At 40.2% G+C, this 71136-nt stretch overlaps 3 protein-coding genes and 1 long non-coding RNA gene across 5 annotated transcripts; 2 read left to right on the plus strand and 2 right to left on the minus strand.

The window, feature by feature from the left end:
- The first annotated feature begins 21070 nt into the window (after positions 1 to 21070).
- On the plus strand, positions 21071 to 21758 carry LOC126975284 (uncharacterized). Its single transcript, XR_007731675.1, has 2 exons — positions 21071 to 21220; positions 21500 to 21758. It is a non-coding gene; the product is annotated as an uncharacterized LOC126975284 (long non-coding RNA).
- A 2745-nt stretch (positions 21759 to 24503) lies between these two features.
- Positions 24504 to 28032, minus strand: LOC126975238 (dehydrodolichyl diphosphate synthase complex subunit DHDDS). Its single transcript, XM_050823040.1, has 5 exons — positions 27436 to 28032; positions 27220 to 27353; positions 26896 to 27044; positions 26285 to 26460; positions 24504 to 24895 (listed from the first exon to the last, which is right to left on the minus strand). Exons 1-5 carry the CDS (start codon positions 27625 to 27627, stop codon positions 24692 to 24694), a joined length of 855 nt encoding a protein of 284 aa, XP_050678997.1. The 5' UTR covers positions 27628 to 28032; the 3' UTR covers positions 24504 to 24691.
- Positions 28033 to 28126: 94 nt separating this feature from the next.
- On the plus strand, positions 28127 to 29509 carry LOC126975279 (mitochondrial import inner membrane translocase subunit Tim8). The gene is made up of 2 exons (XM_050823092.1): positions 28127 to 28387; positions 29172 to 29509. The coding sequence occupies exons 1-2, from the start codon at positions 28289 to 28291 to the stop codon at positions 29343 to 29345; spliced, it is 273 nt and encodes a 90-aa protein (XP_050679049.1). The 5' UTR covers positions 28127 to 28288; the 3' UTR covers positions 29346 to 29509.
- Positions 29499 to 33957, minus strand: LOC126975261 (RNA transcription, translation and transport factor protein). 2 transcript variants are annotated; one of them, XM_050823069.1, is made up of 4 exons: positions 33836 to 33957; positions 32733 to 32957; positions 30618 to 30704; positions 29499 to 29872 (listed from the first exon to the last, which is right to left on the minus strand). In XM_050823069.1, the coding sequence occupies exons 1-4, from the start codon at positions 33921 to 33923 to the stop codon at positions 29574 to 29576; spliced, it is 699 nt and encodes a 232-aa protein (XP_050679026.1). In that variant the 5' UTR covers positions 33924 to 33957; the 3' UTR covers positions 29499 to 29573. The 2 variants fall into 2 exon arrangements, with proteins under 2 accessions (XP_050679026.1, XP_050679027.1); XM_050823070.1 differs by lacking the exon at positions 33836 to 33957 and adding an exon at positions 33063 to 33330.
- Positions 33958 to 71136: the final 37179 nt, after the last annotated feature.

The raw sequence follows: 71136 nt of genomic DNA on the forward strand, positions 1-71136 counted from the left end.
AAAGAACGTCGACTGTGCTTCCGATGCCTACACTACAAAGGAAGAACTCACCACTGCCAGTCCAGAACATGTGGTATCGACGGCTGCAAATACAGGCATCACAAGATACTACACAGCGACCGAAGGAAGCCATCAGAGAAGCCAACGGAATCTATCAACTCAGCGTGGGCTACATCCAAGCAGTCATATTTGAAGATCATACCAGTACGTGCTTCGGGTCCAGCAGGTACCATAGATAGCTACGCACTATTGGATGATGGATCAACAGTCACACTCATCGATGACGACATAGCAACCACCATAGGAGCTGAGGGACCAATAGACCCCCTCAGGATAGAGTCAATCAATGCTTTGAAGACGTCAGAATTCAATTCAAGAAGAGTGAACTTTACAATACAGGGGCCAAACAATAGACAAGAAACGTTATGTGCAAGAACAGTTAAGAACCTGAGAGTTTCACTTCAGCGAGTATGAGTGGAACAGCTCCAAACCTGTAGTCACCTGCGAAATATAGGGAGACAGCTCACATACGCTAACGCGAAACCTCAAGTTCTGATTGGGCAGGAAAACTGGCATCTCCTACTGTCTTCAAAGGTACGAAGAGGAAACGCCGATCAACCAGTAGCATCTCTTACGCCCCTTGGATGGGTCCTACATGGGAATCAGACTCGCACATTAGGACAGAGCAACCACTTCATATCGCACATCACGGAATCATCAGATGACATAGAGAAGCTGATGAAGGAGTACTTCGCGATGGACGCTCTCTGTATCAACCCCAAGAAACCCAGAACGGACCCAGAAGAGCGAGCCTAGCGCATATTAGAAAAACATACAGTCCATAAAGAAGAACAGAAGCGATATGAGACGGCTCTTCTGTGGCGAAGAGAAGACATCACGCTGCCAGAAAACTATGATAATTCGCTTCGTCGGCTCCACAACATAGAGAAAAGGCTTGATCGTGATGAAGATTTGAAGACAAAATATAATGAGCAAATGGATGCACTGATAGAAAAGGGATACGCAGAGCCTGCAACTGTAGAGAAGACGCCGAATAGAACATGGTATCTGCCACATTTCGCCGTCATCAATGCGATGAAACCAGACAAACTGCGGGTGGTCCACGACGCGGCTGCGAAAACAAAAGGAGTGGCCCTCAACGACTTACTGCTCAAGGGCCCCGATCTGCTGCAATCATTACCCGGAGTTGTGATGCGATTTCGTCAACATCCAGTTGCCGTGACTGCCGACATAAAGGAAATGTTAATGCAGGTGAAGCTTAAACCTCAAGACAGAGACGCTCTCCGATATCTCTGGCGGAAGAACAGGAGGAATGACGAGCCACCGGAAGAATACCGCATGACTTCGTTAATATTTGGAGCTTCAAGTTCCCCTTCCACAGCAATTTATGTGAAGAATATCAACGCCAAGAGGTTCGAAAGCAGTCACCCAGAAGCAGTAGCAGCTATTATAGAGAAGCATTACGTCGACGACTATCTCGATAGCTTCAAAAGCATAGAAGACGCCATTCGCTGCACGAAAGATGTACGCCTCATACATAGTGAAGCTAGTTTCGAGCTCAAACAATGGAGATCCAACTCTTCAAGATTATTAGAAGCTCTTGGTAAAGAAGACTCCGGGCAGGAGTCAGAGCTGTGCAGTGAAGAGAAGTTAAAACAAGTCCTGGGACTTATATGGAAACCAAAGACTGATGAGCTCACATTTAACTTGAACTTCGCGAGAATTCCGTCATCACTCATCAAAGGAAAGACGCCGACTAAGAGGGAAGCCCTGAGGATAGTGATGTCCCTTTTTGATCCACTTGGTTTAGCATCCCCAGTAACAATCAAAGCGAAGCAAATCTTACAAGAAGTGTGGCGTCGAGGTACATCGTGGGATGAAAAACTTCCAGAAGACATCGCCGAACAATGGTTAGAATGGATGAACCATCTCAAGAATCTCAGCGAAGTAACCATACCTAGGTGTTACCTACAATATAGTGACACTACCAATCTTCAACTTCACATATTTACCGATGCAAGCGAGGCGGCATATGCCGCGATCCTTTTCTGGCGAGCGATAGCACCAGACGGCAGCGTGAGCATATCGTTTATAATGGCAAAGGCGAAAGTTGCTCCGCTAAAACTGACGTCAATCCCAAGATTAGAGCTCCAAGCAGCAGTGATGGGGACACGCCTAGCAGAAGCTGTAACAGAGGAACACCAAAGAAAACCAGCCTCAAGGACATTCTGGACCGACAGTAAGACAGTCTTAACCTGGATAAAGACCGGTTCACGCTCCTTCAACCTTACGTGGCTCACCGCTTGGCCGCAATAGAAGACAATTCATCGGTAAATGAATGGCGATGGGTACCAACCAAATTGAATGTAGCAGACGATGCCACCAGAGACGTCTCAACGAGTTTCGACAAAAACCAACGGTGGTATATAGGGCCAGAGTTCCTGTACGGAAACGAAGACACTTGGCCAATAGAAACAGCAGCATCAGTACAGAATTATGTTGAACCCACTGGTGAAGAAAAAATCCTTCATGTGACGATTCATAGTCAACAACGGCTCAGTGAAGGCTTACCGGACGTAACAATTTTCTCAAATTGAGTTAGGTCACGATATACAACAGCGAGAGTTCTACAATTCATCGAGTTGTGCAGAGCAAAATCCGAGAAGGTGAACTATAGACGTCAAAGGAGGAATAAATCTACCGATCCAGATTGGAGACAGACCAGAAACGATAGAAACGTACATCCTAAGACACCAGTCAAAGGCAAGAATTTTAAAAATCAATCACTGAAGGCTCTTCCTGTATCTGCAGAACTACTGAAAAGGGCGGAAACATTACTCATGAGGTCGACACAAGAAGATTGCTTCCATGAAGAAATAGAAAATTTAAAAGATGAAAAACCAGTCAAGAAAGCGAGTCGCCTTCATCAATTGAGTGTGGAATACACCGAAGGAATAACGATTTGGCGCTAGCGTCGTTACGTAAACAAGTGCTCCGCATATAAATAATAATAAAAATTGAAATCAGTGGTGTTTGAACAGTAAAATACTATAATTCGCTAGAGTATAGTGCTAATTCCTAATAATAGTGTTATCTAAACATAATATAGTGTATATAAAGTTTAAAATCAAATAATATTTCTACAAAGAAATCAATTTTTTAAAACTCAATATCAACATCGCCTGTGTGAAGTTAAAGTGTAAATATAGTTAAGGGGTTAAATTAGTATAAATAAAGTAGATTTAAAACGATCATACTTCATAACAATCAACTACAATTACTGTAATAACAATTGTAAAATTTAAATACACAACGTAAATATAGCAAAACTTTATTAGAAACATACTAACGTGGAGAAATATTGACGGTACTGTAAAATTTATTTCATTATTCTAATAGAAAAAAAGAACAACTTTTAATTTGTGCAGTTTACTTGCCACCGCCAGTTCAAAGTCAAATTCTGGACCATTTTATTACAAATGCGAATAAATCGCTTGATGATGCTAAGCATAAGTTAATATTAGGGGACTTTAACTTAAGTGGAATAAAATGGAATGACAATTTATCGACCCCTTTTTCAAGCTCAATTCTGTGCAATATGTTACTCGACTTTGCGCACTTGCATGACCTTAAGCAATGTAATAATATTGTCAACAGTAAGTCAAGAATCTTAGATCTCGTATTGAGCAACGTATCTACTAGCGACATGTCTGATAACCCCAATGTTTTAACCAATATTGATCCGTTCCATCCGCCATTAGAGTTTTCCATTAAAATTTCAAGAGAAAGAGTGTCAGCACCAGTACATACTAGACCGAATTTTTTTAAAGCAGATTATATAAGAATTATTAATGAACTTAATATGATAGATTGGAATAACAAATTTAGTGGTAATTTATCAGTGGATGAAATGCTAGATATTTTCTATGGTATAGTAGACAATCTGATACGTCAATATGTCCCAATGTCAAGATCATGTTATAAAAAGATTCCGCCTTGGTTTTCTAAAGACTTAATACGGCTATTAAAAGAGAAGTATACCTGGCATCTTAAATTTAAAAAATACAAAAATCCACTCGATAAAATCACATTTAATTTATTAAAAAATCGTTGCTCTAAGCTTCAGAATATCTGTTACAAATCATACATAGTAAGGCTTGAGGAATCTTTGAAGTACAATCCAAAAATCTTTTGGTCACACGTCAAAACTAGAAATAAAAATAAAAATGCGTATCCCAGCGATATGTTTTTGAATGATAAATCAGCTTGGTAATGGTAAAGCAATCTGTGATTTGTTTGCTTCCAACTTCTCCTCAATATATAAGCATGTTGCTACTCATAGTTATCCTAGGCGGGACAATGCAGTTAATTGTAATACTTTATTATCATGTGAAATTTCCCGTGAAGATATCACTAAACTTTTAAAGGGATTAAATATATACAAAGGAGCAGGCTGTGATAACATACCAGCATTATTCATTGTCAAGTGTGCAGAACCCTTATCATATCCACTGGAAAAGATCTATAATAAATCCTTAACTTGCGGTTACGATGGAAGCAAGCCCGCGTAGTACCAATCTACAAATCAGGTGGCAGGGAAATAGTAAGTAACTATAGGCCAATCTCAATATTACCGATATTAGGCAAGGTATTTGAAAAATTAGTTTGCAAAGTACTCACATGGCATTTAAGACATATTATAACTACTCATCAGCACGGTTTCTTAGCGAATAAGTCTACCGCTACTAATTTGGTATCTTTTGTTGAAAGCATTTCTAAAACCGTAGACTCTAGATCTTCTGTGGACGTCATATACACTGATTTCAGCAAGGCGTTCGATCGAGTTAACCATTCAATCTTAACCGAAAAACTTGCTGCGTCGAGAATCGGAAATAGCCCTCTTAGATGGTTCAGTTCATACCTTGCAAATAGATCTGGTATAGTGGCAGTAAATGGATTCAAATCATTCACATATTCAATGACAACTGGTGTACTACAAGGTACAACAATCTCGGTCCTATTTTATTTAATTTGTTTATTAATGACCTATGTACAAATATCCATTATTCAGAATGTTATTTATTTGCGGACGATTTAAAAATTGCCAGATGTGTGAATTCTATAAGCGACTCTGAAAAGCTTCAGGAGGATTTAAATAGATTAGCTTACTGGTGTAAATGCAACCTTATGGTATTAAATGCTGAGAAATGTTTTCATGTGAGATTTTCCAGAAAAAGGCTAAATAGCTGTAAAGATATAGTATACAAAATAAATGATACACCTCTTAAGCAAGTTGAGCAGATTCGGGATCTTGGAGTGATTTTGGATAGCAACCTAAGATTTGACCAACACATTAATAACATTACTTCCAAGGCTTTTAAAATGCTCGGGTTTGTTCTGCGGAATACCAAGGAATTTAAAAATTCTGAAACAATGATTGTACTATATAATGCGCTGGTGAGAAGTTGTCTTGAGTATTGTTCTGTTGTTTGGAACCCTTATTATAACAAATATATACAACGCGTTGAGAGTATCCAAAAAAAATTTCTAAAAATTATTAGCTTTCGCCTAAAAACGAGACATCTCGACAGCTATAGTAGCAGGCTAGCAAATTATAAAATGATATCCTTGGAGGATCGTAGGCAAATCCATGAACAGATATTTTTATATAAAATCATTAATGGGATGTTGGATTGCCCGCAGCTATTGAGCAAAATAAATATTCACATGCCAACTAGAGCACCTCAACTGGCAAAATATAAACCGTTTATACCTGATCGAGCAAACTCTAATCTCGGATTTAACTCCCCACTGAATAGGCTGCTGCGTCAATACAACACTATAATTTCAAACAAGCGATCTATAGATGTTTTTGGAGATACAGTAGCACAATTTAAGAGAAACCTGACACTCTGATTAGTAAAATGTAATGACCTAATTTATAATAAAAAATGCATAGACAAGATATATTGTACCTATACTATAGTATTTTAGTGATTATATTGAAGTGACTGTATTTTAGCTTGTAATGATTTGTAGAATTAATTTATCTTTTTATATGTTTTAACATGTTAGCGTTATAGGACTTCAATTTACTTTTTTTAATTAACAACTAAATTGTTTGTATGTTAATGTGCATGATGTGTTCACCTGTAATTGCAGGAACACGATTTTTGAAATTTATGTTACAATCTTATGAATTGTCTTGTGTATTCTGTGTTGGTGGACCTAGTTTAAATAAATAAATAAATCTTGAGACTCAGAAGTCGTATCTTAGCGATTGAGAACGTTCCAGACCAGCTGAAGCGTCCAATGGTTTTAGACGGCAGCCACTCAAGCGTCAATCTGTGGATCCAGTCTCAACGTCGACAGAGACATCACAGCGGAGTAGAAGCCACAGTGAACGAGTGCCGACAGCATTATTGGATTCTGCGTCTCCGTCCAGTAACACGCGCATTGTTACGACAATGTCTGTACTGCCGTATGAAGAATCAAGCGCCGCCACAGCCTAGAATAGGAGATTTGCCATCATGTCGTTTAGCTCACAACAAACGACCTTTTACGTTCACAGGAGTGGATTACTTCGGACCCTTGACAGTCAGAGTTGGACGAAGCCATCAAAAGCGATACGTTGCCATCTTCACATGCCTCACCACCAGGGCAATATGCGTGGAAATAGCAGCATCACTTAGCACAGACTCAGCAATAATGGCGCTTCGACGAATGATAGCACGTCGTGGGCGCTCTAGCGAGATCTGGTCTGATAATGGGACTAATATGAAAGGCGCCGACAGGGAACTGCGAAACGCCATCGACAAAGCAACAATAGAGGAAGCCGCCAAGAGAACAATCTCATGGAGATTCATTCCTCCGGGAGCGCCTTTTATGGGTGGCGACTGGGAACGGATGGTGCTCTCCGTGAAGACAGCGCTCCGGGCTACACTTCTCGAACGATATCCCACTGAAGAGGTTCTCTCGACACTACTGGCCGAAGTCGAGTATACAGTGAATAGCAGACCGCTGACTCACATCTCAGTCAGCGATGAAGATCCGGAACCCTTAACACCCAACCATTTTTGCTGGGTGGATCCGGGCAAGTACAGACACCAGGAACATTTCATGATAAGGATTTGTCATCAAAGACCCACTGGCGCGCAGCTCAGCGGTTGGCGAACATTTTCTGGTCGAGATGGGTTCGCGAGTACCTGCTGGAGCTACAACATCGTCGAGAGCCCCATGGGAAAGGAATCAGTGTCAAGATCGGCGACCTCGTGCATCTGATCGACTCCAACCATCCCCGAAATGTATGGATACGGGGAAGAATCATCTCGACGTATCCTGGTCCCGACGGCATCGTGCGCACGGTCGACGTGGCTACCAGAGGTGGCGTCCTGCGACGGCCGGTGAAGAAGATGGTGATCCAGCCAATCGAGACGTCCGCGTCGTCCCAGCACCCGGAGTGATGCAACGCGGTCGCACGGCGGGAGAAATGTGCAGAACAACGTCTCGTCAATATAATAATCATATTTACTTTCGAGCGCGTGAGTCAGCATCACATATCGTAATAGAAAAGTAAGCTCCGTATTGGCTGGATACTAACGATACCCACCCGTATTTGAGCCCAAGTAGTATGTCCGCTCACGTTTTCAGTATTGTAGCTATTATTATTATTATTAGTTGTTAATTTTAACATGATCTTATGATTTCAATTGTTTTACATAGATTCCTGTTTGTATTGTATAAATTACAGTTCTTACTTGTTGCTGCATAACAACCATTAGAATTATAATTGTTAAATTTACTTTATACAGCGATAGAAATTACTTTATCGTTCTCTAAAGGTTTTATAGTGTTTATATAGTAAATATAATTGTTAAATAAAGGTTCAAACCACTATTAGATAATAATACTAGGAATAGAATGATAGAATACTTGAAATAATAATAATACCCGTGTACGATAGAGTTACTAATTAGTATATACACCTAAAAATCATGTTATGACCATAAGTACTGTAAATAATGTTTAATTAGATAAATATTATAATTAAGTTTATAAATGTAAATAGATAAATAACGTAAACAATAAAACATTGTGAGGTATGCGGGGGATGACGCTTTCTCTGATTGGTTAATCGTTCGAAGCGCGGCGAGGCAGTCAATCAGAGCCGGACGCTCGGGCGAGATTGCTATAAAACGCCATAGAACCGAGAAAAGTCATCATTGGGTCCTATTCCCTCTCCCTCCTTCCCTTTCCCAAGATCCCCCCCCTCCCCCCCCCCCTCTTATATTTATGTTATATATGTATGTATACATATCTATGTATTTATTTACCTTAGTTTTTAAGTTAGTTTTAAGTTCTAGTCATTAGTCTTAAGTTAGGTTAAGTGATAGGTTACGATTAATATTACGTTATATCAATAGCAAATAGCCAGGTTTTCCCAGTTTCCTGGATTCCCCCCCCCACAAACCTCATGTATTAGTTTTTAAGCATAATAAAGTTTTATCCCTCAATACGTAGATAGGGTTGTAGAAATAAGTTTTCTGATACCTACATATATAAGGCTTAATTGTAAATTGCTTTAATAAGTAGATTTAAGTAATTTTGTAAAATGTATTTAATACCAAATATAGAAATCTTGAATTTGATTTTGATTTTTTTAAAAGTCATCATTCTTGTCTCGGCCCCCGCGCCGAGCAGACTACTACACGCGCCTGTGCTCAAGCCCCGCTACGCCGCCACGCTACGCCCAGTGCTACGCTACGCAGCTCCGCTACGTGTGGTACGAGGTATACTACGCCAAGTTCGACTGGTTACGTCGAATTCGTTCCGGCCCGCAGCTTGTTTACAGCAATTTTTATTGTAGTAAGTGAGTTGCGTGTCATCGCGGTTGAGCTGAAGGATACCTAACGGTGACAACTAACTCGGCTAACGTTGACCCGGTGCGTTTCTCAGGCCTCCTGACCTGAGAGAAACCGGACGACCCGATCCCATTGTACTTGGGCTTTCCCAAGGGTGACGGTTCGCGGCTATAACCATTAGGGATAGCCGCGCCTCTTCCAACCCCCGTTGCTCCCTGCCCTCGGCGGGGAGGCTTCATCAGTATGGCTCCATCAGCGGACCTTCGCAGCGCCCTCGCAGTCCAGATTGCGGCTTTGGTAAAAGCCGCAAATACCCAATTCAAACAGTCGCTAGTCGATACCGTCACCTTCGTGATCAACACTCCAAGTCAGCCCCTTGCTGACTCCCCCGCGTCCCCCGATGAGCCCTCCGCTCACAAATCTACTTCCGAGGACATGGAGTTCTCCGACTCCGCCTCCTGCGGCCGAAAGCGGCCAGTCCAGTCCTTCTCTGAGGACTCTGACAACGGAACCGTCACTGGCTCCGTTGTCAACACCTCCCGATGTCCCTCTGGTGAACCTTTCCAACTGGTTCAATCCAGAAAGAACCGCCAGTCCAAGCGCTTCAGCCACCACGTCGGATAACGTACTCTCCGCGGCAACCCCTGTCCCTCTAATGTCTCTCGACATTAGCTTGCCCGAGGTCTCTGTCACCTCATCTATGAAGCCAGCCACGCGCTGCACGCCTGTCCTCCCTGCAAATAAGCCCCCACCGCCTATCTTCATACGAGACAAGGCAAAGTGGACTTATGTTGCACAGCTCTGCGCCGACAAAAAGGTGCAATACACCCGAGCTACAAACACGGGTGAAGCCATCCGCGTAGTCGTCCCGACTACGGAGGACTTCCGAGTCCTCACTCGCCTCCTCACTCATAAGAGTGTTGCTTACCACACCTATGCGCTCCCGGAAGAGCGCAAAGTGAAAGCCATTCTACGTGGCGTCCCGTATGAGCTCCCCAGTGAGGTCATCCTAGAGGACCTGACCAAGCAAGGGTTCAAGGCCGAGGCTGTACACAAAATGTACAGCCGATCCGGCAGGAAATACCCACTGGCTCTGGTTATCCTCACCAATGTCCCCGAGTCGAGGGAAATCTTCAAGAGAGAGCTCATCGTATGTGGGCTCTCAAACATCCGTGTTGAAGCTCCACACAGACGGGGCTTCCCAGGGCAGTGCCATCGCTGCCAGCTTTATGGCCACGCAGCTGCAAACTGCTCAGCCCCGCCTAGGTGCGTCAAGTGCCTAGAGCCTCATACAACCAAGGAGTGCAAACGCACCCGCGATGCGGAGACTCCTCCCGCTTGCGTCCTTTGTGGGCAGGAAGGACATCCCGCGAACTACCGCGGATGTCCCCGCGCCCCTTGTCCCTCAACATCGAAGCCTGCTAAGAAGCAGTCTTCAAAACCAGGGTCACCTCCGGCCACTGGCACGAACTTCCCTCAACTGAGGAACAGGACAACCGGGCCTTTACTCTCCACTTCTTGGAGACAAACAGCCCCGGTCTCCCAGTCATCCAATGTCAATTCCCGCCCCGTGCAAGTCACCCCGAGTGGCCGCAGATGGGCAACACCTACTCAACCAGACTCAGGAGTGCAAAACCCCCTGAGTTTCTTGAAGAATGGAGAATTCGATATTAAAGAATTCAACATTCTCGCCAACAAATTCAAATCAGCTAGGTCTCCACATGAGCGCCTTATTGCGTTGAAAGAGCACCAAGACCTGGTGAATTCTATGTATTAATGTCCCAATCGCGTAACGCTTCATCACAAAACATGGGGCGAGTGAAGCCTCAGGGCTTATCACTTGTCTCATTCAATACGCGCGGCCTGCGCACCAACCTCCCAGAGATTAAGGAATTTGTTCGCAATAAGGACATCGACCTATTACTTATCCAAGAAACATTCCTTAAACCCGACGCTTCAAAGGGATTATCGATCCCTTCCTATTCTCTTGTACACAATGGCAGAGCCGACGACCGTCGTGGCGGAGGCACAGCCATTTACTACAAGAGATCCCTTCATTGCTCGCAAATCGCTACTCCAGTGCTTACCAACATGGAAGCGACCGTCTGTCAGTTGGGCATGTCAGGTCATCCGTCTCTGATCATAGCCTCAATCTACCTCCCTACTCTCAAGATCCCTCTCCAGAGCGACCTTGAGACTCTCCTCTCTCTAGGTGACCCAGTCATCTTGTTTGGGGATTTCAACTCCAAACACGCTGACTGGAAGTGCCTATCCACAAACGGGAATGGCATCAAGCTCCGCCGTCTAATTAGGTCTATGGACTACCTCTCCAACACACTACCCGGATAACGTAGCACACTCTCCCGATATTTTAGACATCGCCTTGGTCAAGGGTGTCGCTCTTAATTTAAGGGCGATTGAACCACTCGATGACCTGGGCTCCGACCATCGTCCAGTCTCCCTCAAGCTCGGGCCCCATGCCCCCACCCCTACCACCACACACCCTAAAACCCTCACCAACTGGGAGGGTTATAGGGAGTCTCTTGCATCAACTTTTGATGCCCACAATTCACCGTATGCAATCTCGTCCAACTATTTCGATAGTACGGATAAGATTGATATCACGGTAAAAGCACTTACTCAAACAGTGCAGTCCGCTCTCCATGACAACGAGCGGGTGGTTAAGGTTAACAGCCATAAGCTCCCGCTTGATGTCATGAACCTCATTAGAGCCAAGAATGCAGCTCTCAGAAGAGCCGCCAAGTACCCAACGCCCAACTATAGGTCACGCGCTAACTTCCTCCAGAGCCAAGTTAGGTTACGTCTCTCCGAATTAAAGAATTCCAATTGGGATTCACTCATGGAGAACATATCCCCTTCACACCAGGCGTATTACAAAGTGGCGAAAGCCCTTCGTACTGACGCAATATTCCACACTCCGCCTTTGATACGCCCCGACGGCAGTACAGCTTTCGAGGACAGGGATAAAGCGGAGTGTTTTGCTGAAAGCATTGCTTCACAATGCTCACCCAGCACTTCTTCTTTTGAACCCCTCCACGTAGCGTCGGTGGAGAATGAGGTCAGCCGTCTGAACTCAATGCCTCTCACCGACGATCCCATTTCAACTTCTGTAGAGGAGGTTAAATCCATCATCCGTGGATTAAAACCTTGCAAAGCTCCAGGAGCCGACGGTATTTCCAACCTGGCGCTCAAACACTTCCCCGAGCAGGTGATCTTCTTTCTTGTCCTCCTCTTCAACGCCTGCCTCGACCACTGCTTCTTTCCAACCGCTTGGAAAGAGGCCATAGTTATAGAGTTCCCTAAACCAGGAAAACCCCTCAATATCCCCTCCAACCATCGCCCCATCAGTCTCCTCAAGGCTATGGGGAAAGTCTTTGAACGGGTTATTCTGTTCCGTATGAGAAAACATCTCTTTCCAACGGACGGCCCTCCCTTAATAATAAATCAACAATTCGGCTTTCGTGCTAAACACTCTTGTCCTTAGCAAGTCCACCGCATTGTAGAGTACATCTACAGCGGGTTCTATCCCAAACGTAAGAAGACAATCGCTGTCTTCTTCGACGTCGCCAAGGCTTTTGACAAAGTCTGGCACGAAGGCCTAATATATAAACTCCACGCTCTAGGCCTCCCATCCCGATTAGTCCGCATAGTAGCTTCTTATCTTCACAAACGTACCTTTCGTTTCAGACACGAAGGTGTCCTCTCCTCCCCTCGCCTGCTCACGGCTGGGGTACCACAGGGCTCAGTGCTCTCACCACTTCTATACATATCGTATACCAACGATATTCCCATCCCTAGAAATGGAGTCCAACTCTCTCTTTTCGCTGACGATACCGCTCTCTACGTCCAGTCCCAACAGATATCTTCAGTCCTCTCCAGACTCCAACGCTCAGTTAATGAGCTAGGTGACTGGTTTAGGAAATGGCGTATTGAGGTCAACCCGGATAAAAGCTCCGCAGTCCGTTTTGATTTTAAGCGCAGACGCTTCTGCCGGGATCGACCCATTCATCTATTAGGCTCCCCTATCCCCTTCAGGTCCACAACCAAGTACTTGGATGTGACCCTCGACTCCCAACTCACCTTCAGGCCTCACGTCAAGAAGGTGACCGGAACCGCCCGCTTCTATCTGTACCGCCTAAACAGTATGTTAGGTAGGCACAGTAAAATGTCTTTTAGGAACAAGCGAACACTCTTCAAGGTTTGCATTCGACCGGTTATGACTTACGCCGCTCCAGTTTTCGCTCATGCGAAACCCAATATTATAGACAAACTACAAACAGTTCAATCCATTTTCTGCCGTAAGGCTGTCAATGCCCACTGGTGTGTTAGAAACGCAGACCTTCACCGGGACTTAGAGCTCCCCACCATCCAACAACACCTTAAATGCTTGTCTGAAACTTTCTTTAAGTCCTCAGACAATCACCCAAATCCCCTGATTAAGGAGGCAGCGGATTATACCGCCTCCCCTCCTTCACGTTATCAAGTCAGGAGGCCCAGACACGCCCTCTCCGATCCCCCTAACAAACTCTCGTCTGACCTGGAACGCCTCTTGGCATCCGGGGACAATCAGACGCATTTAGATTCACCTCTATTTTGTGATCATCCTTCTGATGTGACTAGTCCCAATTAGATAGCACCCTCTGTGCAATATCCCAGCGGAAACTCCATAGGGAGTGCCGCTTGCGCCTCTCTCTCCCCATGAGAAGGTCGCCTTCGATGTAGGCTTAGAGGGCACCTGCCCAAAGTCAACTGCAGGTGGTGTTTAGTGGGTAGGCACCTAGGTTTTCACGTGAGTCCCACATAACCAACGCAGACTTAGGCTGCGTTGGTATGCATGAGCATTCACCACCTCCCTCCCGTCGTTATCCCGGAGGGTAGCCCATTCCCTTAAAAAAAAAAAAAAAAAAGAAAAGTCATACAGGATTCCGCTACCTGCGCTTGAACGGACGAGACGTGTTTGCGCGCTGGTTTTTGTGGAACTTATTATCGCAATTCCGAGAATTATTAATTACACGCGCCTCTTTGGCGCGCTTTTTACGGTTTCGAAGCAGTTGATTAATTAGTGTGTTGTACTCTGTGTCGCAGGACATGAAGAGGGGCTGCCCTAGCCCCGGTTAGCAACCCGCGGCGAAGGTGATCGCCGAGATGGATATGGACAGCCCGGCCTCGCCGCCGGAGCAGGAGTCCGGCCAGCGGCTGCACGGCGGCCTGCCGGACTGGATCGCCGTGACGTGGCGGCGTGCGGCCAAGCCGCGCCCGGACAACGGACGCCCTAAGCCGTTGGTGACGGCCAACGTATTTAAGCCGCTCCCGGTACAGGAGACACCGGGAGCCAAGGTAACGGCCAAGCCCTCACAGGCGAGGCCGACTCCAATTATTATCTCCAAGGAGAACTTTGATTTTGAAAGGTGCCGAGGGGCGCTTCTCGCCGCGGGCATTAAAAATTTTAATTTTAATATCCAGCCACATATGGCACAGCTGTCCTGCAAGACTAAGGCCGATAAAGAATCGGCCCTTGCAGCGCTCAAAGGTGTGGAAGGTTTGCAGTTCCACACATACACTGACAAGGACGACAGAGCTCACATCTCTGTCGTCCAAGGTCTGTACTACAGCTCCGCAGAGGAGCTAGGTAGTGCACTCCTGGAACTGGGGTTCAAACCCACCAAAGTTGTCGCCTTCAAGGGCGATGCACTGGTACCAAGGTACCAAGTGACGCTCCCGAAGAGCACTGATATCGGTGCCTTCAGGAAAATTAAATATATTTGTCACCAATCGGTGCGAATCTATTAATATAAATCCAATAATAAATACGGCACCATGTGTTCCAGGTGCCAGACATTCGGACATGCAGAACGGAACTGCAACCGGGCCGCCCGCTGCGTCAAGTGCACGGGAGCCCACCTCACAGCGGAGTGCGACCGGAAGGAGGAGGCTCCAGTCCGGTGCTGCAACTGCGACAGAGAGCACGCGGCCTCGTACCGCCAGTGCCCCCAACGCCGCATCTACCTTGCGGCCGTCAAGGAGCGCCAGGAGCGTTTCCAGACCCGCCAAAGCGCACCACCCCAGCCCCGCCTGTTCAAATCGAACATGGCGAACGGCCGCGGGTGGAACTCAGTAATGACAGGGAACGCCCCATCACCGTCAGGCCTTCAGCCACCCACAACGCGGTCCACTGCCGGACCGCCGCCCCTCATGGGCACCCAGTCCGGAAGACAAATCTTCCCAGGCCTTAGGCGCACTGGCCCTATGCCAGGTGGCTTTAAAAGAGTCGAGACAGACTCAGCCCCCTTTAAAACAACCGAAGAGCCAGACTCTGAAGAAATGTCAACCCATGAAATTATAAAATTAATTAAAATCGCAGGTCAGCTGAAGCCTCTGCTCTGCCGCAGCATGAGTTACAAGGAGCAAATCATCACAGTATTTGAGTTCCTGAGCATTCATGGATGAAGAGACGGCGACCCCTCGCCCGACTGGCACTGCTCGTCCTCTACGAGTAGCGTCGCTTAACATAAACGGTATTGTGAGTAGGAAGAGAGAACTCATACATTTCCTAGGTACACACAACATCGACATTACACTCATACAAGAAACACACCTCGTTCCCGCACGACGTTTTTCAATTCCCGGTTACACCTGCTACAAACGTGACGGACAGACAGACAACCGCGCCCGAGGTGGCGTCGCAATTTTTGTCAAGTCAAATATATCGCATCATTCACTTTTACCGGTGGAGCATGATATATGCGATATAATTGCAATTAGATTAGAGTCTCACCGCGGACAGACACCCATCACAATAGTTAACTTTTATTGCCCTAACCAAGACAGTAGAATCACGACAGCCATCGCAAAAGCTCTCTCTCTCTCGGCAACACCGTCATCTGTTCCGGAGATTTTAACGCCCGCCATAGACACTGGGATTGCAATCGAGCAAATTCCAATGGATCGCGTCTTTTTAATCACTTTGCAGGTCACGAATATAATATTTTAATTCCGGACAAAGCGACCCACCTCCCCTCCAACCCTAGGCACTCTGCCGCTAAATTACAACTCACCCTTGCCAAAAATATCACAAACGTTACAGACCCACTGACTTATGACGTTATCTCGGACCATTGTCCCATTATTTTCGAAATTAATAGCCTCATCCCGCGCATCTCGCGACCTATCTTTAAATACGGTAATGCTAAATGGGACACTTATAAAAAAACATATTAACGAAGCCCTCCCCTCCCCCGGCTCCTTAAAATTACACCGACCCGAATTAGTGGACAACGCCATACAAACACTGACTGACGCTATAATCAAAGCCCGTAACGCGAACATCCCGACGTTCACACCGAAACAAACAAACTTCCACGCGACATAACAAGACTTATCAAACTAAAAAACCAATACCGACATCACGCACAGAGACTTCATACGCGTCGGTTTAACACGATTATTAATTCACTTCAAAACCTTTTTTTTTCTTTTAAAATAAAATCTCTCACTTCCAACGAATGGAACAAAAAGCTCGAATCGCTTGACACCCGCGACAATTCCCTCTGGCAGTTCGCGAGACGCCTTAAAAACGTACACACCCCTCTACCCTGCTTCAGCACCCTCTCGGGCCCCGCCCGGTCGGACGCTGAAAAGGCCGAGGCCCTAGGTACACACTTTGAGCGACAGCATAGACTCACCGTGGATCTGAGCGACCCCGACTCCAAACGCGAGGTGTCGCGGTCTCTAGACCACCTTTACAAAATAAACGGACCGACCGCACCTACGCCAGTTGTACCTCGCGAAGTCAAATTAATTTTAAAAACCTGTAAACCGCGAAAAGCCCCCGGGCACGACGACATACAGAACATACTTCTAAAACACCTCCCTTCAAAAGCAATAGACACCTTAGTTAATATATTTAATGCGTGCCTTCGTCTTACCTATTTTCCCTCGTCCTGGAAAATAGCAGTAATCACCGCGATACACAAACCGGGAAAAGACCCCACCTCCCCCGCGAACTACAGACCAATTAGTTTACTTTGCACACAAAGTAAAATATTAGAAATTTTAATTAATAATAGAATAAACTCACTTATAGAATCAAACCTTATTAAACCTTAAGCATTTATCACGGGGAGTGTTCCGAAGAGCTGTTCAACCTGATTCCTGCCGCCGAATTTCACCTTCGCACGACACGCCACAAGTTACGATATCATCCCCAACATCTGGATGTGTGGCGGTCCTCCACAGTGCGGTTTTCAAGGAGCTTTCTTCCTCGTACCACGAAGCTGTGGAATGAGCTTCCTTGTGCGGTGTTTCCGGGACGATACGACATGGGTACCTTCAAGAAAAGCGCGTACACCTTCCTTAAAGGCCGGCAACGCTCTTGTGATTCCTCTGGTGTTGCAGGAGAGTGTGGGCGGCGGTGATCACTTAACACCAGGTGACCCGTACGCTCGTTTGTCCTCCTATTCCATAAAAAAAAACCTACCTGAGGAACAATTCGGTTTCCGAAGGTCACACGCGACTACTCACCAACTGGCGCGCGTAGTCGAACATATAACACACCAATTTAACTTGAGACACCAGACTGGTATGGTTCTACTCGACCTTGAGAAAGCCTTCGATACCGTCTGGCATGATGCCTTAGTTCACAAATTATTCGAAGCACAAGTCCCCTTTGAATATTGTAGAATAATAAAATCATTCCTTACGAATAGATTTCTTAGAGTTAGAGTCAAAAATAGTTTATCCCCCCCACATCCAGTAGTAGCAGGTGTTCCACAGGGCTCCATCATCTCACCGAGGGCATTTTTACTCTATATGAGAGACATCCCAAAACCTCCGAACACGGTCCTCGCCCTGTACGCTGACGACACAGCTTATCTGTGCAGCAGTAAGAACATCAAATCTATAGTCTCCCACCTTAATACAGCCCTACATTGTGTAAGCAACTACTTCTCTAAGTGGAAGCTTAAAATCAATGACACAAAGACCGAGGCGGTTCTTTTCTCATACAAAACTTCCCGTAAACTCAATATCTCTTTAAAGCCACATATTAATAACCACCCGGTCGAATGGCAGTCACAGGCTAAATACCTAGGACTTATCCTCGACCGGAAACTTTCCTTCACGCCTCATATTAATTACGCCCGCTCTAAGGCACTTACTGCCTTGAGCCTGTTGAGACCCATTTTCTATAGGAATTCCACTCTCTCAACTAGTAACAAGCGTCTACTATACCAGTCCTACATACGCCCGGTCATGACATACGCAAGTCCGGTATGGATTAACACAAATCAAAACAATTATCGTAAACTACAAACTGTGCAAAATAGATCCCTTAAAACCATCTACCGGACCCACCCGCGTACAAATCTTAAACGACTTCATGTAAAGAAAAACATCCCAACACTAGAACAACACATACAAGAGATATCTCATAGCTTCTACAGAGGGCTACGCCGACTGAAGGACGGAATAAACCCCGCCCTCCGGTCGACTTGTAGTCGTAAGTCACTCACAGAGTACTGCCTCAGCATAAAACGTTATAAACATGCATTACCACATCACAACTGGTTAGAGCTCACAGAACACTAGCGTATACACAAACACACACTCACGCACACAGAGTTCTAGCTAGGTCTGAATAAATGTAAAACCAATATATTGTAAATTGGTTTAGTTATAAGAATTAAATAACGGCGAAAACTGGCCTCCTATTCCCTCTCCCTCCTTCCCTTTCCCAAGATCCCCCCCCCCCACCCCACACCCCTCTTATATTTATATATTATGTATGTATGTATACATATCTATGTATTTATTTACCTTAGTTTTTAAGTTAGTTTTAAGTTCTAGTCATTAGTCTTAAGTTAGGTTAAGTGATAGGTTACGATTAATATTACGTTATATCAATAGCAAATAGCCAGGTTTTCCCAGTTTCCTGGATTCCCCCCCCCAACAAACCTCAATACGTAGATAGGGCTGTAGAAATAAGTTTTCTGATACCTACATATATAAGGCTTAATTGTAAATTGCTTTAATAAGTAGATTTAAGTAATTTTGTATATATACTTTACGATCAAATATAGAAATTTGGAATTTGAATTTGAAAAAGTCATCCAGTACCGCAGTACCACTAGAACAAGAAACAACAAGGAACAAGGAATAAAGGAAACTCTCTAGAAGTACCCAGCAGTTTTATTACTACGAGGAACCCCTGCCCCTGCGGCGACCTACCTGTGCGGCAGCAAGAAAGCCTGCGATAACCTACTCCGGCGGGTGGGAACTACCTACCCTCTTCGTCTTCAACCCAGTGAGGTCAATTCCAGCAATAGTCAAGTGTGCATGCTGTACATATGGTGTGGGAGCTATGCTAACACAAACCATAGACGGTAAGGAGCACCCCATAGCTTATATGAGCAAGTCGTTGTCAGCGGCAGAGAAAAATTACAGCATTACAGAGCGTGAAACTTTAGCTGTATTAGTTGCTCTTGAACACTGGAGATGTTATTTAGAGAACGGTAGACCGTTCACTGTCTATACAGACCACAGCGCCTTAAAATGGTTCCTGTCTCTAAATAACCTAGGGTAGGCTAGCTCGCTGGGGTGTTCGACTGTCCGCTTTTAACTTTGAACTTAAGCATCGTCGCGGCGTCGACAATGTCATCCCAGATGCCCTTTCAAGAGCTGTTCCTGTCAATGCAATAAATACTTCAGGATCCTATTCACAACCACAGATTCTTGGTACAAAAACATTTATAATAATTGCATTAATAAACCTCGAAATTCACCTAATTTTTTCATTAAAAATAATAGTTTATTTCGGATTTCTAAAGATAAATATCATAATTTAACTTCAGAATTTTCATGGAAACAGGTAGTTCAGAGTGAGTTAAGAGAACAGGTAATCAACGAAAACCACTCTGACCCTAAAGCTGGACATCTTGGTGTCTTCAAAACGTACCGTCGACTTGCGTTACGCTATTTCTGGCCAGGCATGCATCAGGATGTAGTGAAATTCGTTGGTTCCTGTACTAAGTGCCTCTCGTACAAAGCTCAGAAACATTTAACATTAGGAGAAATGTGTCGCCCTAAGCAATGTAGCCAACCATTTCAAATGATTTCTATTGACCTAATGGGTCCTCTACCTGTCAGTAGAAAACAAGATAGTTATATTTTAGTAGTCACGTGTTGTTTTTCAAAATTTTGTTTAATCTTCCCTTTAAGGGCTGCAACATCTACTGCTGTCACTAAGATTTTAGAAGACTCAGTTATTTTAGTTCACGGAGTCCCTCAAACCATCTTCTTGGACAATGGCAGTCAGTTTATCAGTAAAATCACCGAATCCCTTTTTAAGCAATATAACATTCCCAATATATTTTATACCCCTAAATACACACCTCAAGTGAACAATGTCGAACGTTACAACCGGACAATTATAACTTGTATTTCTACATTTGTGGAGGATGACCATCGCACTTGGGACACTTTTATTCCCAAGGTACAGTTCGCTATTAACAATTAGGTGAATGAAGCAACTGGTTTTACCCCTTCATTTTTAGTATTCGGAAGAGAGTAAGTCACCTGTGGTACACACTACGTTGATAACGACCTGGGAGACGAAGTTTTATTTTTACCCAGAGATTTGTATGCTGACAATTTGACTTGCCTTTCCAACTTATTTGGAGTCGTTCAGGCAAAACTCTGGCATGCACACCTCAAAAACTCGTCACATTATAATCTTCGTAGGAAAGCCTCTGAATTTAACGTAGGGGATATAGTTATGAAACGAGCTTACGTTTTAAGTGACAAGGACAAATATTTTAGTAAAAAGTTAGCACCAAAATTTATTAAATGTCGTGTTTTAGAAAAAAAAATCTCCCTTAGTATATGTTTTAGCAGATATGTCAGGAAAGAATCTAGGTACCTGGCATATCAAAGATTTAAAATTAATAGGATTAAATAAATAATTTAGTACTTTTTACTCAAGAGGTTTTTTTTTTAATAATAAAATCCTTTCGTAGCGAGGGTGGTATTGTACATCTACACTACATACATTATTTTACATAAAATAATGAAATAAAAATAACCGTGTGCGCGAGCGTAGGCGAGTGTTTTGCTGTTCATAAAAAATGCATGGCTCGCTCGCGTCACCCGTCGCCCGGCTATCGCCATACCACGGCTGCGCTCGGTAATAGCAACACGTCATTATATGTGCAGTGACTTATCACATTTGCCGTAAAATACCTAAGTTATATTATTTTTTTGATCACCTGTAGTCTTAACATAATATAAAAATAAGTTTCAAGGATTATCGTCACCCCGATAGGGTAAGTGTTGGACACGTATTAATATTATTTGGGTAATTGTAAAACTTAGTAGTAGTTATTTTAAAATGTAGTATTTAAGCAAACATTTAATTTTCTTTTCAAAATTAATTATTCTTTCTTTGCTTTCGCTTTCTTTTTTTATTATTATAACTACGTTCTGATTGTGAACAACTACACCTCCTGCTTACGGCTTCACCCTTAATGATAGACACGGACGCACGTGGTTCACAATCAGCGGAGACATAAGAATGTGGTCTTAACTGTGGACATCATTCACAGGGTTCCAGGATAAGATTTTTGAACGTTAAAGGATATAATTCCACCAAGTTCCGGTGATTAGTTACCCGGACACCGAGAATCGGAAATCACCTGTGACACGTCGAGTCATAACATCCAGCTGAGGGGCTTGCACCGACGTCTTCAACGTCAGGGGAGTACCGAGCTACAAAGGGCAAACTAGATCAACCAACAATACACCCTACGACCCTTGCTCAAATTTTATTTTAATTATTGTTAATAAACATCATTTAAATGCCGGTACGGGTAGTTTCATTTAAACCCCCCGTAACCGTAGCAGTATAACAACCCTTCAATACTACGTTATTTGAGTCATATGCAATAGTATTGTGACGTTTAATAAATAAATAAAAGTCCCTACAAAATAAAAATATTATTTCTCAAATTCTTTTCCTAGACAACCATAACTTTTAAAGAGGCCGCCATTATTAGGCGGAGCCGTTGTTTGTAAACAAAATAAGTTAACCTACCTATACTACCTACGGTATAATTAATAGGAATTTCGGTCAACGGTGAAGAAACATTTCTTATTAGAATTGTAATAATAATAATCTTTATTGGGTACCTAATACATTTTTTATATTAAGAAGGGACGAGACGAGCTTTAAGTTCAGCGGGGTGTAATTGATTCGCCCTGCCCATTACAATGCAGTGCCGCGCAAGAGTTACAAAAACCCAAAAATGCTGAGCAGAACTACAATAATTGCGCTCGCCACCTTGAAACATAAGATGTTAAGTCTCAATTGCCCAGTAATAACACCAGCTACAGCGCCCTTCAGACCAAAAAACAATAATGCTTACACATTACTACAGAATAAGGTGCCGTTGCCCATAATCTAGCCGGCTTCCTATGCACGGGAGCGTCCCACTAAAATGAATTTGGAAAATAAATTTGGAATTATTTCATATTATATTATGTCAGCTGAAGAAAAGTTCAAATAATCCTAGATTGAAATGTATGTAATGTAGTATGCAATAACTTTTCAAAAATGTGAACTCATTTCATTTCCAACATACCTAACAAAAAAATCCTGAAATAAAAGTTTTTTTTATGACAGGAAGGGACGAGACGAGCAGGACGTTCAGCTGATTGTAATTGATAAGCCCAGCCCATAACATAAAACATAATATGCAGTGTGAATATGCCATTAGCAGCGGTTCCGTTTGTGACGGCTGTCGGCGTTTAATAAAGATGCTTGATTACCAATTATTTATACCATTAGGCCTAAGTGAAATGAACCAATTTCATTACGACTTTTTAAGGCCGAATTCATTTCGGCTAAATCGAATGATATACAACGCGCGAAATTTAATTGAAAAATGACTTACTGTGCAGTGAAAGGGTGTCAATACGCGGCTCATAATAAAAGAAAATTAACAAAAAAACAACCGCCTTCAAAAACACTATTCCAAAACAATAGATATAATGTATTTTATACAATCTAAATTATTAATGTTATTCTAGTTACGATTATTGTTATTTTTGGAATCGGTGTCCTTCGTCCGCAACCCGCTCTCGCCTCTCGCCACGTCACGACTCAAGCACATCTCATTTATAACTATGTATGTAGTAACAAACCTATCTTGTTTTGAGGTAACAACCATAAAAAAAAACGACGAATTGAGAATCTCCTCCTTTTTTGAAGTCGGTTAAAAATAAGGATAAGTAAATCACATTTCAAACGTAAGCTAATACATTCGTCAAAACAATAAAATATTTTATAAACAAATCAGACGCTATTACAAAAAATTTTTGCCATACTTTAAGTAGTTACTATACAATGAAAAACTATTTACCCCAACTTCCTCTGTTTATTTTTTGTGTTTAATGGTAGTATTGACTTGAATGGTAGGCTATAATGTACGACGCCACACGATGTTGTAAGTACTAAGTGTGATATTGCAACCTAGGTATATACATACTTTAACTATACAAGATATGTTCCGAGTAGGTATTTCGATGACAAAGAAAAGTATACTACTAAGGGTGGCTACTGTAAATTATATCTGAATGCTGTACAAACAAAAAGGTATAAATAAATATTTTTGCCACCATTACACTTTTTATTATCTATTATTTAATTCACAATTTTTTTTTTGAGTATTGTGTGACCTCACCAGTCACCACTAGGGCACTTACTTGATATGGCGGTGCTCAGCTCATAGTGCTCCAAATTGTTAGTCCAAATTGCTAGTTTACACAAAAAACCCCGGGGTATAGAGAGCTCGTAGCACAGCACTCAAATTATATTAATGGTATTGTGGCGGTTCTGCCAATGCCAATTTATTAGTGCGCGGCGGCAGAAGTTTCAAGCGATGACTGACAATGCTTTTTTAATATAGCTGACGCGAAGTGGTTCCCATTCTACACCCAGGGTAGAGCGAGGTTACGCATAAGATTAGTCATTAAAAGTAAATGGCGCGAAAAACAAGTGCGCTTTACTGATGCCAACACATTAGAACAACACTGCCAATTTACAAATGACGAGCTTGAAAGCTTTTGCACCATCTTTTAATTTTGTATGGGGAGTGCTCTCTGACTAAGCAATTGAAGAAGTAGGTAATGAAGAAGAAATATCTGATGATCTTTAAACGAGCCATTCTTGTAAATATAATATAATCTGAATCTCGGAAACAGCTCCAACGATTTTCACAAAATTTTGTACCTACAGGGGATTTCGCGGGCAATAAATCGAGCTAGATTTCAATTTTAAAAAATGTAGTTTTATCCATTTTTCAATGAGAAACAGATACAATAACATTAGAATACAAAGGTAAATTTCGCAACTATATACAAGACTATAAAGCTCAGATTGGATCATTGGATTGGGTCATCCAGAAAACAGAAGATGCCTGTTTGAATCCAGATGCCCATATTCTTAAAAATCTGAGCACGGCTCCGCCGTCCGGATATTTATTATATAAAATAAATTTAGTAAAAAGCCACTCTATTCCCAAGTGCAAAAATTATTAATAAAAAAAAACATTTTAACAGTAAATTATATTATCATCATAAATAAATTAACATGAAATATTTTAAAATAAAATTTCTCTTAAAACATGTTCACTTAATTCACAGTAGGTTTTGATTAGGGTCTTTGGTTATCCTGACTGCCTTAGGCTATACTTGGCTTGGTTATTGGTTTGATTCATAGGAAATAATATAATATTATACTAAGAACATTTAACGACTGTCTCTAAATCATGCCAATATTTATCCTCCAAACATTCCAGGAACTCAGTCTGTCTGTGATTACTTTCTTTTATTGGTAATTTTTCAGGTGCATGTCTCTGAAAATGTATTATAGCCGCTAATAAATTCCAAACTGTGAATTCAGGCCATAAGACTTCTGAGAAGTACAGCACTGTAGATGGAACCTGAAACAAATAATTGCAATAATATAACTGTATCTTGCATATCTGATTATTATTTTCACTTTTAAAAGTTCATCTGACCTCTAGATGATTTTTTTCAAATTCTTTACAAAACTCGAAAATTCTTTGAATTTGTATAAGTGCACAAAAATTTATCAAATTTCTTCAGGTTTAAACAGACATTTGTGTGTTTGTGTGTTTAGGTGTTGTACACCTACACAAATTTTTTTTTTAATGAAAATAAGGGATGAGACGAGAAGGGCATTGAGCTGGTGGTAATTGAAAAGCCCTACCCATTACAATGCAGTGCCTCTCAGGATTCTTGAAAAACCTAAAACTACCCACCCACTACGATTTCACTCGTCACCTTGAGACATAAGATTTTAAGTCTCATTTGCCCAGTAATTTCACTAGCTATGGCGCCCTTCATACCGAAATACAGTAATGTTTACACATTACTGTGTTTCAGCAGAAATAAGCTCCGTTGTGGTACCCATAATCTAGTGGGCTTCCTGTGCAAAGGAGCCTCCCACTGGTAAACTCGACCACTATTTTCCAGTTCAGTTTTTGCATTGTTATGAAGTGAGCCAGAGTTTATTAAAGGTTCTTAAAAAAACATCATAGTATGAGTGGTGTAATTTCAAAAACCTCTATAATGATTTTGAATACATTTTTACATTTGTGTAACAAAAAAAGTTTTACAAATTTACTTTACAGTTTATCAGAACATAACTTACATATCCCACTATAATACACAGTAAATTTATTTTATAACCAATGTTAGCCACAAAATCCGCTAACATATCTAGTGTCAATCCTCTAAAAACAATTCGACTCTTGATATGTTTTTTAATTATTCATTTTCGTACATAGTTTCATACGGTTTTGTAAGATTGGTCTCTTCAATTTTTAGCATAATACCATCCATAGACAAAAAAAAATTGCTTGCAAAAAAACCCCCTATAGAATGACAATAAACTTTCATAATCCACTAAAATGTCAGGTTGCCTGCAAATACCTTTATAATAGATTTTGATTTAAAATTTTCTTTAAAATGCCCACAAAACATTTAAAGTATAAAGAAAAGTGTTAAATATCAAGCTCCAGTTGTTACTTGTAGTGGTCTTGAATTATAACACCTTGTTTCTCAAAAGGACTACAGTCATAATACATTATGTAATATAACATGTAAGTACTTATAATGCTAGCGCTAAGGCATGTGCGGGAGAACCTTTATTGTGATTTGTAACATCTTATATATACCCATGACTACAAATAAATGATGAAATGAAATGTCTTCATACCAAAGTAAATTTATGTAAATATGAGATGCTCATTGAAAGTTGATTAATTGTTAAGGTACAAAATTATTATGTAATTGTTGAGACCTACCTGCCATAGCATAAAATCTGAAAGTCTCACTTCACCCGAAGTTCTTATTAGGAGTTCAGCTGAACCTAAATCAAGTGTTTCAGAAATTAGATCTTCATCAATGTCCTCAGCAAATAGTTTGTTTCTTTTTACACCATCCACTAAATGTGATGCAGCTCTACTTATTTCATCCCTGCCTGTAAAATGATATCAAGCTTTTAAGACCAACAGAAAGGAGTTCATTTAAATACATACATGTGGGTTTCATTTGAAAATCACTAAAACAAAATGTATGTGAATTATATGAAAAGTGTGTGAAGTGAAGAGTGAAATGAAAGCGAAAGCAGTAGAACAAGGATATCAATAATTGAATCTAATGGGCAAATGTCAAGGCCTCTTTATTTTCAAAAGTATCACAAAGTCTTAATGTCTAAACAATACTGTGTGCACAGTAATAGTATTATAAAATATGAGAATTGTTTAACAATAAGAAAGTTGTATTCTTCAACACCGGTAGTAGTTCTATTGTTGAAAGGTAGTTTTAATGACGGCATTCCTATTTAATCAAAATAAAGCAAGTTACTATTAGATGTAGGTACATATTTATCTCATATCAAAGAATTATATTATACCTGTATAGGCATATGCAATGTTAAGTCTCAATTTGTCATTGTGCCTTGTAGCTAGCATAGCCTTTGATACTAGATTATGTAAATCCTCAGGTAACAATGATAATCTTCCTGCAACATGCACTCTTACACCCCAGGCATTTATTTGATCACTAAAACATAGTAAGAACAAAATTTTATGCTAGCATTAAAATTTTTATATTTATTTAGGTCTGAATTTTAAAAGCATACAATAAAAGAGCTATGTATTATTAAAAGATACTAGTCTAAAGAATAAAGATACTAATCTCATAATACTATGTACTTTAGCAACATGTTTTAACTTACATTCCATCTAGAAGTCTTGTAAACTTATCCCTTGCCAAATCCATTAAAGAGTTTACTTCTTCTTCTGTTCTTTTGAAATTCTCAATACTAAATGCATAGACAGTGACTTCAGGAATTCCTAGATCAATACACCACTGGAAATAGGATTAAATTGTTTATACTTTGAGAAGCAATTCTTAGTAATTACTAAGTACATTAATATTAAATTATTATAACCTTAAGAGCTTCCGATAGTTTATCAAATCCTTTTGTATGGCCGTCGGTGGTATTAACACTCAATTTCTTAGCATACCGACGATTTCCATCCATAATAAATGCCAAATGTTGAGGTACACGTCCCGTTTTTACAATTTTAATACATAAAAGTTGAAAAAAGGACACACATTGTTCATTTACCCAAGTAGACATGACAGCGAAGTTAATAAATAAATTTCACAGGTGTATACAATCTTATGAAAAAAAATGTAGTTTACTATGTTCCTAACTATAATTTATATTAAACAGTTTTAATTATTTTGTTTTCTTTTAAATTGTAGGAAGTATAAATGTCCGTCAACTTAACTCGGCACCTGGATGATCACCACCACACCACATCACTAATCTGTCTCTCTCTAGTATAAATTTTTATTTAATAATTACTACTTCACTGCTAGAGTAAAAGTGTACTGTTTACTTAACTCTCCTCTCGGAGCAATTACATGAACGTAGTGGTTTAATTCTATTTGCAATTACATATTATATCAACAATCAAGGCTTGATTGCTGCGACTTCCGAGTCCGAGACTTTACCAATCACCACGAGTCACGACCAGTCTACAAGACACAACTTCACCAGTCTGTCAACGTCAAGTGTCACCTGCACCCCTAACTATAATATATATATATATAATTTCTAACTTTCAATCTTTTTATCTCTACTCTATAGTCTGTACGGTAGATTCATGAAGTTAAACTAACCTACAAAATAAATACAAGTTAGAACTGGTGGATTGTAGAAATTATTTAATTGATATTCAATAAAATTGTATAATCATACTTGTTTTAACAAGTTTTTAGGACATCGATTAAATATGAGTGACTTATCTGATTTTTCGAGCAATAAACCTGCCGATTCTGAATTACAGGACTTCCTTTTGGCTGAAAAACAGAAAGCACAATTCCAAGCTCAGGTAAATTGGCTATTAGTTTATAGTTATATTAGAGTCTATAGATATAGACTATTATAATTTAATATTACAAATGATGTTTTTTATTATTCCAAATTTAATAAGTGACTACGTAATAAAAATGCTACAGTTCTTTATTTTCTATACCTAGTCTGGCCATAGTTCTGTTACTAATCCAAAATATGCTTACCTTTTTATGACGTATTGTAATCTTGTTATAAGTTATATTAAACTTATTTATTTATTCAAGTTTCACCTTGGCATATTCATTGTATTATTTATCTTTGTTTTTAATATATTATTGTCTGTCAGGACACGAATCTATCGATTTTCCACAATCTTTCTATGGAAAATGTAGTCATTGCGTGTTCTAGATATTTTTTTAGCAACTAGATATCAGTGTATTATTTAGAGCAGGCCATGTCATCTAAAAATGACTAATCTGTACAAGGAGTTTCAGTTCTGGACTATACAAGGGTCAGCCTTCAGCTCTTATTGAGTATGGATCATTGATTTAAATGATCTTTTATTGTATTTCAATTTTAGTTGTTAATATCATACATATGCTTTAAATAAAATAGACAAATCAGGTCAACTTATCAATACTCAAAAATACTATTTGCAAACTGACATCACCAGATTAAAGATTTAAGAACTAGTGTCATTGACAAATAGTAGACATCAACTGCTTTATGACCCTTTTTTAATTTGCCTGAATTTATTTAGTGTACATACCTAACATCTAGAAGATATACATGATCTAATAATGTGTTCTGATAATTTACAGATACATGAGTTCAATGATTTCTGCTGGGACAAATGTGTGGATAAACCCGGAGCAAAATTAGATTCCAGAACAGAGACATGCATTTCTAATTGTGTGGAGAGATTTATTGATGTTTCTCTACTCATTACAAACAGATTTGCCCAGATGTTGGAAAAAGGTGGAGGCATGCATTAATTTTGGAAACTTGTTTTGATTATTAACAGAATAATTTTAGTTTTAGTTGTAAATAAGTTCTTAAGAGTATACCAGCATTTGTTGTAGTTATCATTGTTTATATTAAGAGTCGGAAATGTAATTGTATTTTTCAAAAAATAATAAACTCATCAATATTTATAAAACAGTATTTTATTCCACAATATATTGTGTTACACTATCAAAGTCAACGAAATAAGTGTAAATAAATTATCTTCCAACTTTACCGAGCTTTGTATCAGTGCGAGGGTCAGCTGTTACAGTTTGAACAGAAACAAGAGCTTCATTAATCTTTGTTTGCAATTCTCTTAGATCTTGGATAAATAATAGTTTCAGCACATCTACAGGTTGCTGGACATTTATACCATCAGACTTTGGCTGGTCAGGGTGTGGTGCAGTCTTCAGAATTTTATTGACAGCTGCTAAACGGAATTTAGGATCAGCATGAGGCCCAACTCCAACTAAAGTGCAAATTCGGTCAACTCCAGTTTTAAACCCAGGACTATCAACTGAAATTTGATAAGTAATTAATAAGGGGTATAATATAGTAATCTTTTGATTCACCACATAATTTTTTTATTTTTGGGCTTAAGTGTAAAAACAAATGGTAAGTGGGAGTTATAAATTCCTATTATGTGGTCAAATTCCAAGTTTGATTATCCATTATGCAGGTAGTTTAATAAATCTTTATTAAACAATCTGCAAGCGAGTATATGGGTCACCTAATTAATGTTAAGTGATCGACGCCACCCACATTTTCCTGCAATACCAGACGACTCACAGGGGCATTACAAATGAGTTCAGTTATATTTGCTAATAGAAACAGGTCATCTCACTTTTTTTTGGAAGTTAACAATACATCTTTTTACTAGCTGACCTAACACTTAAATAAAATATGCTAGCCACTGTAAGTCAAGGAGTGAGTAACACACATATGAAGTAACTAGTAATGGACTTACTATTACATAATTACATTTTATGGTACTTGGGAATGTTGGTTTACAATATGCACTGTTTGTGTTAAATACATTAATGTAAGAATGGTTTCCTACTCATTTAAATATATTATTATATATTATTTAAAGATGTGGTTGTTTAATCATAAAAATTTATTGAAATAAGTCTTCAATAAACAGGTTATTATTACTTTTATAGTTTTAGAACTAGGTGTTTAGACACCCACAGACAGAAAGATTTATTCTTCAATAGTATTTATAAATTAACAATAATTCATTATACTAAAATAATACTCACAATTTAAGTTGTCCAAGGGATTGGACGACACAACATTGGGGACCACTTGCTTTGGCTGATCAACTTTAACATCTTTATATTTGGTTACTAAAAATTATAAGATATAATTATAGCTCTACTAAACACAAATAATTTATATAAAATATGTTATTCCTTCATACCACATAAAGCCAAAGATACCTTAACAAATCAATAATTTAATAAATTTAATAATAATAAATTTCATTTATTTCAAAGATTACATATACATTTTTTAGTGGTTGAGACTTCCCCGTAAGTTGTCTTAGGACACTTTTATTGGGAATATCTCGCGACTTCTATAGCAGATACATTTTATTTAGTAAACAATATAGAAATAAACAGAAATGATTAAAAACCAAATTTTACAATTTATAATTAATTTTGTGTGTGTGTGTGTGAGTGAGTGTGTGGATGTGGGTTTGAGTTTGACCTTTGATTGGGTCCATCTATACAATGCGTGTGTTTATCATGTCAGTCTGATCAGAAGATTTTCCACTTCATCATAAGCAAGACAAGTTAGCCAATTATTGATGATGAATTTTAGCCGAAAAGTTTTTGGCTAAAAACAAAAAGGTCTATTGCGCGTTCGTGGATCTAGAAAAGGCCTATGATAGAGTTGCGAGGAATGAATTGTGGTCAGCATTGTCCACGAGCGGTGTGAGCAGTGTCCTCATACGAGCATTGCAATCTCTTTATAGAGATTCTAGTGCTTGTGTAAGGATAAACGGGGCATACACTGAATGGTTTAATATCGAAAAAGGTGTTAGACAGGGATGTGTAGCGTCACCGTGGCTGTTTAATCTGTTCATGAACAATTGCTTGACAGGTTTAAAAGAGAATGACAGTGGTTTGAGAATGAATGAGTTACTCGTCAAATGTTTTCTCTATGCTGATGACCAAGTATTACTTGCATCTTCAGCCGAGGAGTTGCAAGAGATGGTAACTGCTATGAATGGAGCTTTTGGTAGAAAGGGAATGAAGATGAATGTAAAGAAGACGAAAGTGATGGTGCTTGAAAGAGATGAGGTAGTGACAGACTGCAATATCGTGATTGGAGATGAAAAAATTGAACAGGTGAATGAGTTTGTGTATCTGGGTTCTAAATTTACAAGAGATGGAAAGTATGAGAGTGATATTGAAAGAAGAGTGAATGCAGGAAACATGGTGAATGGAGCTTTGCACTCCTTTATGAACAGTCAGAAGGTGTCTAATAAGGCTCGCTTGGCTGTGCATGAGGGGGTGTTGGTTCCAACACTCATGTACGGAAGTGAAAGTTGGGTATGGCAGAAGAAACATGAAAGCAGAATAAATGCAGTTGAGATGAGAGCGTTGAGAAGTATGATAGGAGTTACACTGAGTGACAGGATAAGAAATAGTGAGATAAGAAAACGTTGTGGTCTGAAAGAAGATGCTGTGACAAAAATTGAGAAAGGTATGCTGAGATGGTTTGGACATGTCGAGAGAATGAATGAAGAACAATTGACGAAGAAAGTGTATAAGGCCAGTGTGAATGAAAGTGTTGGAAGGGGTAGACCTAGGCGGACGTTTCAAGATCAAATCAGGGACGTCTTGAAAAAAGGCCAGGTCAAGAGTACCCTAAACCGGAGAGCATGTATGAAAGGAATAATGAAAGTGGACGAAACGAAAGAAGTATGTAAGGATCGTAGCAAGTGGAAAGAAGTGGTCTCTGCCTACCCCTACGGGAAAGAGGCGTGAATTTATGTATGTATGTATGTATGAATTGAATGATGCCTATTGTATCAACAAATCTTTAGTCCAAAAAAATCATGGTTGTCTCCTTACAATAATTAATTTTTTCATTATCATCTTTAATTTCTAACAGTATTTTGTCAAATGTGGTTTGTGTTTAGTGCATCTGAGTAAGTTAAATAACTTACAACACTTTTTAGTGACAATATAGCATGAAACATTGTTATTATCATTAACATACATGCATATCATTTATTCATCTCACAAATTTTTGCACTATCAGGACTAAACCCAGGCCTCTTAGCATTAACATCAGCTAACTAACCAAACCAGTAAGCTAATATGGGATTGTCAATTATAATATATCACATACAAAATACATACTATTGTCAGCAAATTCCAATCTCACAGCGTAAGATAGCAACCAATTTAGTTGTTCATTTAGTGTGCCATTAATAACAGGACTGACAAGATCTGTTTGATAAGTATTGTAGGCTGATATCCATTTCTCACTATCTATTAGACGAAGGCCTTCCCTTTCTTCAATTTTATAATGCCTAATTTTTTGATCCTCTAGCCAGAGAACTACACTTCTATATTCTTTTTCGTCTTCATTTAAAACGCATGGAAAATAAAAACAATTTATTATAATGATTATTATTTTACCAATAATTTAGAACTATATAAAAAGAAGTGTATTTACATATTACATACCATTGAAATTAAAGCTTTCGGGGTTAGGATGACCAAGAGCGGTAAGCTTCAGTTTAAATATATTACTCATAACGCAACTATAATATTATTGACTATTTATACTATTATATTTATATATGATAATAAAAAAATATAATTGTAATATGAGTCGATATATAATAAAAAATCACATCGACACTGTGACAAATATTTAAAAAACTAGTTGATGTTTGATTCCGAAAACACAATCCAGATTCCAGTCTGAAGCTATAAAGACTAAAACCGAAGCCCGAAGTCGAATTGGCAATTGGCATCAAATATCAATGACTAATGAGGCAATGACACAGAATACTATATACTATTACTCTAACGAGACAATGACATTGATATATGATAGTGTTCTGTCACCTATGGTTCAGGGGTAGTGTCAAAATAGTAAAAACAAAGCGCGGGCGGTTCGTTAATGAACGTAGTGTTTAAATTCTCTTTGTTCGTTATTACATGCTACTATGGCGCTACCCTAGAGTAACGCATTTTGACGGACACTTTTTCATATACACAGATGATTCTCCTTGTCTCTACCCTCCATAGTTATTACTCAAATCATAAAATCAATAGAACAGGCAACTACAAAAGGATCTCTCTGCGAACACAAAAACTAAGGAAATTAAAAGTAGTTGTTGATCTAAACTATTTATTGATACTATATTATAATATTAATAGTACCTATTTAACATTAAGTGTCAAATTAGGACAATGTATGTCGACTTTTGAAATTTAAATATGCAACTCACCGCATAATAATTGTTGCGGCTTATTCCGCCCAAAGAACTTTGCGCTAAGTTCACACTGGCTGTTTAGAAAGTCACTTAGCCGCAGCATTTTCTTTAATTAGTTTTTTTTTACATAAAACTCTCCATAGCTGACAGCAGTTTTATTTTTAAAGTTTATTCCGGCCCTTAGGTGGGAAGCAATTTGTATGAGATTTTCCCTCTCTATGGAGGGAAGTAGCATTTTCCATCCAATAATCAGATCAAAACAACATTAATTATTGAGTATGAGAAACAAAAACACTTTTTCACCTAAGGGCCAGAATGAACTTTAAAAATAGAACTGCTGTCAGCTTTATGTAAAAAAAATGCTGCGGCCATGTGACTTTCTAAACAGCCAGTGTGAACTTTGCGTAAACTTCTTTGAGCGTGAGTTCAGTGAGTTCCATATTTAAAATTCAAAAAGTCGACATAAATTGTCTTACTGTATTACAATCTACTATTACACTGCTGCCTATTGACCAATAAAATTTTAAAGAACTGGAGTAAACGTAGAGATGTTTAGACATAGTAGTCGAAGCTTATTATGGTGTCATTTGTGGCATGTGCCATATTTCATATAATTGTTAAAAAGTAATTGCGAATATACTTTGAATTATGCGCGAAAACGCTCGTAATTTTGTCATGGTGGTCGATTATGACGTAACGCCTCAGAAATCAGAAGTGTTCTGTTAATCAATGTCGATTGTCGAATCAATATCGAATGACCAAAGCGAGAGCGAGTATATTTAGTTTTTGTGTTCGCAGAAAGATCCTTTTGTAGTTGCCCGTTCTATTGATTTTGTGATTTGAGTAATAACTATGGAGGGTAGAGGCAAGGAGAATCATCTCATATGGGAGAAAAGTTGAAAAAGTATCCAGGTTTTGCTGTAAATAACAGTTCAAAAAGCTTCCGCAAGTATATGCACAGTGTATGGTATATAGTATTAATGTAGCAATCAAAAACGATTTGAAGTACTTGTACCGAGTTACAAAAATTAATATTACTGTCGAATAAAATATTTAGTTACTTGTTGAAAATTTCAACAATTTACGTTGTACAAAAAATAATGTAGTAATTATAACCATAAGGAGTTATTAAAAAAGTGCACCTAGAGTGATTTTATATTTGGAGCTCCTTTAATATCGACCCTGATGTATGGAGGGTAGAGTTAAAGAGTATCATCTCATATGGGGGAAATGTTACAAAGGTGTCTAGCTGTGTTGTAAATAACAGTTCAAAAATCTTCTACAACGGCACTGGTATAGGCACAGGGGCTTGGTATGAATGTAACCATTTGCCTTATTGTAGATGAATAATTGAAGTATACCAAATTGAAATTATAATATTATTTTCGACTAAAGCAGTTAATTATTGAAAATTTCAACAACTTATGTTTTTTTAGTTTTTTTTTACATAAAACTCCACAGCTGACAGCAGTTCTATTTTTAAAGTTTATTCCAGCCCTTAGGTGGGAAGTAATTTGTATGAGTTTTTCCCTCTCTATAAAGGGAAGTAGTATTTTCCACCCAATAATCAGATCAAAACAACATTACTTTCCGAGTATGAGAAATGTAATAGTAGATTGTTAACCGAGGGTCCAAAGAATCAATTCCCGAGGTATTTAGACGCCCAAGCGCAGCGAGGGCGGCTATAGTCCGAGTAGGAATTTATTCTTTTACCCGTGTTAAGCACTTTACTTTTCATTTCGAATATGAGGAAAATAAAACTACTTGTTTATCTAAACTATTGATGATAAATAATAATATTAGTAATACCTATTTATAATGAACTGTCAAATTAGGACAATTTATGTCGACATTTTAAATTTTAAATATGGAACTCACTGCGTAATTGTTGCGGCTTATTCCGCTCAAAGAAGTTTGCGCTAAGTTCACACTGGCTATTTAGAAAGTCACATGGCCGCAGCATTTTTTTTACATAAAACTCTTCACAGCTCACAGCAGTTCTATTTTTAAAGTTCATTCCGGCCCTTAGATGGGAAGTAATTTGTATGAGTTTTTCCCTCTCTATGGCGGGAAGTAGCATTTGCCACCCAATAATCAGATCAAAACAATATTACTTTCCAAGTATGAGAAATGAAAACACTGTTTCACCTAAGGGTCGGAATGATCTTTAAAAATAGAACTGCTGTCAGCTGTGAAGAGTTTTATGGAAAAAAAATGCTGCGGCCATGTGACTTTCTAAATAGCCAGTGTGAACTTAGCGCAAACTTCTTTGAGCGGAATAAGCCGCAACAATTACGCAGTGAGTTCCATACTTAAAATTTAAAATGTCGACATAAATTGTCCTAATTTGACAATTTATTTTAAATAGGTATTACTAATATTATTACATATTATCTATGAATAGTTTAGATAAACAAATAGTTTTATTTTCCTCATATTCGAAATGAAAAGTAGAATGTTTAACACGGGTAAAAAAATCAATTCCTACTTGGACTATAGCCGCACTCGCTGCGCTCGGGCTTCTAAATACCTCGGGAATTGATTCTTTCGACCCTCGGTTAACAATTTACTATATCAGGTCAAGCTGCGTATTTTAAATTTCGAACCCAATTTGGACAGTGACATCAGTAGAGTAGCAGTTAGGTATTTTTTTAAACCCTGATGAAAAAGTGGTTGCTATAAGTTTTACGTTTGTCAGTCTGTCCCTATTTTGTGGTCAAGATCTGTTCAGTCGGAGGTTTTTACGTTTTTAATTAAAATTCACACTCATGTTATAAAGGCAAAAGTTTGTATGTTTCTCTATTGGTTTGTGTGTATATTTTTTTGAGCGAACATGAGCGGAGCTCCCACCAGGTGACTCCAATTGATTTAAATTAAATTGTTTCTCAGCCATTTTTGGACCGATAAAAAAAAATGATTTTCGAAATTTTCTAGGTTATTGTCGAGACAGAATTTTGAATTTCGACTTGATTTAATTATTATAATTAAAAACAATTATAAATAGGTATGAAACATTCATTCAAACAAAACAAATTTTATAACTATATTTACAATACTATGACTACATAAAAGTAAAACTATCATTACGTGGAAGCGTACCAAGAATACTGGCAGCATTTCCGCGTTGGATAGATAGGCTGATCCGTTGACCGAGATAGCTGCCAGCGTTTGGATTTCCAGTAGCCTTTTTGAGGCGCGAAGATAGTATTTTTAATATTCTCCGCGCCTCTGGGCCCCACGGGCCAATCTTTAATTTGACACATACATAAAATTTTACATAGCTACAAAAATAAGAATAAAAATGAAAAAGTATAACTAAAACTAACCTAGAAAATATTTTACAAAGCTTAAATAAATAACTTTCCCCAGATATTATATTATAGCAGCTGAGTGGCAGTGTGTGTCAAAAGGGATGCGCGTGACAATTGGTCACAGCACTGATTTTCAGTAGCTCCCGTTTGACGCTTGACGTTGCGGTGCTTAGTAATAAATTATTAGGCAGTTATAAATATTTATCCCAACATAGTCTATAGATATAGAACATAGATAAATGTCCAACCTAGTACTGTTAACACCCATCATTTTTTGAGCAACCAGAGCTGGCCAATCTGACCCGCCATTACGTATTGCTTCATCTTTACTCGAAAGTTTGATATTGTACTGAGGTCCCGCAATGGTGGTGGCAGGTTGTTCCAGCATTTGGTTGCGCTATAACGAAAGCTACCTCTGAAGACAGCTGTATGATGTTTAGGCACGTCTAGCATCCAGTGTGATGCCCTGGTACTATAGGCCCTGTTTTTATCCCCTAGCCATGACAGTTTTTTATATAGGTAAGGAGGCATAATGTGATATGTTATAACTCCAAAGAGTAAAACTGCAAAATGTGTGCGCCTACGACTTTCCATATTGGGAACTTTGGCATCGTTCAGATATGGTGTTATGTGCGATCGTGGTGAAATATCCCAGCAATAGCGAGCACACGCGTTTTGAATTCGCTGAATATAATTTTGTGTTCGAACAAGTATGCGGTTGCCATAAACCGTATCACCGTAGTTTAATTTAGAAAGCACAGTGCGTCACATAGCTTCTGCCGGAGTTTAGGAGTGATGTGATTTCTAATACGGTAGCGTAATTTTAGGCGAAAAAAGCAATTGCGTATCACTTGGTCGATATGTTTGTCGAACCTTAAGCTTTCATCGAACACAATGCCAAGATTCCGAGCTTCAGTCACGCGTTCCAGCAATATTCCCTTAATCTGTATCGATGGATTAGCTCTTTTAAAGTTTTTTATCAGAGAAGGTGTACCAAGGATCATATATTTAGTCTTATCTGCATTTAAGGCTAAAGCACTTCGTTCCGACCACTCAGCTATACGTTGAAGGTCAGCGTTCAACAAATTTATGGCTACTTGAGTCTGCTCTGTAGGAAACGAAATGTATAGCACATCGCACCGCGCGCCGACAGTATCACAGTGTTTTGATTTGCTCCGCAACAAAAATTAGTTTAATTTACAGATATACAACTTTTATTTGTTTTATCTTGTAAAATATAATTAAAACAATAGTGAAGTTATAATTTGACATTAAAAGTGTAGTGAAAACGTGCGTGATATATTAGTTATTGAGAAGATAAGTTAAAACTATTACTACATTTTAAACTATAACGATCGCTTTGGTTAGCGAGGGCATTGACCCCAGCGCGTGTGACTCGAGTATGTGAATCATCGAAGCGGCTATACCTATTGCCGTTGATAGTTGCTCGCAAATTACGCGCCTAAAGCAATTGTTATAAGATCTTATTTCGTTTAAAATAAATATATTAAAAATGACAAAGGTTGTGCAGGCTGTTCTGCAAATCTTCATAAGGAATATTTGGTTTGTCATAAGTGTAATGATTTTTATGATCTTATGTGTGCAAACTTAACTCTTATTAAATTTAATTCGATGAATAAAGATAGCAAAAACGCCTGGCGTGACATATTCACGCCTGTCGTTGCAAAATACCAAAGGGAGACAATACAAATGCTCCGATCCGCAACATAGTCTCGCAGCCATCAAATATCTCACCGTCATCTTCTGGGTCTGATCAGTCGAATATAACCATGCGAAACAAAAGTCGACAAGGAACTTCACTAATTAACCAAACAAGTGAGAGTTCCAGTCAGAATACATCGCACTCACACTTTGATAAGCATGCTTCACTCATCAATAACCTTTCTAAGGAAGAAATACGAGGTATAGTAAGGGACGAACTTAGAAGCTAGTTTGTTAAAAATTATGGAAACAAAAAGTAATGAACTCATAGAGCGAGTAGAGCAACTGACAACCTCACTTAATTTCTTCGAAGAAAAATATGAGGAAATTCGGGACACAGAAAACACAGAAAAAAAATGAATTGTTGAAAAATTTGGAATACGAAAATAAAGAATTAAAAAATCATGTAACGGACCTCGGCGCCAGGTTCACACAAATGGAACAGCATTCGAGGGCTAGCAATATTGAGATACATTGTATACCAGAACATAAGTCAGAAAATCTTATCACAGTAATAAAAAAAATTGCAAATGTAACGGAGTATAAACTAAGTGAGACAGATATTCACTTATGCACAAGAATTTCAAAAATGGATAAAAATAGCTCCAAACCACGCTCTGTTCTCGTGAAGTTTGCTTGCCCAAGAATCCGGGGTGGTTTCCTCGCATCGACAATGGCATTCAATAAAAAATAAAAAGACAAAGATAATAAACTGAATTCAAGTCATTTAGGGATATCAGGAGAACGAAAACCTATCTATGTTATGGAACATTTGTCTCCAGCTATGAAGTCCCTTCATGCGGCAACCCGTGTTAGAGCGAAAGAAAAGGGCTACAGATATCGGGGCGCATTTATGTACGAAAAACAGAAGCATCAGAACACAAATGTATAAAAAATATTGAATCTCTCAACACATTAAATTAATTAAACTAATTTGTACAAATGGGTTATCATACAACAACATTCGACAATATATCATGTTATTTCCAGAACGTCCGAAGCCTAAGATCTAATGTGCGAGATGTCTCATTAAAAGTCCAAAGCAATAATTTTGACATTATAATCCTTACAGAAACGTGGCTAAACTGTACAGAAATCTTTGACAACAGATACACAGTGTACAGAAAAGATCGTGCAAATAACAAAATTGGTGGCGGTGTTCTTATAGCAGTATGGTTTTGGCTTTACCCCTAAAAAGTCTACTACTACCAATTTAATCAAATATGTTTCAAATCTTATTGATTCGGTTGACAAAAACCTACAAGTAGATGTAGTTTATACTGACTTCGCTAAGACATTTGATAGGGTGGATCACGAGATACTTATCAAAAAACTCTCATATTTTGGCATTAGTGACATATTTTTAAGCTGGTGCAAATCCTACCTTTCTAACCGAAATGCCAGAGTAGTGATTGATGGCGAGTTTTCGGACTCTTTGAATGCAATTTCCGGTGTTCCGCAGGGCTCTAATTTGGGACCTCTATTCTTTGTTTTATTTATTAACGATATAACTGAATTATTTAAAAATTGTCAGGTTTATCTGTTCGCAGATGATTTAAAAATAGCCAAAATTATAATGCAAGAATCTGATGTAACAGATCTACAAGCAAATCTTGACAGACTTGTCCTATGGTGTGAAGCTAATCGTATGCTGCTTAATCCGGGTAAATGCAATTTTATAAAATTCACTAGAAAAAAATGTCCAATAATGAGTTCATACAAAATCTTGGGAAATAGATTGAAAGAAACAGATTCCATTCGGGACCTAGGCGTAATATTTGATAACAAATTAAAATTTGAGAAACACATAAATTCTGTAGTAACAGCTTCTTTCAAATTGCTTGGCTTTATTCTCAGACAGTCTAAAGATTTCAAAAAGCTAACAACATTCCTTCAACTGTACAACAGCTTGGTTCGTAGCAAACTAGAATATTGTTGTCAAGTGTGGTCCCCCGTGTACAAAAATCACATTTACAGAATCGAACGTGTTCAAAAGAGACTCATAAAATACCTAACTTTCCGATTTAAGATCTCAAGTTATAGAGAGTGCTACAAAAACAAACTCGATTACTTTAGGATGAAACCACTGGCAGTTCGTAGATCTCTTCAAGATATGAAACTTCTCTAACTAGACTAACTAAACTCTTGAACTGTTGAGTAGATTCAATATAAACGTACCTCGGAGACCTCCTCGCAACCCATGTCCTTTCTTTAAAACTAATAATGCTCGAACGAAACTTGGACAGGACGCTACTACAGCCCGTATGTCACGCGTATACAACGAATGTGTAAAAAACATAGCAACACTGGACATTGGTTGTGATAGGCTCCCAATTTTTCTAAAGAAATGTAGCGACGCTCTGGCCAATTAATTAGTTTTTAACTTTCTATTATAATATTCAACATTTGTTATTGTTCAGAAAACCATATTCTTCCAACTAATACTTATTATATTACTTATTTTTAAGATACTTAAGTAGTTTTTAGTCACCTTAAATGCAAATTAACCACTGTTATTTTTATGGAATGATGTGTTCTTCTATAATTGGTAGTACATACAAATGTTTAGTTATAAGGCATGTGTTAGATGTAAGTTAATATGTACAACTGTTGGAGATCCATACAAATAAATAAATATAGCTGTATGTCGTCCGCATATATGTGATACTTGCAATGCTGTATATTATTTATAATATCAGCAGTGTAAAGGTTATAAAGTAATGGACCAAGAATAGAACCTTGAGGTACACCTCTTGATATCGACTTATATCGGGAATAACGTGTGCTACCACTATCGTCTGTAACAGCTACGCTTTGGTACCTATTTCCAAAATAACTCTTGAACCACAATATAGTCTGATCACTAAAACCATAATACACAAGCTTAGAAAGCAGCAATTCCACATTGATAGTGTCGAAGGCACGGGAATAATCTAACAAGACTAGCACAGTGCGCTCACCTTTGACTTGTGATTGCAAAATATTATCCACAACGTCTAATGCGGTGGTGGTACTCCTACCCCATCTGAACCCACATTGCAGGCTCGGCAGTATGCTATTACTTCCCAAGTATGTCATAATTTGACTATGAACAACTTTTTCTAAAACTTTAGACATACATGGGAGAATGCTAATTGGTCGAATGTCTTTATAGTCTAAGGGATTTGCAATTTTGTTTAATGGACAAACGATTGCTTTTTTCCATTGATCCGGATAGGTACTTGTGGTCATAGAATAATTTACTATCTGTGTCAGGACTGGCAAAATGTTAGCTTGGATGAGGCGTAGCATTTCGAGAGAAATACCGTCACTACCAATGGCTTGAGATTTCAATGTCTTTAGAATTTTTATAATTGGAGACTCATATACTAGTTCAAAATTAAAAACGGTGTTACTGTATAAGTTATTCATAAAAAAATTGATATCAACAGTGAAAATGGTGAAACAGTAATAACTGCTGCTACATAGAGAAAATGAGTATTAATGGTATCCGGATCATTAAAGTGACGGTAAGACGATATCTTTTTGCAGCTTGATACGTACTTGGTTTTTTATGTGCATCCAAAGAGCCTTAGGTTTGTCTAAATTGGAATTAACGCATTTATTAAAATATGCAGCCTTTTCCTTCTCTATTGCCATTTTAGTATATTTTTTAAGCTCAATATAGTATGGTCTATGCTGAATATTTCTTTTGGATAAAGCTAGGGCTTCATCGCGTTTTTTCATCATCAGTTTGATGTTGTACGTGATCCACGGATAGGATTTCTCCCTAATATATGTCGTTTTTACGGGTGCATAGGAGTCGAAAATGGTGATTATCAATTGATTTAGACTCTGTACCATGTCACCAACGTGGTTCAGTTCGCAAATATATATATTCAATATATATATATAATATATACAAATTTTTTTAGTGCGACTTGAAATTGATCCATATCCTATATCTTTGATAGGCCTATAGGTCCATTTAGGCTCGAATTTTTCCTACATAATTTTTAGGGTGCAGGATATAAAAGCATGATGGCTAAGTACTTCGATATGATCAACAGTAATATTGTGGACTGGAGCTTCGGTACATACTAGGTCTAGTAGCGTTTGACTGTTGTTAGTAAAATGTGTAGGTTCAGTAATATGTTGAGTAAGATTCGTGCGTTGTGTGAATTGGTGTAATTTAATTGTGTTAGTGTGGTCGTGATTCAGAAGGCTTATATTGAAATCGCCCAGTAATATGACATGGTCACACCATGCAAAAGATCCAATAGATTCTGATAAAGCGTCCAAAAACATGTTACTATCCATCCAAGGAGGTCGATAGGCCGTACCTATAACGATGGATTTTCTACTGAGATTTAACTTTATCCATAGCTGTTCAACTTGTGGACTTGGTGGGTGTGGAAGTATACGTACATTGAGACCCTTTTTTAGGTAAAATCCTACACCTCCCCCACGTCTTCGGACACTTATAGTGGGATATGTTTTAGTCCATAACCGGGTACCAAAGGCACGACCTTCTTCTCCATCTCTCAACCAAGTTTCATTTATGGCCATTACATCAACAGCGTGTCTTTCCATTGCTACTGTAGCTGTACCTACAACCAATAATATCAATTAATACAAATGTCTAATACCTAACTTGTAACGTAGCATTATAGATCGTAGAAATAGTAATCGTGCATAATAACTATAATAAGCGTATGCCGAAAGATTCGTTCTGACAAGAACATTTTATTTTATATAACGTAATATTAGCTCTGATAAGAACCATTTCATAATGCTGTACATCAACTCATAGAATCATACAGATAACCAGTAGTCATATCAGTGAAGTTTCAAGCATCGTACTTTCTCTCGACGATCGCAGATATACTCACGTGATTAGTCATATGCTCCGCGTTACACAACCGCACAGCAAAGCCGAGCGTCCTCGAATGACGCGTCGGGACTCGGGCGTCGATCGCTATTCATGCAATTTTAATCTTTTTTTACGTGGCGTCCCTTATGAGCTCCCCAGCGAGGTCATCCTGGAGGACCTGACCATTCAAGGGTTCAAGGCCGAGGCTGTACACAAAATGTACAGCCGATCCGGCAAGAAATACCCTCTGGCTCTTGTCATCCTAACCACTGTCCCCGAGTAGAGGGAATTTTTCAAGAGAGAGCTCATCGTATGTGGACTCTCAAACATCCGAGTAGAAGCTCCACACAGACGGGGCTTCCCAGGGCAGTGCCATCGCTGCCAGCTTTATGGCCACGCAGCTGCAAACTGCTCAGCCCCACCTAGGTACGTCAAGTGCCTAGAGCCTCACTCAACCAAGGAGTGCAAACGCACCCGCGATGCGGAGACTCCTCCCGCTTGCGTCCTTTGTGGGCAGGAAGGACATCCTGCGAACTACCGCGGATGTCCCCGCGCCCCTCGTCCCTCAACAACGAAGACTACTAAGAAGCAGTCTTCAAAACCAGGGCCACCTCCGGCCACTGGCGTGAACTTTCCTCAACTGAGGAACAGGACAACCGGGCCTTTACTCTCCACTTCTTGGAGACAAGCAGCCCCGGTCTCCCAGACATCTAATGTCAATTCCCGCCCCATGCAAGTCACCCCGAGTGGCCGCAGATGGGCAACACCTCCTCAACCAGACTCAGGACTGCATAACCCCCTGAGTTTCTTGACGAATGGAGAATTCGACATTAAAGAATTCAACATTCTAGCCAACAAATTCAAAACAGCTAGGTCTCCACATGAACGCCTTATTGCGATGATAGAGCACCAAGACTTGGTGAATTCTATGTACTAATGTCCCAATCGCGTAACGCTTCATCACAGAACATGGGTCGAGTGAAGCCTCAGGGCGTATCACTTGTCTCATTCAATACGCGCGGCCTGCGCACCAACCTCCCAGAGATTAAGGAATTTGTTCGCAATAAGGACATCGACCTATTTCTTATCCAAGAAACATTCCTTAAACCCGACGCTTCAAAGGAATTATCGATCCCTTCCTACTCTCTTGTACACAATGGCAGAGCCGACGACCGTCGTGGCGGAGGCACAGCCATTTACTACAAGAGATCCCTTCATTGCTCGCAAATCGCTACTCCAGTGCTTACCAACATGGAAGCAACCGTTTGTCAGTTGGGCATGTCAAGACATCCGTCTCTGATCATAGCCTCAATCTACCTACCTACTCTCAAGATCCCTCTCCAGAGCGACCTTGAGACTCTTCTCTCACTTGGTGACTCAGTCATCTTGTTTAGAGATTTCAACTCCAAACACACTGACTGGAAGTGCCTATCCACAAACGGGAATGGCATCAAGCTCCGCCGTCTAATTAGGTCTATGGACTTAGACGTCCTAAGTCCCACCTCTCCAACACACTACCCGGATAACGTAGCACACTCTCCCGATATTTTAGACTTCGCCTTGGTCAAGGGTGTCGCTCTTAATTTAAGGGCGATCGAACCACTCGATGACCTGGGCTCCGACCATCGTCCAGTCTTCTCAAGCTCGGGCCCCATGCCCCCACCCCTACCACCACTCACCCTAAAACCCTCACCAACTGGGAGGGTTATAGGGAGTCTCTTGCATCAACTTTTGATGCCCCCAATTCACCATATGCAATCTCGTCCAACTATTTCGATACTACGGATAAGATTGACATCACGGTAAAAGCACTTACCCAAACAGTGCAGTCCTCCATGACAACGAGCGGGTGGTTAAGGTTAACAACCATAAGCTCCCGCTTGATGTCATGAACCACATTAGAGCCAAGAAGCAGCTCTCAGAAGAGCCGCCAAGTACCCAACGCCCAACTATAGGTCACGCGCTAACTTCCTCCAGAGCCAAGTTAGGTTACGTCTCTCCGAATTGAGGAATTCCAATTGGGATTCACTCATGGAGAACATTTCCCCATCACACCAGGCGTATTACAAAGTGGCGAAAGCCCTTCGTACTGACGCAATATTCCACACTCCGCCTTTGATACGCCCCGACGGCAGTACAGCTTTCGAGGACAGGCATAAAGCGGAGTGTTTTGCTGAAAGCATTTCTTCACAATGCTCACCCAGCACTTCTTCTTTTGAACCCCTCCACGTAGCGTCGGTGGAGAATGAGGTCAGCCGTCTGAACTCAATGTCTCTCACCGACGATCCCATTCCAACTACTGTAGAGGAGGTTAAATCCATCATCCGTGGATTAAAACCTCGCAAAGCTCCAGGAGCCGACGGTATTTCCAACCTGGCGCTCAAACACTTCCCCGAGCAGGTGATCTTCTTTCTTATCCTCCTCTTCAATGCCTGCCTCGACCACTGCTTCTTTCAAACCGCTTGGAAAGAGGCCATAGTTAAAGGGATTCCTAAACCAGGGAAACCCCTCAATATCCCCTCCAACCATCGCCCCATCAGACTCCTCAAGGCTATGGGGAAAGTCTGGACGGGTTATTCTGTTCCGTATGAGAAAGCATCTCTTTCCAACGGACGGTCCTCCCTTAATAATACATCAACAATTCGGCTTTCGTGGTAAACACTCTTGTCCTCAACAAGTCCACCGCATTGTAGAGTACATCTACAGCGGATTCTATCCCAAACGTAAGAAGACAATCGCTGTCTTCTTCGACGTCGCCAAGGCTTTTGACAAAGTCTGGCACGAAGGCCTAATATATAAACTCCACGCTCTAGGCCTCCCATCCCGATTAGTCCGCATAGTGGCTTCTTATCTTCATAAACATACCTTTCGTTTCAGACACGAAGGTAGGACACCTTCGTGTCTGAAACTGTCGTTCTGTCGTTCTCCTCCCCTCACCTGCTCACGGCTGGGGTACCACAGGGCTCAGTGCTCTCACCACTTCTATACATATCGTATACCAACGATATTCCCATCCCTAGAAATGGAGTGCCCTGTACTTTCTCCGGGGCGTAAAAAGAATAGGGGAGTCCCAGGCCCATGGGTGTCGTAGGAGGCGACTAAGGGCTTTTTAGAAGTGGGAGAGTCACGCTGCCGTCTTATGACGTCAGCACAATCGGGCCAGACTCGTCCGGGTTAATTACCACACTCGCACAGAATACCGGCGTGAAGTAGCGGCCTAGTGCCGCTATGTTTCGCATAGGTTAGTGTCGAGGACCGGAGGCCATCCCTTCCCCCCCCCACACAAATTATGAGAGCGGTCCGTAAAAAGATATTACCCCAGGAGGGTACCAGCTCTACCAGAGCCGGAGAATCCCTCCCCGAGCACTCTCGCTCGGGCCGCCCTTCGTATTCTGGGGTGGGCACTGAACCGCGCATGACCGAGGACAAACGAGGCAGTAACACCACGGCACCCCGCTCCACGCTCAACGTGGACTTTTGCAATATCAGGGGAATTCACTCCAATTTAATCGCCGTCCACCACCACCTTGAGACGGCGCAGCCGGCCTTGTGTTTCCTTACGGAGACGCAGATATCTCGACCTAGCGATACGTCATATTTAACGTACCCCGGGTACAAAATTGAGCACAACTTTTTGCCTCATGCCGGGGTATGTGTGTACGTTAGGGAGGATATCTGCTGTCGCCGTCTCGGCAATTTTGAGGGTAGGGACCTATCTACTCTCTGGCTCCGCGTTGATTTAGACGACCGCGTCCGTATCTATGCGTGTGTCTACAGGTCCCATAGTGGTAACGCAGAAACCGATCATCTCATGGGCTGCGTTCAAGCTGCAATTGACGTCGTGCTTGCACAGATCCCCTCCGCTGAAATCGTGGTCTTGGGTGATTTCAACGGGCACAATGCCGAATGGCTTGGATCACGTACCACAGACTACGCAGGGCGATCTGTGCATAATTTTGCATTGGCGTATGGTCTGTCCCAATTGGTTGAGTCGCCAACGCGGCTCCCGGATGTGGATAGCCACATGCCGTCCTTATTAGATCTTCTGCTGACTACACATCCCGATGGTTACCAGGTCTTTGTCGACGCCCCTCTTGGAACGTCCGACCATTGCCCGGTCCGGAGTGTAGTGCCTATCCGACGCCAACGTCGCAGACCACCAGCGACCCGCCGCGTTTGGCACTACAAGTCAGCAGATTGGGATAGGATGCGTTCCTTTTTTGCATCCTACCCTTGGGGCAGGGTTTGTTTCCCTTCGGATGATCCTAGTGCCTGCGCCGTTGCAGTAGCCGATGTGATACTGCAGGGCATGGATATTTTTATACCAAGCTCTGTAGTACCGATCGGTGGCAGATCACAGCCCTGGTTCGATGCGTCAGTTAAAGCAGCATCTGACTGCAAAAAACAGGCGTATCGAACTTGGGTTGCGGCGCTGGGCACAAAGGATCCGAACTGCAAAGTTCTTAAGAGGAAATATAACCGTGCCTCCAGATTTTTTAAGCGGCAAATCGCCCGTGCGAAGTCTAAGCACGTCGTCAAAATCGGCGAGCAGCTTTCCAGTTACCCGACCGGAACACGCAAGTTCTGGTCATTGTCGAAAGCTGCTCTTGGTAACTTCAACCAGCCGTCCATGCCGCCGTTGCACATGAGGAATGACACCCTGGCCCATACGGCAAAAGAGAAAGCCGAGCTCCTGTGCGCTCTTTTCGCCTCCAACTCGACTCTTGACGACAACGGAAAAACACCGCCGACCATCCGGCGGTGTCAGAGCTCTATGCCTGAAGTACAGTTCAGACAGAAAACTGTTAGGCGAGCTCTGTTTTCGTTGGACGTCAGGAAGTCGAGCGGGCCGGATGGCATTTCTCCAATCGTGCTTAGAACGTGTGCCCCTGAGTTGACGCCGGTGCTAACGCGTTTATTCCGGCACTCTTATTCCAAAGGCGTAGTCCCTGACTCATGGAAGTCAGCCCTTGTCCATCCGATCCAAAAAAAAGGAGACAGTTCGGATCCGGCGAACTACAGGCCTATTGCTATCACCTCCCTGCTCTCCAAAATCATGGAGAGCATAATTAGCCACCAGCTTTTAGTATACCTAGAGGGTCACCAGTTGATCAACGACCGACAGTACGGGTTTCGCCATGGACGGTCGGCAGGTGATCTTCTGGTATACCTAACACATAGATGGGCGGCGGCTATTGAAAGCAAGGGGGAAGGCCTGGCAGTTAGCCTGGATATAGCGAAGGCCTTTGATCGTGTATGGCACAAGGCGCTCCTCTCAAAACTTCCATCATTTGGGCTTCCCGAGAGCTTGTGCAAGTGGACCTCCAGCTTCCTCACTGGGCGTAGCATACAGGTCGTTGTCGACGGATATTGCTCGAACCCGAAGCCCGTGAATGCTGGAGTGCCCCAAGGCTGTGTGCTATCTCCTACGCTGTTTCTTCTGCATATCAATGATATGTTGGACACCTCCAACATGCATTGCTATGCAGATGACAGCACTGGTGATGCCGTATACACGGGCCATGCAGGTCTCTCTCGGGAAATCGTCGACCAGTGCCGGGAGAAACTTGTGTCTTCTATCGAGTCCTCTCTCGAGAAGGTCGCGGAATGGGGTAAATTGAACCTTGTCCAATTTAACCCCCAGAAGACTCAAGTTTGCGCGTTTACCACTAAAAAAACCCCATTTGTCGTATCACCGCTCTTCGAGAACACTTCTCTAAAAGCCGCGCCTAGTATCGGAATACTGGGTCTCGAAATCTCGAGCGATTGCCAATTCCGTGGCCATCTGGAGGGCAAAGCCAAATTGGCTTCGAAGAAGCTGGGCGTCATCAATAGAGCACGGCAATACTTCAAGCCGGCCCACATTCTAGCGCTCTACAAAGCGCAGGTCCGGCCACACATGGAGTATTGCTGTCATCTCTGGTCTGGTGCACCCCAGTATCTGCTCGATCCATTTGACCGCGTGCAACGTAGAGCAGCTCGAATTGTCGGGGACTCAGTGCTCTGTGAACGGCTGGATCACTTGGCGTTGCGTAGAGACGTCGCTTCATTGTGTGTCTTCTACCGCATTTATCACGGGGAGTGTTCCGAAGAGCTGTTTAACCTGATTCCTGCCGCCGAATTTCACCATCGCACGACACGCCACAAGTTAGGATATCATCCCCACCATCTGGATGTGTGGCGGTCCTCCACAGTGCGGTTTTCAAGAAGCTTTCTCCCTCGTACTACAAAGCTGTGGAATGAGCTTCCTTGTGCGGTGTTTCGGGGACGATACGACATGGGTACCTTCAAAAAAAGCGCGTACACCTTCCTTAAAGGCCGGCAACGCTCTTGTGATTCCTCTGGTGTTGCAAGAGAATGTGGGCGGCGGTGATCACTTAACACCAGGTGACCCGTACGCTCGTTTGTCCTCCTATTCCATAAAAAAAAAAAAAAAAAAAAAAAAAAATGGAGTCCAACTCTCTCTCTTCGCTGACGATACCGCTCTCTACGTCCAGTCCCAACAGATATCTTCAGTCCTCTCCAGGCTCCAACGCTCAGGTAATGAGCTAGGTGACTGGTTTAGGAAATGGCGTATTGAGGTCAACCCGGATAAAAGCTCCGCAGTCCGTTTTGATTTTAAGCGCAGACGCTTCTGCCGGGATCGACCCATTCATCTATTAGGCTCCCCTATCCCCTTCAGGTCCACAGCCAAGTACTTGGGTGTGACCCTCGACTCCCAACTCACCTTCAGGCGTCACGTCCAGAAGGTGACCGGAACCGCCCGCTTCTATCTGTACCGCCTAAACAGTATGTTAGGTAGGCACAGTAAAATGTCTTTTAGGAACAAGCGTACACTCTTCAAGGTTTGCATTCCACCGGTTTTGACTTACGCCGCTCCAGTTTTCGCTCATGCGAAACCCAATATTATAGATAAACTCCTAACAGTCCAATCCATTTTCTGCCGTAAGGCTGTCAATGCCCACTGGTGCGTTAGAAACACAGACCTTCACCGGGACTTAGAGCTCCCCACCATCCAACAACACCAAAAGTGCTTGTCTGAAACTTTCTTTAAGTCCTCAGACAATCACCCAAATCCCCTGATTAAGAAGGCAGCGGATTATACCGCCCCCCCTCCTTCACGTTATCATGTCAGGAGGCCCAGACACGCCCTCTCCGATCCTCCTAACAAACTCTCGTCTGACCTTGAACGCCTCTTGGCATCCGGGGATTATCAGACGCATTTCGATTCACCTCTAGTTTGTGATCATCCTTCTGATGTCACTAGTCCCAATTAGATAGCACCTTCTGTGCAATATCCCAGCGGAAACTCCATAGGGAGTGCCGCTTGCGCCTCTCTCTCCCCAAGAGAAGGTCGCCTTCGATGTAGGCTTAGAGGGCACCTGCACAAAGTCAACTGCAGGTGGTGTTTAGTGGGTAGGCACCTAGGTTTTCACGTGAGTCCCACATAACATGGTATGCATGAGCATTCACCACCTCCCTCCCGTCGTTATCTCGGAGGGTAGCCCTTTCCATTGTTTGGGCGCAAAAAAAAAAGAAATGATATATTCCACATATTCCTCACAGTCAAGCAGTTGTTTTATTTAATCGCCAAACGCTCAGTCTCTAAACAACAATAAATTCCTCATGGTTAGTGCTTAGCGAGCCCGGATTAAGGAGACCAATTTTCAGATAGGTATTTTTGTTTTCACCCATATTTGAATACAGAAACCACAATTGTGGTGTTCGCATTCAAGCAGTAATTATCTAAGAAGTTACCAAAGTAATATTTGAAAGTTTTATATTGTTTTGGTCCCTCCAGTCTCGAGTCAGAATAATAAGGATAAACAAATATTAATTCTATTCTCCCTTTTCCACCAAATCAGTTGCATAAAAATTATAATACGATTCTTTATAAAAGAGAAATATGAAGATAGAACACTGCCACACGACTGCTTTGATGAACAATGAGATTAAAGTGAATTTTATAGCTGGAGGTAATAAATTTATACATAGATTTTTCAATAAATCAAAAAATTCTTTGACTAAAAAGTATTTGTGGGACAAGAAAATTTTATTATTTGGCACCATTAAAATCATATCAACACAATATGAAATTTGCAGGAAAAGTATATTAACGTTTGTTTCATTTTTACAACGTGAGCAACACAGACAAACGCGACACAACCATCTCAAAAATATTTCAAGTAAACTACGGTAAGAAGTACAGCAAGAAAATGACAGTAAGTTGTAACATATTTTTAAATTCGACAACCAAAAATAATAATGATTTAAAATATATAACAATGATTCTGAGTTCGGTAATATGAGATAATAATAATAACGCGACAAGAAAACAAAATACACAAAACAGACGCCCTATGCTGCCCCGATTGCCCTGTGCTGCCCCGGGGCGTAAAAATAATAGGGTAGTCCCAGGTCCAAGGGTGTCGTAAGAGGCGACTGCGGGCTTTTTGAAAGTGGGAGAGTCACGCTGCTGTCTTATGACGTCAGCACAATCGGGCCAGACTCGTCCGGGTTACTTACCACACTCGCACAGAATACCGGCGTGAAGTAGCGGCCTAGTGCCGCTATGTTTCGCATAGGTTAGTGTCGAGGACCGGAGGCCATTCCCCCCCGTCCTTACCCTCCCCCCCCAACAAAATATGAGAGCGGTATTTAAAGAGAAATTACCCCAGGAGGGTACCGGCTCTTGTAGAGCCGGAGAATCCCTCCCCGAGCATTCGCGCTCGGGCCGCCCCTCGTATTCTGGGGAGGGCACAGTACCGCGTATGTCACAGGACAAACAGGGCAGCAACACGACGGCACCCCACTCCACGCTGAATGTGGACTTTTGTTACATCCGGGGAATTCACTCCAACTTAAACGCCGTCCACCACCACCTTGAGACGGCGCAGCCGGCCTTGTGTTTCCTTACGGAGACGCAGATATCTCGACCTAGCGATACGTCATATTTAACATACCCCGGGTACAAAATTGAGCACAATTTTTTGCCTCATGCCGGGGTATGTGTGTACGTTAGGGAGGATATCTGCTGTCGCCGTCTCGGCAATTTTGAGGGTAGGGACCTGTCCCCTCTCTGGCTCCGCGTAGATTTAGAGGACCGCGTCCGCATCTATCCGTGTGTCTACAGGTCCCATAGTGGTAACGCAGAAACGGATCACCTCATGGGCTGCGTTCAAGCGGCATTTGATGACGTGCTTGCTCAGATCCCCTCCGCTGAAATCGTATTCTTGGGTGATTTCAACGGGCACAATGCCGAATGGCTTGGATCACGTACCACAGACTACGCAGGGCGATCTGTGCATAATTTTGCATTGGCGTATGGTCTGTCCCAATTGGTTGAGTCGCCGACGCGGCTCCCGGATGTGGATAGCCACATGCCGTCCTTATTAGATCTTCTGCTGACTACACATCCCGATGGTTACCAGGTCTCTGTCGACGCCCCTCTCGGAACGTCCGACCATTGCCTGGTCAGGAGTGTAGTGCCTATCCGACGCCACCGTCGCAGACCTCTACAAGTCAGCAGATTGGGATAGGATGCGTTCCTTTTTTGCATCCTACCCTTGGGGCAGGGTTTGTTTCCCTTCGGATGATCCTAGTGCCTGCGCCGTTGCAGTAGCCGATGTGATACTGCAGGGCATGGATATTTTTATACCAAGCTCTGTAGTACCGATCGGTGGCAGATCACAGCCCTGGTTCGATGCGTCAGTTAAAGCAGCATCTGACTGCAAAAAACAGGCGTATCGAACTTGGGTTGCGGCGCTGGGCTCAAAGGATCCGAACTGCAAAGTTCTGAAGAGGAAATATAACCGTGCCTCCAGATTTTTTAAGCGGCAAATCGCCCGTGCGAAATCTAAGCACGTCGTCAAAATTGGCGAGCAGCTGTCCAGTTACCCGACCGGAACACGCAAGTTCTGGTCGTTGTCGAAAGCTGCTCTTGGTAACTTCAACCAGCCGTCCATGCCGCCGTTGCACATGAGGAATGACACCCTGGCCCATACGGCAAAAGAGAAAGCCGATCTCCTGTGCACTCTTTGTGCCTCCAACTCGACTCTTGACGACAACGGAAAAACACCGCCGACCATCTCGCGGTGTCAGAGCTCCATGCCTGAAGTACAGTTCCGACAGAAAACTGTTAGGCGAGTTCTGTTTTCGTTGGACGTATTCAAAAGGCGTAGTCTCTGATTCATGGAAGTCAGCCCTTGTCCATCCGATCCCAAAAAAAGGAGACAGTTCGGATCCGGAAAACTACAGGCCTATTGCTATTACCTCCCTACTCTCCAAAATCATGGAGAGCATAATTAACCGCCTCTTGGAATACCTTGAGGGTCACCAGTTGATCAACGACCGGCAGTACGGCTTTCGCCATGGTCGGTCGACTGGCGATCTTCTGGTATACCTAACACATAGATGGGCGGCGGCTATTGAAAGCAAGGGGGAAGGCCTGGCAGTTGGTCTGGATATAGCGAAGGCCTTTGATCGTGTATGGCACAAGGCGCTCCTCGCAAAACTTCCATCATTTGGGCTTCCCGAGAGCTTATGCAAGTGGACCTCCAGCTTCCTCACTGGGCGCAGCATACGGGTCGTTATCTACGGTTATTGCTCGAACCCCAAGCCCGTGAACGCTGGAGTGCCCCAAGGCTGTGTGCTATCTCCCACGCTGTTTCTTCTGCATATCAATGATATGTTGGACACCGCCAACATGCATTGTTATGCAGACGACAGCACTGGTGATGCCGTATACACGGGCCATGCAGGTCTCTCTCGGGAAAACGTCGACCAGTGCCGGGAGAAACTTGTGTCTTCTATAGAGTCCTCTATCGAGAAAGTCGCGGAATGGGGTAAGTTGAACCTTGTCCAATTTAACCCCCAGAAGACTCAAGTTTGCGCGTTTACCACTAAAAAAACCCCATTTGCCGTATCACCGCTATTCGAGAACACTTCCCTTAAAGCCTCGCCTAGTATCGGAATACTGGGTCTCGAAATCTCGAGCAATTGCCAATTCCGTGGCCATCTGGAGGGCAAAGCCAAACTGGCTTCAAAGAAACTGGGCGTCATAAATAGAGCACGGCAATACTTCAAGCCGGCCCACATTCTAGCGCTCTACAAAGCGCAGGTCCGGCCTCACATGGAGTATTGCTGTCATCTCTGGTCTGGCGCACCCCAGTATCAGCTCGATCCATTCGACCGCGTGCAACGCAGAGCAGCGCGAATTGTCGGGGACCCAGTACTCTGTGAACGGCTGGATCACTTGGCGTTGCGTAGAGACGTCGCTTCATTGTGTGTCTTCTACCGCATTTATCACGGGGAGTGTTCCGAAGAGCTGTTCAACCTGATTCCTGCCGCCGAATTTCACCTTCGCACGACACGCCACAAGTTACGATATCATCCCCACCATCTGGATGTGTGGCGGTCCTCCATAGTGCGGTTTTCAAGGAGCTTTCTTCCTCGTACCACGAAACTGTGGAATGAGCTTCCTTGTGCGGTGTTTCCGGGACGATACGATATGGGTACCTTCAATAAAAGCGCGTACACCTTCCTTAAAGGCCGGCAACGCTCTTGTGATTCCTCTGGTGTTGCAGGAGAGTGTGGGCGGCGGTGATCACTTAACACCAGGTGACCCGTACGCTCGTTTGTCCTCCTATTCCATAAAAAAAAAGACTAACGAGATTTTTAAAAATAAAACGCATACATAAATAATATTTACTGTAGCTTTTAAACCCGACTGCATCCAAAAACCTTGGATATATCTTCTTCTGAACGGATGTTAAAGGACTTTGCTTTTGAGTCTCGCCTTAATTTTTTTCGTTTCCCTGCTGCCTAGCTAAATAAAATAAAAATCGGTTGTACTGCGTCAGTCGCTCATTAGGGGTGGGGGGGAGGCGATCGCGGTCCGTACTCGAGAGCGGGCAGAAATCGCACCGCGGCCGTCCGCGCTCACGTCGCCGCCGGTAGTAGATCGCGGTTCGCGTCCGACGCGTTGCGCACTTACTATATCGCTTTCATCCATATCAACGCCTATCTTTTGAGCAAGGGTTAATACTAGGTGTACGGTGTTTTCGCCTGTGTTCTCTGGAATGTCAGTTATGTCTAAATCGTTTAAAAAGCCCTCCTCTTCGCATTCGTTTAGACGCCTTTGCAGCCATCAAGTCTTTTACAGCAATCATCTACCACGTTTGTAAGGCGGGATAGTTCTGATCGGAATGCCGAAATCTCCTCGCGTAACAATCGCATTTCCCGGGCTAAGACAGACGAATCATCACTTTGCTGCTGCTCAGCTTGCATGCATGTATCCTCAGAGTTTAACGCTTCAGCAGTTTTGCTCCGACATGTTTGGCTTTGCCATTTCGCTTGTTTTGCATTTGGGCTTAAGTTGAGTGAACATTGTTTATGACATAGTGAATTACAGCTGATGCACCTAGCGCCATCTGCTGTCGACAAGAATTTTCCACAAGAGGAGCATTTGTAATTCACGATTTTGATGGACGTATTTTATTGAGTGAGTTCGCAGAAAAATCACTAGATGTCCGATTTTGTTTTATAGTACTGAGTCTGGTTTTATTTAAAATATATAAGTATTAATGTTTAGGCAACAGCTTATAAGTTTGTTTTATCTATTACACAAAACCTGGTAAGTATATGATCAAAACAGACCTTCAAACAGTTTAGATAGCGTTTAAGATTCAAATACACAGACGTTCCGTGACCGTTGAGAGAACAAAGGAATTCCTGACTTGTCAGCTGATCGTCAGCTGTTATTTCACTAAACACAACACTTCACTGTTAGCAGCAGCGTTATTCCATACAAAAGTATTCCCCTTTTTTCTCCCTGGATAATGCTTCTACAGAGGAGATTTTTTGTCACAAAATCAAGATATGCTAAAGCTATGTGGGTACGTTTTATTTTTTTCAATCAACTAACGACAAAAGAAAATATGACTCTTCCAACATCGTAAAAAATGCCATTTGAATACCGCCCTGTTCAGACGAATACATAACAATTTTAAAAGGTTTTTAAGAGAAAAGGAAAACGTACCGACACAGACTCGTTCTTCCTGAAAATATTGTATCAAAAATTTTTTTGGTATGTTCAATATTCTAGAGGAAAACAGAATATACGAAAAAAAAACACATACGAAACCTCTATTTAGTCAAAATTTTGTAGGTAAAATCGGTCTGAGCTGCATTTGTCCCTATCGCACTCTTCGGGGGAAGGCTGGAGGTGTGGGGCGTTGGTTGGCCAGCCCGGAGTATAACTAATGAGTTATGCACATTATATATACAGGGTGGCCCACCCAAACCGGTCAGTATGGGGATTTCAAAATATATAAGAGATAGAAGAATATCTTCTAAGGAACCACGATATCGATTTTAGAGAAAACAAAAACTGCATTCATAGATTTTCAAAAAAAATCATACACGACTCGGGAATCGAACCCGGTCATTTTGGAAAAAAAATACATTTTTGTTTTATGGCCATATTGATAGTGTAGGTTGTAAGGAGTGATTGTTGCTATGAAACCTTGTGTCTAAAATTAAAAGAAATTGCTTTATTTGATATTGTTTCATGTAAGTTGTCGGTTTTACTCGTTAAAAAAATGTAGGCAATAACCAATCGTCATGTTGTCTGGTTATACCAGTAAATAGATTTTATTTTGCTGTTATTTGAAAATGGAATGTGAACTTCTAAGATTGCCGTATTTCAATTTAAAAAAATGAATGCTTCATGTCTATCATACCAGTAAAAATATGATTTTTGCTGTTATTTGAAAATGGAACGTGACCTTCTGGATTACCAAATATCAATTAAAAAGAAAACGAATCTACCTACAATCTATTTACAGAAGTTTTTTTCTTTGTGCTGTGTTGTTTGTTTCTGTGTTATTTCTAAATATTCCATTGACAAACGGTGAGAATTTAGATTTATTAGAAGCTTACTTTCAAAATGACAGAAATTGCACCCGTGCACTAGATTGGTATCGTATGAAATATCGCTCACGGACTTTACCAACTCGCAAGATATTTCCGAAAATAGTTAACAATTTAAATAATTATGGAAGCTTCAAGAAACGAAAACAGAGAAGTCCACTAAGTTATGACACTGACATGGAAATAAATGTTTTAACGTTTTTCGAAGCTTCACCAGATGCCTCCACTCGTGATGCAGAACGTGATATCCCTGACGTTTATCGTACCACTATTCAATTAAACCTAAAAAAATATAAATTCAAGTGCTATCGAAATGGACGTTTGGTTGAAGCCTTTCATGCAGGTGATGACGGCAGACGACTTGAATTTTGTCACTGGTTAAAAGAGCAGATAGATTTAGACAGAAATATTTTAAAGTACGTAATATTTATTTTGTAAAAAACTGAAATAAGGCGTAAACTAAGATAATGCATTGAGGTCAAACCTCTGTGGTTTTTACAATGTATCTTATTTGTTCACATTTTGTAAAATATGCATTTTGATAAATAAAAAAAAAACTGATGAGACACAATTTTCCAATAACGGGATGTACAACCGCAAAAATCATCACTATTGGTCTCGTCAAAACCCCTTACTAGTGCATGAAGGACGACGTCAAGTTAGATTTTCATTTAACTGCTGGGTTGGACTTCTTCACGATAAAGTTATGTTCTTTCAAATCTATGATGGGCGTTTGGACATATTCAAGTACTTACATCGAAATATTAGAAGATGTTTTAGATGTCACGAGAGAAATGTCGGTAGAAGAAAGAGAATGAGTGTATTTTCAAGAGGATGGAGCACTGGCACACAATAGTCGGATCGCCATAGATTTTTTAAATTATCATTTCCAACAAAAATGGATTGGAACAACCGGACCTATCAAATGGCCCGCGAGGTCACCCGATTTAACCCCACTAGATTATTTCTTGTGGGGTTACGTTAAAGATGAAGTCTACAAAACTAGCTACGACACCACTGAAGATCTAAAAATATCCATAGAGACTATTTTAACCCAAATTCACAACTTCAAAGTACACCACGGCATAACAAAATCGTAACCTAAACGAGTTGAATATTGCATTCAAGAAAATGGTTGCCATTTTGAACATTTACTAAAATAATTAAAATAATATTTAAAAAAGCAATTTCTTTTAATTTTAGACACAAGGTTTCATAGCAACAATCACTCCTTACAACCTACACTATCAATATGGCCATAAAACAAAAATGTCTTTTTTTTTTCAAAATGACCGGGTTCGATTCCCGAGTCGTGAATGTTTTTTTTTGAAAATCTATGAATGCAGTTTTTGTTTTCTCTAAAATCGATATCGTGGTTCCTTAGAAGATATTATTCTATCTCTTATATATTTTGAAATCCCCATACTGACCGGTTTGGGTGGGCCACCCTGTATATATAATGTATCGCCCAGATACTATGGGTTTGCTTGTCGATTTAGTAAAATTTATTTATGGATAATTTGAATGTGATATGTATTGTATGTATGTGAATTCTTTTCAATTTTTACGTGTTTTTGTGAAGTGTACAAAAATCAGTAATTTCATTTTCTATTCCATCTTTCGTATTAACTTCTTCAATATCATATTGGATTTTACTTCCACAGTGGAATCATCATTTATTAGGCAATCAGGAGTAATATTGATCAACAACATTTATGGTTATCCCCGAATATCTCTTTCCATTGATTTTCTTATGACATTGTCCAGTCCAGTTTACTACGATCATACAGTAGTACCGTACATAGTGCAGTAGTACAGATTTGGAAGTATAGCAATGACTTTAATAATTCTGCAATAATTGAGGTTTTTTTTCGTAACAAACAGACTTTTCCAAAATTTTACGCAATAATACGCTTTCATCTCTCTAAAGCCTTCATCACTCTGATCAATTGTAATGTGTTGAAGCTCTTCAGCTTTTTATTTATAAATTTAACTTATACAGAGGAGACATATCACTTATCAGGCTCTAATTCTAGCCGATCTAGTTACATTCTTATCATCACCAGTATCAGTAACTTTTTTGTTTGCAGTCCAACAAAGCAGCACCGGGCGCTGAGCTACATACACTTTTGTTTGAACGTTTTGCCCAAGAACCATCTGCAACTACTCAGCTGTGAATATCCATTTCCCGAACAGAAACCTACCCCAGATTCTTACCACAAACGTTTTATTTATAATTTGTTACAAATTTAGGTTTTTATTATACACTATTTCAATATTTATATATATTTTACATTCGTGATTGAATGTAAAATGTTCTCGTATCATCATCACGACAAAGTCGTTCCCGCTGTCTGTCCCTATTATATGCGTAGATAGAAGTGTTGATAGGCTCCCCACATGGTCCGGAACAGGTTGGATGAGGGCATCGCTGGACCGATCGTCATGGCGATCTTTGGGGGAGGTAATTTGTCAACATTTGTTTGTAAAAGTAATGGACGTCTTCCAGCTAAATGATAATGATGATAGTAGAGAAACACTGATCATTTTAGAACTTTCTAATGTGATATCGTAAATGAACACATTGTTGTTCGACGAAAAATAAAAAAAAGACGTGCGCGATGGTAGGTATATGTCTATCTCTTAGTGATAACCCACAATAACCATTTTTTATCCTTTAGATACTATTTACGAGTAATAATGGCTTATTTACGAAGCGAATTTAAGCAATACAGCAGTAATCAGTTATATACATTATGCATATATACTTGTGGTTGCGTGTATAATAATAAGTATACATTGTGCATTTAATATAGATCAACTTGGCCTTTTACAGCATTTAATTTAAATGAAAATTTTTGAAGATATTATAGATTTAAAATATATATTGATACATAAATTTATCAGTAGGTAGTGAAAATAATTACTCAACATCCGATTCACAAGCCGAGTGCGAGCAGAGTCTGAGTATAGCAACGTTACAAATCCGTGTATCAAGCCAGGGTCAAAAACTAAGTATAAGCGAGCACAGAGTAAGTTGATAAATGAATCGGGATTTGTGGCTTGCGCGCACCCCATCATACGCATTACTCACACAACACACGGGCTATTCACGCACACATAGATCGTTGTGTTTCGGGCGCAACAGCAATAGTTTCTTCAAATACCTATTTTTCAAATTACGCTTGACCCAGTTCCCTCTTAACACATTCAATGCCACCACGATTTTCTAATACTTCCCAGCGATGCCGCCCTATAAAAAACGCAAACATGCTAGGTGTGCTCGCGGCACTGCAGGATGGAATTACGTAGCACGCTAGGCGTGTTCACCGGCACTGTTAAGAGGTAAAGTCAAAGAAAGCGTTATTTCGGCTTCAACCGTGTTTATTGATCAGTCTTTCTCGAGTTACTGAAGAGATATTTTGTTTTTAGCAGTGTTTGTGCTTTTGAAAGTTAAATTATGGCAGTTAGTAGATTCCAAGGTAAGTATTTATCGTAATTTGATCAGTGAATTTCAACCTTTGGTTACTTATTTATGATTTTTTAGGGAAAACAAAATATGTGCAAGAAACAGTGGAATATGATGATGATGCGACGCAAGCAGATAGCCCACCCTCACAAAAACGCCCAAAAGTAGGAGGTGAGCCGATAACATATTTCTCTTATCTTGTCTTAAAACTTTTAGTGCACTTATTGTGACGTAGTGGATTAGTGTTAAATTGTAAATCATTCGGTCGGTACCTGGTACCTACTTTATGATATGCAGGTACCTATAGATAGCAAATTATATTGTCAATATTAACGTATTTCATAAGGTTTTTGAAGCAGCACCGCAAGTAATTAACCGCATCAATTTTACACAAAAGAATTAAGGAACAAAAAGATTCTTAAAAAACCGACGATTGTGTTTGAAAACATTATTTGCACTGTTATATATTATCGCTAATAACACAATAAACAAGCCGTGCTGACTGCTGACGCATCTATTGTTTTACAAATAGGCTGATAACATTTCAACTCCAGATGTTTAAAACGTTACAGGAATCTGTCTACAATTCTAAGAAGTTTAGATTTTAATTTGGAGACAGTAAATGTTTTGAACTTATTGTTTATTAAATACTAGCTTTTGCCTGCGACTTCGTCCGCATAGAATAGTTAATGTCGTTACGTTACGTTAGTATATTTTTGTTTTTTTCGCCTAATTGTTTTTTTTTTAATAAAAATGACATTTATTAAAAGTTATAGCCACTTTATACGACTTTAAATAATTGTTGATCATTATTTGCTTTCAGAATACATCGCGAACGCATCAAGCTCACCGAACTCATCGCAAGATATATTTACAGAACTACAAGATGTACCTTACTCCCAAAAATGGACATATTCGCAACAAATGGATGAATATGACAAAAAGGATGTAAACACCATGACTGACGGAAGACCAACAATTACTAAATATAAAGAAATTGGTACCATGACTGAACCAGGGTTGACTTGTAACAACAATACTAATATTGAAATTCGATGCAATGAATATTTCGGAAGTGTTGTAGCATGCGAGCTAGCAAATTATCACGGTCGCGTTCGTTACGATAAAATGAAAGCTATCATTGATATTTTTAAAGAAAAGTGAGAAATTAGTTGCCTTGATTGTTTAAAAGGTTTCTATGATTCTCTTGAGGAAAGAAATTGAGTTCCTAAGGGTTGTGATTTCAATTGAAATAATAATAGTGATTTGAGAAATCAACGTCTTTATTAAAGCACTTATTGTGTGTACAATATTATAGTTACTACTTATGTTAAAGATAAATGTTAAAAAATCAACGTAATTAGACCAACAATATTATACAATAATTATCAATAGAAATTGTCCTTTTCTTTGATCAAATGCACATTGGAAAAATTTTTTTTTTGATAAGTGGAGTACAACTCTTACTTAATCAGTAGGTATCTATGAATAAGTTTAGTACCACTTAATATTTGTGATACGGTCTGAAACATTCCATGCACAAGCCTGGCTGTTGCGGACAGGTGTCGCAACCAAATAGCGACATTACTCTTCCTTTTTTTGTTCTCCAGCAATGTACGCATCTTTTTCGTTTGGTTTTTCCGTGATAATTTTTTTCCAATTTCATCAAGCAATGTACCTGTCTATGTAATGGGATTTGTTGTTCCCGTTCTATGTAGGGTTCCACGATGGATTTTATGACGCTTAATCGGAAATCATATAAGCTTAATTTTCGAGTTGAATACTCATTGTACAGGAAATAAGAGTTGATCATGACGATCTGCATGATGTGAATGATAACTTTTTTATACCACCGCAAAGATTTATGCTCGCACGTATAATATGATAGCATTTGGTCATGCTTATCTATTGCATTCATATTTTTATTATATTTTGTTATCATTTCTGGTTTTGCTTTACTTTGCCCCCTTCGATTAGTAATAATGTTAAAGTTGCCTTTGTATTTGCTAGAGATCGCCATGACTTCCCTCTTATCCAACCATTTAATTATACACACATTATTTTTATGTTGTATACACAATTCACCTTTTTTTAATTTTGTTTTTACAACTAATTGAGGATTATTTTTTCGAAATTTTCGTAGTGTTCCTGTACAATAAGTATTCTTATAGTATAAATCTTCTATCAAATTAACGCTTGTATAAAAATTATCCATAAATAAATGGTGCCCTACATTTAAATATTCTTTTATCAAATGCATTACCACTTTGTTAACGTGGTTTAATCCTCCCACAATAACATCAGACGCACCGCCGTACAGGTGCAGTTTCAATATTACCCCAGACTGGTCAGCTAGTGCATAGAACTTCAGACCATACTTATTTTTTTTTCCTTTCATATATTGCCTAAAGCGTAATCTACCTCTCCAAAGCATCATTGACTCATCAATAACAATATTTTTTGTTGGGTAATATAATTCTGACATTCTTTTGTTAAAAAAATCTATTATATTTTTGATTTTGCTATAACTTGTTGCTGTTTCTCCTATACTAACGCATAACATTCTTAAAATAAGTAAAAACCTATTTCTTGCCATCGTCAATGAAAATATTGGCTGATTAAAAAAAATTTCTTGTTTCCAATAATCACATAATCTATTTAGTTTTATAAAACCCATATGAAGAAGTAGGCCAAAAAACAGTTTCAACTCTTCACAACTTATTGCCTTCCACGATTTACTTCTACTTTTGTCCGCACTAGCTGACGACTTCTCGCGTTCACCGTAATTGTTAGTGCAATCTGTTAGCAATTGAAGTAACTCCATATTGCATATAGCATCAAAGTAGCCAATGGGTGTATCGACGATATCTTCTTTGAGGCCTGGAGTCTGCGTGAATGGTATTACTGGATAATCACAAGGATTACCTGGGCACCATTCACGATCGGGTACATTAATAGCAGGTACTTCTTCAATGTTCTGCACTTCCAGTTCGGGTTCCGGTTCCGGTTCGGATTCATCTGTTTCCATTTCGTCAATAATATTGCCACAGAGTATGCCATAGAGCTCAGCGTCAGTCAAACACGAAGTTGGTTCATCTCTTGGAGGAGTTGATTCCAGAGTTACCATAGCTCCTAAAGTTTCTTCTATCCCATGGTAAACCCAATTTGGGTCTTCCCATGAGCAAGATGGCATAGAATTGTCGATTGGATCCATTACCTAAAATGTAAAATCATTTTTTCAAATATCAAAAGTCATCAAAATATTATTAATATGACAGAAAATGATTAAAGTTGCAGTGTACAAATTGTGTGTACAAATACAATACGTTTAAAGTATCCCGCCAAAACTCGCAATGTTTGGACCGATTAAAGTGTATGAAACAAACAAATTATGTATCTATTGAATTTATTATACAGTGTAAACTCGTACAACAAGTGTAAATTCCATGTAACGTCACTCGATTTAACCACAAACTCTCTAAAGCATCGAAATCAATTGACTTTGGTTGGTTTAGTTTGTCTACCATACAATGATAGAGTCTACATAGCGTCACACTCACTCTCAATAACGACGTAAAATACCATGTAAATTGCTAAAATTTATAAAAACTGCGCAGCTGTGTAAGTTTTTTTGTCGTTTTATTATCCTAGCCCACTATAATCTCGACAGTCGGCACCATGCAAACCGAACTTTCTAAGAAATTCATTCTTTTGTTTTCAAATTGGGATTGCTTGCACGTGTATCTACTGTTTTTGACCATGACTAATAAATAGGCGTCATTTATTTATTTATAAACACTTACACCAACATTACAGGTTATTACCCAATGCGTTGATGTCGTATACATGTCATGCATTATCTATACGGTATCATTTTTGTCAGACCTCAGTTGCTCACAAACTTTCAAACTGTAAACATGGCGAAGTAAAAGCAAAAGACGTCATACAAAAATAACAGACTATACCCAATAAGATTAAATAAGATTGTTTTTGTGTACATAACTACTAAAACTAGTCTGAAATATTTTTAGAATTCTGATTTTTCTTCTCTCCATTTAACGACACCTCTCTATAACGCCATAAAATGCACAGTCCCTTCAGTGTCGTTATTTGGAGTTTACACTGTATTTGTTAAGATTATTATTTTTCACGTTAATGAAACGAACTATGTAGGTATCTTTCACATTTATAATAAGAGTATAATTTAACTTACCACCGTTTTAAGCGAAGTAATTAGCGAAGCCGGTAAGGATACCAAATTCTTCACAAGGACAAGCTGAGCTCGTCGTAAAAACAATCACAAAAGTAACACTAGTCGGGGTCTTTGCAAGAGTAATCACAAGGTCCAATAACACAAGCGGGGGTCTATGCAAGAGAAATCACAAGGTCCAATAACACTAGCCGGGGTCTTTGCAAAAGCAATCACAGGGTCCAATAACACAAGCCGGGGTCTTCGTAAGTATAAACGTAAATCCAGTGAAAGGAAGAGATCGTAGGAAACATCCGATGTCGAACACTTCGAACACTGATGTAAGGAGCTATACTAATGTTAAAGACTTGCTGCCCGTGGTGCAATAAAACGTGAGAATAGGACGCCGCCTGTTGCGCTCTCTGTTACAGACCTTACGGCAGGCATGGTAACGTCCCAATGTGCGGCTCACCTAATCTTTTTATGACACTCGGGTTTGTTTTATTACCAAAAAAATAATTGGCAAGCAACTGAAGTAAATGGTATTCCTACTAGGGACTTTATTTATAAACGATCGCCAAACGTATCTAATATTAGCAGTGCCCCGCGGTTTTACCCACGTCTTACGGGAACCATTTACTTTTTAGGGATAAAAAGTAGCCTATAGCCTTCCTCAATAAATGTGCTATCAAACACCGAAAGATTTTTTCAAATGGGCCCAGTTATTCCTGAGATTAGCGCGTTCAACCAAACAAACAAACTCTTCAGCTTTATAACATTGGAATAGATCCTGGGCAGGGTTTTGTCTTCTTCCGATGAATGAAAAGATATTGGTGAAAGAGAGAGAAGGAAACAGATCCGAGTTACACAACAGCTGATAAGCGTTTATAATTAGGTACCTAAAGGGGTACATTATAGGTAAATATTTTATGCAATTTATTTTATCTTTTTTGTTCAACCTAAGTGCCAAGGAATAAAATAAATGATAACTTATAAAAAATATTCTATATTTTATTATTGGCATTATAAATGTAGTAAATTGACCTAATAATATAAAAGATTGAGAACTGCTGGAGATGAACACGCCTGGTATGTTCGCGGCATTACATAATAGATTATTTTTGATGAAACTTAAAAAAATATCAGATCCTGGAACCACTTCAGAATACTTTAGCTTACGGCAGAAAGTTTATGCTCAGAGTCTTTCGGACAATAATATTGTCTAATCTTTGAGATATAGATGAAAAACGGTGAGCACGCCCGGCGTGCTGGCGGCATGCAGATAAGAATTAGTGTGGACACGCTAGGCGTGTCAATGGCACTGAATGTGTTAACGTTCTAAATGGATTTGGAACTTATAAGTTAAGGTAACCTATAATGAGAAAAAAGGGCTCAAATCTAATATTTTAATTTAAATAAAATACTAGTTCCCTGAAATAAATTTAATTTGATAAAAACTTGTCATCTTTTCTAGGGTATCATTTTGGCGGTATAAGTATGTAGTGTAAGCGAATATCAGCATATATTTAACCCTAGTCACCTAACATTTGTATGTACCCCTCTATGCCTAACCATTCGTCGATTCGACGAATATTTTAAGAAAATGGTTATTAACCGTGAATTATATCTGTATATGCATGTAAGTAATATATATATATGTGTGTGTGTGTGAGGTATACTGTTAATTGTAAAATAAAACATTTTTTATTAATTTTTATATTTAATATCTATCTTTCTTAACTGATTTGTAAGGCACTTAGTTACATGAGATCATAATCATAATCAGTCTATTTTAAAAATAGCAAAAAAAAGTAAGCTATATATCGCCTTTTCCTTTTTGGCAATCTAATATTGTGAGATCCTACGTAAGTAAAAAAATTAAAAAAAAAACTAAAATTTTTCATTGCAAGTTACGCAAATGTCAACTTTATCTTCTCAGCAAATTGCGGTATTACAATTAGAACAGTAACTCTTGGTCTTACGCCTTTTTTTATAAGAACAAAGCCCACAAACTTTTCTTTCTCTTCATTTCTAGTTGTTTTGATGGTAGAAGATGAGTACTAGATGTAGATGGGGCTGCAGTTGAGGTTTCTACCTTGTTGGCACCCAGCAAATCTTCAATATTTTACTTTATGTGCGTTGGCATTGTACGTATTTCCAATCTAATTTTCAGCCAGGGTTCTACAAGTTGTGAATGTAACTTCTTCATAATATCATGGCGAGTCATAGTGGTTTATCCAACTCGAATAATATTCATTGCCGATGCTCTTCTTGACGTACGCCCTTTGCTTGTGGCCCAAACATGACGGTTCCGGCTACGGATGTTACTTTGCGATAATGTTAGCATGAAACCTCCACAGGTGGAAGTTACTTCTGAAACGGGCGGTGAAAGTGACGGTGGCTCTAACACGACCTGATCCAACTGACCAGCTGCAGAAGACTCTTCTCCTTCATAATCAGATGGGTCGTCTTGGAGGTCACTTTGTATATCATCATGTTCCAAATTATCTTCTACTTCACTGTCAGTAATACTAATATCTTCCGAAATATCTTTTTCTAGCAACAAACGCGTCATTTCCTCATCAGACAGTACATGTCTTACAGCCATAGCAAAAGAACTGCAAAATAAATTGCACATATTTTAATCCCAATATAACACAAACCCTAACCATTCGCCGAAACGACGTGTAAAATGGCCATATTTTGTAAAATAGAATACTTACCTGTTTAACACGTCTTTCCGACGGTAGTGTGGGGCAAGAACTGAGTTGGTTTGAGGCAACAAGACTGTACACCCGCGCAATATAAAGAGACAGACATATTTGTATCTCGTATTCGTCGAAACGACGAAGGTTAGGCGTCTAGGGTTAAATAACAGCTTTTGTCAAATTATAAATGTTGCTAAATCGACTTTTGTGTGTGCGTCAATAACTCAATATTTACATTCGAAAGAGATTTCAATACTTTTAATGTTAAACAAAGTTTTATGATACTTTTTGAGCATGAGTTTTAAACGCTTCAATCCTTTTGTGGTGAAATATTAATGAAATGAATAAAAATAAAATGCCTCGAAGAAATGATTCGAGCAAATGACACTCTACTTATTAGGTTTAAGTATAAAATTCTTTACATCTCTCTTTTACTACGAACTGGCGCCAATCCTGTTTCATTATATCGTGTACGGGAAAGCTGAAAAAGATTAGCTTTTACAGATTTGCGGTTTAAATAAGTATCAAATAGTGCTAGGTAACGATACGACGTTCTCATTCACCGCCAATGACTTTCTGTACATTAAATACAACATTGCTCATCATTGTTCACTGGGCCTTTAAAAAAAAGAGCAACTCTTATAGTTTTCATTTTGGACTGTGTGCTAGTTGCGTCCGTCTCATTCTGACAATCGGGAGAAAAAGGGATGTGAATACTTGTCAATAATTGTACCATATTTAATGAAAAATTTTTGTAAGTAAACTACTGTTTCGGTCTGAAGGGCGCTGTAGCTAGTGAAATTACTGGGCAAATGAGACTTGACAACTGATGTCTCAAGGTGACGAGCGCAGTTGTAGTGCCGCTCAGAATTTTTGGGATTTTCAATAATCCTGAGCGGCACTGAATTGTAATGGTCAGGGCATATTAGTATAGTATAGGGGTTCACCCTATACTATACTAATACGCCCTATTAATAATTGAAGTCAAATCTCATTTGGATGTCTACTTGAGCTCACTGCCACCCAGAAGATGGATCTTGTGGATCATCTATTCTATTCTAATCTTTCTAGTGGCTTCTGTGGAAGGGGCACCACAACTCGCCAATTTCACGTTTCAGTAGACCAACAAGCTTAGAGTGTGTCATTTGATCGGTGTAAACGAATTTATAACTGAATATAGTAATGACCGGTGCCCAGAATCAAAACAGATTTATTTTCTTATTATACCTGAAACAAATATACATGCTGTTAGATTATAATGGACAAACACTGATAGTATTACTTATATAAAACATTTATTGTGTTAGTTATAACTTAATATTATTCTGTTTAATATATTTACGTAAAGTATTTACAAAAGGAGTGAAAACAAAGGTGAGGAGGCATTTCATGGAGGTGGGACGGGGGATTTCAGGAGGTATAAAGTTGTACAAGGAAGACTTCATTAAAGGGCAATTAAAGAATTAATGGTCTACATTTCCCTCATCAAGTCCACAGTCACATAGAGAATGGTCTCTAATTCTTAATTTGGCTAGGAATACTGGAGTGCAAGAGTGGTTTAAGCGTAACCGGCAAACTGTTGATATTATTGATTTATTGGGGAATCTAAATTTCGAGAACCACGGTTTTAAAGGGATTACAGGTTGTATATCACCATAAAAGACGCCTTTAGCAGTTTTGGAAACCTGCCAGATGTTTGACCACCTCTCAAACATATTTATTTTCAAGTTGGAGCACAAGTCATGAGAGAAGATTTGAGAATATTGTTGGGAACCTGTATGAGCAGCTGACCTGGCACAAGCATCAGCATTTTCATTGCCGATTATACCTGCATGGCCTGGTATCCATGCTAGAACTATGTTGATGTTGAGATCATAGCACTCTTTCAAGTTTTCTCTTATCTTAAGTATAATTGAATCCTACTTTTTGAGCGAAATGGATTTGAGAGGATGGATTGAAGGCAGCTTTTGGAGTGTGATAATATAATAGAATTGTTTAGGCCATGGGACTTAATAAATAAAATAGCTTCAAGTATAGCAATTGCTTCCCCTGTCAATACCGAAGTGACAGTTGGGCAGCTATAACTTAATACAATTCTTGTGGAGGGGATCCATACTGCAACACCAACTGGGCTCATGTGTGTTGTTTTAGAAGCATCAGTGAAAATCTTATGCCAATTTTGGAAATCTGAATGCATAACATGAGAAAATGTTTTGTTAGCTTCTATGGTGAACTTATTAATGCCCAGATCTAAAATTATTAAGGGTTGGAAGGTGAGTGCATTGAAAGGCATTGAGAATAGGGGTAATTTCGAAAGTTGAGAGTACAATAGGTAACTATGGGCAAGACATGATCTCTTATCTCGAGAAATTTGGTTATTGTTGTATAGGCCAACTAATTGATCTAATTTATGCAGCAAAGGGTGATCCCGGAATTTCGCTAATTTAAAAAACAGTTTATTTGCGAGGAACTGTCGACGAAGCGAGAGGGGAGGTTCTACACACTCGACCTGCATAGCATTAATAGGACTAGATTTCATAGCTCCTAATATAATGCGCAAACATTTTGCCTGTAATTTGTCTATCTTATCTAAACCTGCCTTATTGCCTGGAATCAAAAGTAACGTGCCATAATCCATGTGGCTACGAATTATGGCATTGTAAAGCAATCTTTGGGTGAAGGGGTGAGCCCCCCACCAAACGCCAGATAATGAGCGAAGGATATTAATATTTTTTTCACACTTTTGGGAGATGTAGTTAAAGTGCTTTACACCTGTCAATTTTTGATCCAACCATACACCCAAGAACTTAACATTATCGACAAAAGGAACTTCAATATTGTAAATTTTGACTTTGATTACAGGGAGACGTCTTTTGTTGGTGAATAAAACTACCCTACTTTTGGAAGGTGATAGTGTTAGCCCATGTTGCAAGAGGTATGATGAGAGATATTCTAGAGCATGACTCAAACGATTAGAGGAAGCCTGTATAGACTTATCAGAAGTATATAGAACAATATCATCTGCATATTGCAAGATTTGGCAAAAGGGTGCTAGAACTGTGCTTGCAAAACTAGAACGGTGCAAAACTGTGCTAGAAATATCAGAGGTATACAGGTTGTATAGTAAAGGACT

The sequence above is a fragment of the Leptidea sinapis genome, chromosome 35, assembly GCF_905404315.1.
Source record: "Leptidea sinapis chromosome 35, ilLepSina1.1, whole genome shotgun sequence".
NCBI lineage: Eukaryota > Metazoa > Arthropoda > Insecta > Lepidoptera > Pieridae > Leptidea > Leptidea sinapis.

What these genes read in the sequence shown, in the direction of transcription:
- LOC126975261 (XM_050823069.1), bottom strand. Translation starts at nt 33,923, where the DNA reads ATGCTGCGGCTAAGTGACTTTCTAAACAGCCAGTGTGAACTTAGCGCA. An exon ending in ATTGGAATTTGCTGACAATA is followed by an intron (nt 30,705 to 32,732) that starts GTATGTATTTTG and finishes TATAATTTTTAG; the next exon opens with TAACCAAATATAAAGATGTT. An exon ending in TCCCTTGGACAACTTAAATT is followed by an intron (nt 29,873 to 30,617) that starts GTGAGTATTATT and finishes ATCAAATTTCAG; the next exon opens with TTGATAGTCCTGGGTTTAAA.
- LOC126975238 (XM_050823040.1), bottom strand. Translation starts at nt 27,627, where the DNA reads ATGTCTACTTGGGTAAATGAACAATGTGTGTCCTTTTTTCAACTTTTA. An exon ending in AACTATCGGAAGCTCTTAAG is followed by an intron (nt 27,354 to 27,435) that starts GTTATAATAATT and finishes TCCTATTTCCAG; the next exon opens with TGGTGTATTGATCTAGGAAT. An exon ending in CATTGCATATGCCTATACAG is followed by an intron (nt 26,461 to 26,895) that starts GTATAATATAAT and finishes ATCATTTTACAG; the next exon opens with GCAGGGATGAAATAAGTAGA.
- LOC126975279 (XM_050823092.1), top strand. Translation starts at nt 28,289, where the DNA reads ATGAGTGACTTATCTGATTTTTCGAGCAATAAACCTGCCGATTCTGAA. An exon ending in AAGCACAATTCCAAGCTCAG is followed by an intron (nt 28,388 to 29,171) that starts GTAAATTGGCTA and finishes GATAATTTACAG; the next exon opens with ATACATGAGTTCAATGATTT.